Source organism: Salmo trutta, chromosome 38 (genome assembly GCF_901001165.1).
Source record: "Salmo trutta chromosome 38, fSalTru1.1, whole genome shotgun sequence".
Taxonomy (NCBI): Eukaryota; Metazoa; Chordata; class Actinopteri; order Salmoniformes; family Salmonidae; genus Salmo; species Salmo trutta.
Window position 1 is genome coordinate 23,607,746 of NC_042994.1, and position 64,408 is coordinate 23,672,153.

At 41.7% G+C, this 64,408-nt stretch overlaps 3 protein-coding genes across 12 annotated transcripts; 2 read left to right on the top strand and 1 right to left on the bottom strand.

The window, feature by feature from the left end:
* Positions 1-8,122: 8,122 nt before the first annotated feature.
* LOC115178540 (uncharacterized) lies at positions 8,123-19,734 on the top strand. 3 transcript variants are annotated; one of them, XM_029739794.1, is made up of 15 exons: positions 8,123-8,283; positions 8,562-8,841; positions 8,962-9,137; positions 9,783-10,068; positions 10,189-10,364; positions 11,011-11,287; positions 11,375-11,457; positions 13,289-13,347; positions 13,678-13,892; positions 13,985-14,488; positions 14,978-15,158; positions 18,202-18,228; positions 18,392-18,418; positions 18,704-18,730; positions 19,119-19,734. In XM_029739794.1, the coding sequence occupies exons 1-10, from the start codon at positions 8,212-8,214 to the stop codon at positions 14,320-14,322; spliced, it is 1,962 nt and encodes a 653-aa protein (XP_029595654.1). In that variant the 5' UTR covers positions 8,123-8,211; the 3' UTR covers positions 14,323-14,488; positions 14,978-15,158; positions 18,202-18,228; positions 18,392-18,418; positions 18,704-18,730; positions 19,119-19,734. The 3 variants fall into 3 exon arrangements, with proteins under 3 accessions (XP_029595654.1, XP_029595658.1, XP_029595655.1); XM_029739798.1 differs by having other exon boundaries at positions 10,189-10,262; XM_029739795.1 differs by having other exon boundaries at positions 8,962-9,035.
* A 12,741-nt stretch (positions 19,735-32,475) lies between these two features.
* On the top strand, positions 32,476-47,411 carry LOC115178539 (NACHT, LRR and PYD domains-containing protein 1b allele 1-like). Of its 7 annotated transcripts, none has more exons than XM_029739789.1 (15): positions 32,476-32,573; positions 33,124-33,212; positions 39,094-39,172; positions 39,461-39,734; positions 40,147-40,407; positions 40,545-40,658; positions 40,779-40,954; positions 41,655-41,931; positions 42,019-42,107; positions 42,935-42,993; positions 43,326-43,540; positions 43,633-43,892; positions 44,022-44,150; positions 44,670-44,853; positions 45,122-47,411. In XM_029739789.1, exons 1-15 carry the CDS (start codon positions 32,559-32,561, stop codon positions 45,430-45,432), a joined length of 2,532 nt encoding a protein of 843 aa, XP_029595649.1. In that variant the 5' UTR covers positions 32,476-32,558; the 3' UTR covers positions 45,433-47,411. The 7 variants fall into 7 exon arrangements, with proteins under 7 accessions (XP_029595649.1, XP_029595653.1, XP_029595647.1 ...); XM_029739793.1 differs by having other exon boundaries at positions 39,461-39,722; positions 40,390-40,407; positions 40,530-40,658; XM_029739787.1 differs by having other exon boundaries at positions 32,477-32,573; positions 40,530-40,658.
* A 1,709-nt stretch (positions 47,412-49,120) lies between these two features.
* Positions 49,121-51,891, bottom strand: LOC115178877 (uncharacterized). 2 transcript variants are annotated; one of them, XM_029740266.1, is made up of 6 exons: positions 51,629-51,891; positions 51,304-51,512; positions 50,410-50,657; positions 50,046-50,174; positions 49,777-49,924; positions 49,121-49,519 (listed from the first exon to the last, which is right to left on the bottom strand). In XM_029740266.1, exons 2-6 carry the CDS (start codon positions 51,452-51,454, stop codon positions 49,176-49,178), a joined length of 1,020 nt encoding a protein of 339 aa, XP_029596126.1. In that variant the 5' UTR covers positions 51,455-51,512; positions 51,629-51,891; the 3' UTR covers positions 49,121-49,175. The 2 variants fall into 2 exon arrangements, with proteins under 2 accessions (XP_029596126.1, XP_029596125.1); XM_029740265.1 differs by lacking the exon at positions 51,629-51,891 and having other exon boundaries at positions 51,304-51,586.
* Between the last annotated feature and the right edge of the window lie 12,517 nt (positions 51,892-64,408).

The following is a 64,408-nucleotide window of genomic DNA, read 5'->3' on the forward strand; positions in this document are numbered from 1 at the left end:
ATATCAGCTGTTGTAAGAAGGGCTTAAATTTGATTTTATTTTATTTGAATTAACAATGGTGTGTGTAGTCAGTAATCAGTAGTGTAAGTTAGTGGTTGCCTGCATAGATGGTGATAATGAGGGTGTTAGGAAGTGTCAAAACAAATAAGCCAAAACAAATAAGTCACAAAACAAATAAGCCACAACCCAAAATAAGCCACAACCCAAAATAAGCCACAACCCAAAATAAGCCACAACCCAAAATAAGCCACAACCCAAAATAAGCCACAACCCAAAATAAGCCACAACCCAAAACAGTGTGTCTGCGTGGAGAGAGTCTCCTCAATGAATGGGGGGGGGGGGGGGGGAAATGTGTATTTATCCCCAGTACACACCCGAGCACAGGTGTATCCCATTTCGCTGACGACCTTCCCAGCTCCGCCCCCGACATCCTATTAAGGAAGACAAGAGTTTTACAGGACCCAGTTTTGGGACTGTTACAGCAGATAATTCTTCCTGTGCCACAGGATAAATGATGAAACAGGAGAATGTGGCTTTTCTTTCAAAGGTTCTGTCAATTATGAGATAATAGGTGCAGGATCGCATATAGTCCCAGTGTGACGCGAACACGTCTCACTGCCCCCTACTGGCCAACAGTAGTATAAATGCATCGCAATGGCGAGACCTTGGAGGAATGACATTTCAGTAAAAGCATTCTTCCCCAATACAATTAAACAATACATAAACACAAATGTGACCATACATTTGTGTGCGTAACAAGAGCAAAGAGAAGTTATTCGGCAGACAGAGTGGGAGGGTCGTCACAGTGTCATGAGCTGAAATTAATGATCCCAGAAATTTTCCATATGCACAAAAATATTATTGAGCTCAACTTTTGTGCACAAATTTGTTTACATCCCGGTAAGTGAGCATTTCTCCATTGCCAAGATAATCCATCCACCTGACAGGTCGCATATCAAGAAGCTGATTAAACAGTATGATCATTACACAGGTGCACCTTGCGGACAATAAAAGGCCACTCTAAAATGTGCAGTTTTGTCACACAACGCCACAGATTTTTGAAGTCTTGAGGGAGCTTGCAATTGGCAGTATACTCTGTGTGCATGTCTGTCTGTCTGTTACAGTTCCTAATATAAAACTTAATGATGATGAGATATTGAGAGACCAGTAGAAAGATTCTAGTATTTCCTACCAATATGAATATATTCATGTTCTTTTTTTTATATCAGTAGTCCATATTTCTATTGGAAGAGATGTGCATTTTGTGCCAGTGAATCTCATATTTAAAACACATAAAAAATATTGTTTTCCCCCATTTTGTTGAATTTTATTAAAAACCAAGCATAGCCTATCCTCCCCTAAATCCTGGCTGGTTTAGCAGCATCACATAGGTGCTTATTTTTTATCCTGGCCATTAGCCCAGTAGCCTATGAACTGTATAGACGTGTGAATATACTGTATGCGTAAAGACATTTAGGCCTACTGTGTACACACAGTGCCATGGATCGAGAGAAGTGATTTCTGATATCTGGGACAGCAGGCAGGGATTGAGAGATTCTAGGGTTTAGAATGGATAGACAATACGTGGGTGGTAGACAGGTAGAAACAAGTAAAGTTGGGATGGTAAGTAGGGAAGCATATGTATGGAGACAGAAAGAACAGGGCGGCAGGTAGTCTAAAGGTCGCTGGTTCAAATCACAGAGCCAACTAGGTGAAAAATATAATGAATATGAATTCGGAGGTTATTAAGAATGTCTCTCTGTCGTGCATGCGCCCGATTTCCATCTCTGGTGCTCGAGGGCGCCAGACTGCCTTTCATTATGCACACCTGTCACCATCATTACGCGCATCAGCGCTCATTGGACTCACCTGGACTCCTTCACGTTTTGATTGCCTTCCCTATATCTGTCTGTTTCCTCTGTTTCATCTCCGTGTCAGCATTATTGTTGTTTCCGTTTCCCTTGTCCAGACGCTGTCCGTATTGTGTTCCTGTCCGTGGTTATTATTAAATGTTCACTCCCTGTACCTGCTTCTTATCTCCAGCGTCGATCCTTACACTCTCCCTATGTTTAAGAAAGGCCTATTTTCCCTTTATTCAGATTACAACCTCTCACTTTCAATTATTAGAAAAGGAAATCATCTCCCAAATATCACTATTTTTAAAACAAGCCATAGAAAATTGGATGCAATTTCAATTTAATCCTCCAGAAGCGACAGAACCCCATATAGACTGTAAAATATTTGGGAAGATCTTTGACATACTGATTCCATGGCACATGGTTTATGAACTGATATGCAAAATGACGCAGGATTCAACATTTTAATTATTATACACAATTCTTGCAACCAATAGAATGTTATTTATATGGAGGACACAACCTTCCCAGCTCTGCAGATTTTGCTGCGAAGAGACAGAATCATTAGATCATTTGTTTTGGTACTGTCCATATGTAGCTTGTTTTTGGTCACAGGTCCAGGAATGGCTGAAGAATTGCAATGTTTACCTGGAGCAAATCTTGCCGATTTTCCCATCTGTCCTAAATATTTCACTACATTTAAATTTAAAAAAAAATTGTAGTCATTTAGCAGACACTCTTATCCAGAGCAACTTACAGTAGTGAATACATTTAATTTCATCCTTTTTTTTGTACTGGCCCCCCTTGGGAATCAAACCCACAACCCTGGCATTGCACACACCATGCTGGCATTGCAAACACCATGCTCAACCAACTGAGCCACAGCGAAGGTCACTATGCAAATGATCACAAAATAAATGCTCTATAGTCTAATTTTCCAATTCACAAAAGCTACTTTCCTTTTCTACATTAATTACAAATTTTGAAAATATACTTTTGGCCAACTTTTTCTGAAGGAATTTTTTATATACAAATATATGCAAGCTATTGTGAGGAGTTTGTAAAAAATACTTTATAACATCTGAACTCATTCGAGTGGCGCATTGGTGTAAGGCACTGCATTGCAGTGCTATAGGCATCACTAAAGACCCTGGTTCGATCCCGGGCTGTATCACAACCGGCCATGATCGGGAGTAGCATAGGGCGGTGCACAATTGGCCCAGCGTCGTCCAGGTTAAGGGAGGGTTTGGCCATCAATGTATTTAGGAATTTGATCTTAACTGGCTTGTCTCATTAAATAAAATACAGTTTTTTGTGTATATGTTAAATAAAATAAATGTTTTTTTATTTTATTTAACATTTACACAAAAAACTGAACAGCCAGAGGGAAATCAGGAAGATAATTTTTTTTAAATAATAATACAAATCCACATTATATCAAATCAAATACAGAAATGTAGCGAATACATTTTCTAGACATTTTGTTATGTCTATGTTTTAATGATTGTAAATAGTTTTCAAAATCAGATACAAAAAATTAAGAAAAGGAGATTTTTCTTCATAAATGTTTTTTTGTGTATGAACATTTTTCCTAATTCCTAGATTTATGACATAGTGACGAAACACTCGTCATTGTTCTTTGGCTCTTCTCCCCTGCTTGGTCTGATGCGTCCCTCTAGTGGTGACCGTGAACAAAACACTCTGGTCTGATGGGTCCCTCTAGTGGTGACCGTGAACAAAACACTCTGGTCTGATGGGTCCCTCTAGTGGTGACCTTGAACCCAACACTCTCTGGTCTGATGGGTCCCTCTAGTGGTGACCTTGAACACAACACTCTCTGGTCTGATGGGTCCCTCTAGTGGTGACCTTGAACCCAACACTCTCTGGTCTGATGGGTCCCTCTAGTGGTGAATGCAACACTAGATCAGAAAAGTGAGCTCTGTTATGATAAATGCTAAGATAAATCCTTGGGACGTCCAACTCTGACATCACCCCATTGTAGTTGACATTTAAAAAGTTTAAGGTTAGGGTTAGGTAAGGGTTACGGTAAGGGGATATATATGTTTATTTATTTTTCGAAATAAATTGAAATTGAAAAAACTTTTGGTGCACCGGACCAAAAAACAAATAAGTTAAACAAATATTCAGAATTCAAATTTATTTGGTTGGAGTGAAATTACATTTGTTTACTGTGCAATTTATCTCCCCTGTGGTAAATTGCAGGTAGCCTGTCTGACACGAACCACGTGGTATACTGTACAACGAGGAAGAGCTGTAACTCACTGGTCTGGACAAGAAGCTGTTGTAATATTCTCTCTACTGTACAACGAGGAAGAGCTGTAACTCACTGGTCTGGACAAGAAGCTGTTGTAATATTCTCTCTACTGTACAACGAGGAAGAGCTGTAACTCACTGGTCTGGACAAGAAGCCGTTGTAATATTCTCTCTACTGTACAACGAGGAAGAGCTGTAACTCACTGGTCTGGACAAGAAGCCGTTGTAATATTCTCTCTACTGTACAACGAGGAAGAGCTGTAACTCACTGGTCTGGACAAGAAGCCGTTGTAATATTCTCTCTACTGTACAACGAGGAAGAGCTGTAACTCACTGGTCTGGACAAGAAGCCGTTGTAATATTCTCTCTACTGTACAACGAGGAAGAGCTGTAACTCACTGGTCTGGACAAGAAGCCGTTGTAATATTCTCTCTACTGTACAACGAGGAAGAGCTGTAACTCACTGGTCTGGACAAGAAGCCGTTGTAATATTCTCTCTACTGTACAACGAGGAAGAGCTGTAACTCACTGGTCTGGACAAGAAGCCGTTGTAATATTCTCTCTACTGTACAACGAGGAAGAGCTGTAACTCACTGGTCTGGACAAGAAGCCGTTGTAATATTCTCTCTACTGTACAACGAGGAAGAGCTGTAACTCACTGGTCTGGACAAGAAGCCGTTGTAATATTCTCTCTACTGTACAACGAGGAAGAGCTGTAACTCACTGGTCTGGACAAGAAGCCGTTGTAATATTCTCTCTACTGTACAACGAGGAAGAGCTGTAACTCACTGGTCTGGACAAGAAGCCGTTGTAATATTCTCTCTACTGTACAACGAGAAAGAGCAGTAACTCCCTGGTCTGGACAAGAAGCCGTTGTAATATTCTCTCTACTGTACAACGAGGAAGAGCTGTAACTCACTGGTCAGGACAAGAAGCTGTTGTAATATTCTCTCTACTGTACAACGAGGAAGAGCTGTAACTCACTGGTCTGGACAAGAAGCCGTTGTAATATTCTCTCTACTGTACAACGAGGAAGAGCTGTAACTCACTGGTCTGGACAAGAAGCCGTTGTAATATTCTCTCTACTGTACAACGAGGAAGAGCTGTAACTCACTGGTCTGGACAAGAAGCCGTTGTAATATTCTCTCTACTGTACAACGAGGAAGAGCTGTAACTCACTGGTCTGGACAAGAAGCCGTTGTAATATTCTCTCTACTGTACAACGAGGAAGAGCTGTAACTCACTGGTCTGGACAAGAAGCTGTTGTAATATTCTCTCTACTGTACAACGAGAAAGAGCAGTAACTCCCTGGTCTGGACAAGAAGCTGTTGTAATATTCTCTCTACTGTACAAGGAGGAAGAGCTGTAACTCACTGGTCTGGACAAGAAGCTGTTGTAATATTCTCTCTACTGTACAACGAGGAAGAGCAGTAACTCCCTGGTCTGGACAAGAAGCTGTTGTAATATTCTCTCTACTGTACAACGAGGAAGAGCTGTAACTCACTGGTCAGGACAAGAAGCTGTTGTAATATTCTCTCTACTGTACAACGAGGAAGAGCTGTAACTCACTGGTCTGGACAAGAAGCTGTTGTAATATTCTCTCTACTGTACAACGAGGAAGAGCTGTAACTCACTGGTCTGGACAAGAAGGCGTTCTCCCAGAAATTGATCAGACGCATTGATTGGTTCTCTCAATGAGCCCTCTCATTGTTTGGATTGGAAAATCCAACAGTTGAAATGGAATGTGGCGGCGCTCGAGGCTGTGTGTGGCTGTGTGTGTGTGTGTGTGTGTGTGTGTGTGTGTGTGTGTGTGTGTGTGTGTGTGTGTGTGTGTGTGTGTGTGTGTGTGTGTGTGTGTGAGTGATAAAGGGTGTGTTCCACAGCTAAGGCGAGGCAACGCAACAACCAATGCCACGTCATCGACTGTGTCATCGACAGGAATTTTTCTATAACATAATGTGGTTAGCTGATACTTAAAATACCTATCCAGGCGTTGTAAGATCTGTCCGTCGTCAGCAATGTCTAAGCATAGGAATGCAACAAAGAGGAGAGACAACCAGTAAAAGTACAGCCCCCTTCATTATCAATGCATCATGCCAACAACCTCAAAATAGCCTTTCAAGACTGAAGTCAGGAGGACTTGAGTTAGTATCAGCCAAACTTAGTTGCCATGTTGCAGGGTAAAAATAGCCATTCAACCAGTTTTGAAAAGAGAAAGAATGTTCTACTCCATTGTTGCCCTCCCATTGTAAAGTGCAAGGGTGGTAATATATTACTGTACACTGTATCGACACACGCAGGCTGGGATTCAATCCAGCACTGTATCGACACACGCAGGCTGGGATTCAATCCAACACTGTATCAACACACACAGGCTGGGATTCAATCCAACACTGTATCGACACACGCAGGCTGGGATTCAATCCAACACTGTATCGACACACGCAGGCTGGGATTCAATCCAACACTGTATCGACACACACAGGCTGGGATTCAATCCATTGCTATATCGACACACACAGGCTGGGATTCAATCCAATACTCTATAGACACACACACAGGCTGGGATTTAATCCAATACTGTATCGACACACACAGGCTGGGATTCAATCCAATGCTGTATCGAAACAGACAGGCTGGGATTCAATCCAATGCTGTATCGACACACAGGCTGGGATTCAATCCAATACTATATAGACACACACAGGCTGGGATTTAATCCAATACTGTATCGACACACAATGGCTGGGATACAATCCAATACTGTATATTTTATTTATTTAACCTTTATTTATCTAGGCAAGTCAGTAAAGAATACAATCTTGTTTACAATGATGGCCTAGGAAGAGTGGGTTAACTGCCTTGTTCAGAGGCATAACAACTGATTTTTACCTTGTCAGCTCGAGGATTTGATCTAGCAACCTTTCAGTTACTGGCCCAATGCTCTAACCACTAGGCTACCTGCCGCCCATATAGACACACACAGGCTGGGATTCAATCCAATACTGGATCAACACACACAGGCTGAGATTCAATCCAATACTTTATCGACACACATAGGCTGGGATTCAATCCAATACTGTATAGACATACACACTATTGACTATTGTACTATCGTCTTGTGTTAGGGGAAATATATGATCTATTATCTACCTGGTACAGCCAGGGACACCCTTGGGATCCTAGTTCCTTTCTTGGTTTCTTCTTAGGTTCCTGCCTTCTAGAGAGTATTCCCTAGCCACTGTGCTTCTGCCCCTGCATTGCTTGCTCTCTGGGGTTTTAGGCTGGGTATCTGTAAAGCACTTTGTGACAACTGCTGATATAAAAATGTCTTTATAAAATCCATTTGATTGATTTGCTATAGTCCCTGATAACATTGAATATAAGAGTCTACTGGTCTGGTGCTGGAGAGATAATCAACTGTAAAAGTGGTGAATTGACCCTCTGACATCTCTTCTATACCTCTATTACATCATCCTCATTTAACTGAGTGAAATGAATGTAGAACAGTGAAGTGACCACAGCATGTGGTGGTGCTGTAGGGGAACAGAACAGTGTAGTGACCACAGCATGTGGTGGTGGTGTAGGGGAACAGAACAGTGTAGTGACCACAGCATGTGGTGGTGCTGTAGGGGAACAGAACAGTGTAGTGACCACAGCATGTGGTGGTGCTATAGGGGAACAGAACAGTGTAGTGACCACAGCATGTGGTGGTGGTGTAGGGGAACAGAACAGTGTAGTGACCACAGCATGTGGTGGTGGTGTAGGGGAACAGAACAGTGTAGTGACCACAGTATGTGGTGGTGGTGTAGTGGAACAGAACAGTGTAGTGACCACAGCATGTGGTGGTGGTGTAGGGGAACAGAACAGTGTAGTGACCACAGTATGTGGTGGTGGTGTAGGGGAACAGAACAGTGTAGTGACCACAGCATGTGGTGGTGGTGTAGGGGAACAGAACAGTGTAGTGACCACAGCATGTGGTGGTGGTGTAGGGGAACAGAACAGTGTAGGGACCACAGCATGTGGTGGTGCTGTAGGGGAACAGAACAGTGTGTGACTGTTTCCTGTGTCCAGGTTGACCATGTCTGAGAAGCAGTGTGGTGATCTGGAGACTGTGATCTCTAGGCTGGAGGGGAACCTGGAGGTGCTGAAGGTAGGACTAGTGTCTAAAGTCAATGTGAGCAAACCACATACTGTAGATCACAGTATTCTCTGTAAACACTGCAATCTACTGTGTGTGTGTGTGTGTGTGTGTGTGTGTGTGTGTGTTAAAGGTTCTAATGTAATTTATTTCATGATGATGTGATATTGAGAGACCAGTAGAAATATTCTAGTACGTCTTAACAATATTCATATGTTCATGTTCTTTATTTTATATCACTAGTCAGGTTTTATATTCCTTCCTCACTGTTGTTATCTTTGTTGTTTTAGAAAATATTGGACGTTCCAACTCTGCTGCTGACCACTCTGCAGGAGCTCACTGAAGATCAGCTGAAGACATTTCAGTCTAAGCTGAATGGTGGCAGGATGTTAGTCTTTCCTCCCATCCCAAAGAGTCAGCTGAGGAACACTGACATACAGTTCACAGTGGATCAGATGGTGGAGCGATACGGCCCTGAGGGAGCTGTGGAGATCACACTGATGATCCTGAGGTGGATGAACCGACCTGATGTAGCAGAGAAGTTGGAGAGAGATTACAGACACATAATAGGTAACACTATTAAGAAAATGTGTCAAACGTTCCTTCAAACAAAGACAACATGATTTAAATGAATAATTGATAATGTAATACAACAAATATACTGTTATCTCTTCACTTCCTCTTCTATAGCTATATCTACCACAGCAGCAACACGGTGGGGTGACTCACACAGTGATACATGGAGAAGGAGGAAGGAGCATGAGGCAAGACTAGTGGCCATGTCTGAGAGGTCAAATGTCATTGCTGACAAATCACACATAGATCACAGCCACATGCTGTCGGAAGTGTGTATGCTACAGTTAATAGTTAGTTCTACAGTTCTACCCTCATATGTTACATCACCTGTACTCACTGTCATAGTCAGTTCTACAGTTCTACCCTCATATGTTAAACACCTGTACTCACTGTCATAGTCAGTTCTACAGTTCTACCCTCATATGTTACAACACCTGTACTCACTGTCATAGTCAGTTCTACAGTTCTACCCTCATATGTTACTTCACCTGTACTCACTGTCATAGTCAGTTCTACAGTTCTACCCTCATATGTTACATCACCTGTACTCACTGTCATAGTCAGTTCTACAGTTCTACCCTCATATGTTAAACACCTGTACTCACTGTCATAGTCAGTTCTACAGTTCTACCCTCATATGTTAAACACCTGTACTCACTGTCATAGTCAGTTCTACAGTTCTACCCTCATATGTTACATCACCTGTACTCACTGTCATAGTCAGTTCTACAGTATGAAATGATACAGTACAAACATACAGTCTAGATAATTAACTAATCTCTCATGTAAATATGAGTGGTGGGGGTCAGGCTGCAACACAACAAAAAAGCTGTGAATATATTCCTGTACCACGTTGTGTGTGGCGATGTTCATGTTCTTTATATCACTAGTCAGTATTTCTATTCTCTTATATCTTATCATCTTTGTTATTTTAGAGATCCTTCATGTTGGATGTTCCAACTCTGCTGCTGACCAGTCTGGAGGAGCTCACTGAAGATCAGCTGAAGACATTTCAGTCTAAGCTGACTAGTGGCAGGATGTTAGGCTTTCCTCCCATCCCAAAGAGACAGCTGAGGAACACTGACATACAGTTCACAGTGGATCAGATGGTGGAGCGATACGGCCCTGAGGGAGCTGTGGAGATCACACTGATGATCCTGAGAAGGATGAACCGACATGATGTAGCAGAGAAGTTGGAGAGAGATTACAGACACATAATAGGTAACACTATTAAGAAAATGTGTCAAACGTTCCTTCAAACAAAGACAACATGATTTAAATGAATAATTGATAATGTAATACAACAAATATACTGTTATCTCTTCACTTCCTCTTCTATAGCTATATCTACCACAGCAGCAACACGGTGGGGTGACTCACACAGTGATACATGGAGAAGGAGGAAGGAGCATGAGGCAAGACTAGTGGCCATGTCTGAGAGGTCAAATGTCATTGCTGACAAATCACACATAGATCACAGCCACATGCTGTCGGAAGTGTGTATGCTACAGTTAATAGTTAGTTCTACAGTTCTACCCTCATATGTTACATCACCTGTACTCACTGTCATAGTCAGTTCTACAGTTCTACCCTCATATGTTACTTCACCTGTACTCACTGTCATAGTCAGTTCTACAGTTCTACCCTCATATGTTACATCACCTGTACTCACTGTCATAGTCAGTTCTACAGTTCTACCCTCATATGTTAAACACCTGTACTCACTGTCATAGTCAGTTCTACAGTTCTACCCTCATATGTTAAAACACCTGTACTCACTGTCATAGTCAGTTCTACAGTTCTACCCTCATATGTTACATCACCTGTACTCACTGTCATAGTCAGTTCTACAGTTCTACCCTCATATGTTAAACACCTGTACTCACTGTCATAGTCAGTTCTACAGTTCTACCCTCATATGTTACATCACCTGTACTCACTGTCATAGTCAGTTCTACAGTATGAAATGATACAGTACAAACATACAGTCTAGATAATTAACTAATCTCTCATGTAACTATGAGTGGTGGGGGTCAGGCTGCAACACAACAAAAAAGCTGTGAATATATTCCTGTACCACGTTGTGTGTGGCGATGTTCATGTTCTTTATATCACTAGTCAGTATTTCTATTCTCTTATATCTTATCATCTTTGTTATTTTAGAGATCCTTCATGTTGGATGTTCCAACTCTGCTGCTGACCAGTCTGGAGGAGCTCACTGAAGATCAGCTGAAGACATTTCAGTCTAAGCTGACTAGTGGCAGGATGTTAGGCTTTCCTCCCATCCCAAAGAGACAGCTGAGGAACACTGACATACAGATCACAGTGGATCAGATGGTGGAGCGATACGGCCCTGAGAGAGCTGTGGAGATCACACTGATGATCCTGAGGTGGATTAATCAGCATGATCTCCCTAAGAAGTTACAGAGTGATCACACAGGTAAAACAACATGAATCTGTTCTTTAAAAGTTCAATTAGTTGTTTATAGCTACATTGAGTGAGTGCATCTTTCCTTCACACAATGAGAAACCTCCGGCCCTGAGGAAGCTGTGGAGACACCGGAGATTCTGAAGAATATGAACTGGGATGATCTGAAGTTAGAGAGAGAGGTGAGGAGGAGAGTGGGGGTTTGGGTTCACAACAACAATACCTGCTAAAAGGCATGGAGACAGGATGACGAACATTGACCAACAGAAAGAAACTGTCACCAAATAAAATTATCTTCTAGTGAGCTTTCATCTAGCAAGGGTTCAATTGGAGTGAGGAACAATTCAGAGTCATGACTGGCAGCTTACCTAATGTCATGGAGGAGTTAAACATCACAGAGTTTATAAGGTTTACCTAATGTCATGTAGAAGTTAAACATCACAGAGTTTATAAGGTTTACCTAATGTCATGGAGGAGTTAAACATCACAGAGTTTATAAGGTTTACCTAATGTCATGTAGAAGTTAAACATCACAGAGTTTATAAGGTTACCTAATGTCATGGAGGAGTTAAACATCACAGAGTTTATAAGGTTTACCTAATGTCATGGAGGAGTTAAACATCACAGAGTTTATAAGGTTTACCTAATGTCATGTAGAAGTTAAACATCACAGAGTTTATAAGGTTACATAATGTCATGGAGGAGTTAAACATCACAGAGTTTATAAGGTTTACCTAATGTCATGTAGAAGTTAAACATCACAGAGTTTATAAGGTTACCTAATGTCATGGAGGAGTTAAACATCACAGAGTTTATAAGGTTTACCTAATGTCATGTAGAAGTTAAACATCACAGAGTTTATAAGGTTACCTAATGTCATGGAGGAGTTAAACATCACAGAGTTTATAAGGTTTACCTAATGCCATGTAGAAGTTAAACATCACAGAGTTTATAAGGTTACCTAATGTCATGTAGAAGTTAAACATCACAGAGTTTATAAGGTTACCTAATGTCATGGAGGAGTTAAACATCACAGAGTTTATAAGGTTTACCTAATGTCATGTAGAAGTTAAACATCACAGAGTTTATAAGGTTACCTAATGTCATGGAGGAGTTAAACATCACAGAGTTTATAAGGTTTACCTAATGTCATGTAGAAGTTAAACATCACAGAGTTTATAAGGTTACCTAATGTCATGGAGGAGTTAAACATCACAGAGTTTATAAGGTTTACCTAATGCCATGTAGAAGTTAAACATCACAGAGTTTATAAGGCTTACCTAATGTCATGTAGAAGTTAAACATCACAGAGTTTATAAGGTTTACCTAATGCCATGTAGAAGTTAAACATCACAGAGTTTATAAGGCTTACCTAATGCCATGTAGAAGTTAAACATCACAGAGTTTATAAGGCTTACCTAATGCCATGTAGAAGTTAAACATCACAGAGTTTATAAGGTTTACCTAATGTCATGTAGAAGTTAAACATCACAGAGTTTATAAGGCTTACCTAATGTCATGTAGAAGTTAAACATCACAGAATGTAGAATAGTGGACCAGGGCCTGTGTACTACTGACCCTCGTCTGGTAAGACCTTCAATGGAAAGACAGACAGACAGAACGATCAACCGACCAGTTGAATATTTAAGCAATAAGGCACGAGGGGGTGTAGTATATGGCCAATATACCATGGCTAAGGGCTGTTCTTAGACACAATGCAATGCGGAGTAAACAGCCGTTAGCCGTGGTACATTGGCCATATAACACACCCCCTCAGGCCTTATTGCTTAAATATTCAACTGGTCTGCCGGTCGTTCTGTCTGTCTGTCTCCAGTATAGTAATTCATATAATTAATTACAAATATAATTAGAACAGTAAAAATGTGTGTTTTGTCATACCTGTGGTATATCATCTGATATACCAGGGCTGTCAGCCAATCAGCATTCAGGGTTCGAACCACCCAGTTTATAATTCAAAATATTTGTTCAGTATATATCGTTTTTACATTGTAGTGGGTTCCTGTGGACTTTGAACCAGTAATCTATGATCAGGAGGACAATGGAACATACCGGTAACTTGGTCTTCTCTTGTTTTCCATTTATGAAAGGATAATAGATACATGTAAATGTAACTTATTTAACTTGGAGAATTTGAAGTCTTACAGAACAGGTCATGCCATTTGTCATTTTAAAGAAGACCGACACACTGCTCTTGCCAGTATCACTTATTTAAGATCTAATTAAACAACTTCCATAAACAACGTGATACTGGCAGTGTGCGGGTAGTTATTATGCTTTTAAGATATCATTGAATTATTCCCACACACCTACAACAAGCAAATTCAGATGTGCTTTTCCTATTTTAAATGCAATTTATGTCATATATTTGTCATACACTACAGGTTCCAGTGCCCCCGTGCAGGTCTGTTCCGGTGCAGTATAACAGGCCTGGTGTTTAGGATGGAGGGAGAGGGAGAGGTGCTCTATAGGACAGTCCCCTGGGACATGAGGCTTCTAGCCCAGAATGGCAAGAGACCTGCAGGACCCCTGTTTAAGTTTAAATGCCTTAATGGGTCTGTCTGTCAACTACACCTCCCACACTGTGAGATCTGCCCTGGTAACTACACAGTTAATAAGAAAAGTGATTGTAGCGTTATCTGTCTCTTGTTACTTTCTAACCAACAATGCTATTTTATTTTCCTTTCCCAGGTGGTGGATGTGACTTCCTGTCTGTAGGCCATGTGACTAATGATCATCCCATTGAGTTTATCCCTCCCCGTGAGATAACAGAAACACACATCATAATAAACATCAGTGGATTCTGTGCTTATGGCGTCACCAAGGATAAGGATGCTCCCATGTCCCCTATCAATGGACTTGTGTTGTTGTTCTTCAAACCATCATATTACCTATATGTCTTGTTGCTTCCCAAGAACGTTGTGTTGGATGAGGTACACATGCAGATTAGATTATATTTTAATAGTAAACATGGGAACTTAAATATTTATGTTAACCAAATGGTAATTCTGCTTGTCTACTGTGATTGATTCCTATTAAGTCACTCTTTGCCTCTTAATGAAAAATGTACTTTAGGTGGAGAAGGAGTGGAAGAATCGGGGGGCAGTGTTGAATTTAACACCTCCTGGCTGTGAGCTAACCCCAAATCAGATGTACAGCCTCTCTGGACATCCAGTACGCCTAATACAGCCCAAGGTAAAACTCTGTCAGGGAACAGAGACTGTACTTTTATATAGGATGCGGTACTGTTTTGCTTGTAAGGACTGGGGTGATGCTTTAAAGGGGCAATCTGCTACATTTAAATAAATCATACAGTGTTTTGATTCAAGAATACAATATAAATGGTTGATGTTAGTTCAGCTGTCATACCCCATTAGAACCCAAAAAATACACCCTTGTTTTACTCCAATGTTTGTAAACAAGATCAATTGTAAGCAAACATTGTATAGCCACAACTATACTTTTGATATCATGGATGGATGGTCAATCCTTACATCCATAGCTCTGTCTATGAATTGAAGAGTGGTTTGAGTTCTCCAGCCCCATCTCTCAGCTTTTTAACAAAACATTGGCGTGCGGTGACCGCTTTGTTGTTGTTTGAGTTGCAGATTGCCCCTTTAACTTGAATGTATTTAAAGTCAAATGTAATTCCATAACAAACACTATAATCTGTCTTTAACCTAGACAGCAAAGTTTGTTGATTTTAAAGAGTGTGAAAACTACACTGCAACATTCGAGGTGAAACTAGAAGCGGAAAACGTTCACCTGGCTGTGAATAAAAAGAGCAACGCTGGTTCATTGTTCAAACTTCTCAGTCTACTTTGGAATAGTGACTGCGTGTGGAAACGTTCTGTTGCGTTTCAAGGTAAGTTTACACAACTGTAATGCCACAATTCTACAAAGTTTAGTTTACTGAACTGTTGTAGCAGTGTAATGTAATGTTGACACAGCTAATATTAGGCTGTATGAATCTTATACACAAGGTTTTGTTGAACATTTTAACAACAGCAAAACCCATTGGATTTTATATTTGTTGCATCTTTAAGTTATTGAATTGCATGACGTTTTCTCATGAATCCTGTAAACTAATTGTTTTCCCCCCCATTTTGTTTAATTTGATTAGAAACCAAGCACAGTTTGTCCTCCCCTAAGTCATGGTTGGTTTAGCAGAATCACATAGGTGTCTTTTTATCCTGGCCATTAGCCCAGTAGCCTATAAATAAAGAGGTTTTAAATGATCTAGTGAGAGTGCTTTGGCCCCCATGCTTTTTCATTATTTACAATTCACATACCTGCATACTTCATTTCTCTTTTTCATGTAGGCTATCGATCCCCATTTTCAAAGAGCGCCGCTCATCACGTTACCAAACTATTAAATCCTCCAACAATGCAATAATATCAATGGTAGGTTTTGGGGGGGAATCGGCCTCGCACATAGGCAACAATACAATTGACAGGAACCTAGTATTTTGTATAGACGTGCGAATATATGCATAAAGACATTTTGGCCTACTGTGTACATGGATCGAGAGAAGTGATTTATGATATCATGCTTCTGACCCGATCCTGTTTAGAAATATTGTTGTTCGTTTTAAAAGGAGATCGTTTTTCGCTTAATTTGAATAAAACCCAAACTTATTAGAAAGATTCACAGTCCATGGGTTTATTGTGAGAATGTGTACGGCTCGATTGCAGTGCAAATAGGATCTGTAAGGTGGTTCCTTTATATAACGGTGAGTGGACATTCCCCCTGTCTCTTTATATTGGATCTTTATCCAGCTCCTGTGAAAAGTTTCTATGTAAAACCCTCCATAGTCTAAGTTGTCTGTATTATACAGCCATGGGGAGCTATTATGGTGCCTGTAACTGTATTTAGACAGCCTATTAAAACAAGCTGTTTTGTTTAGAATTTGCTTAGAATTATACCCTGTCTTCTCATGCCTTATATTTTATTTATATTTGAGTCATTTAGCAGATGCTCTTATCCAGGGTGACTTACAGGAGCAATTACGGTTAAGTGACTTGCTCAAGGGCACATCAACATATTTTTCACCTAGTTGGCTCGGGGATTCGAACCAGCGACCTTTAGACTACCTGCCGCCCTGTTCTTTCTGTCTCCATACATATGCTTCCCTACGTACCATTCCAACTTTACTTGTTTCTACCTGTCTACCACCCACACATTGTCTATCCTTTCTAAACCCTCTTCTCCTGTATCCCTCAATCCCTGCCTGCTGGCCCTGCTACGGTTTTCACCCTTAGACACACGACCCCAAAGTCCCCACGTGGCCTCGCTGGTCACGTGACCGCTACTCCGGCAGCGGCTCACCCTCCATCTGCCAGCGTGGAGCTCTCTCTTTTCCTCAGGTCTCGCTGTCTTCACAACCTCCGGCTCATCCCACAACAGGTCCCACTGGCCCTGTGACTGCTGCTGCAGCAGAGGCTCACCCCCTCTCTCTGCCAGTGAGGACCTCTCCCCACCTTAGGTCTGTCTAGCCCTGAGTCCACTGCTCTGGCAATGGCTCGCCCTCTCACTGCCGACCTCTCCCCACCTCAGGTGGCCTTCTCGTACACCAGAGACGTCATCTGCTCGGCTCACCCTTCTCATCGTTAGGAGTTGGATGGGTACCACTCTATTGTTATGGATCTAGACGTTTGTTTTGGTGGCACAATAATCTACGACTTCCATTTGCTGTTTTGGGTTGTCACTGCCTCCAGGCTCCTGCAGTGAAATGTCATCACATACTGGGGCTCTCAACAGCTCTACGGATGGAAGGATATTTAGTTGAATGGTCTTTTTTAATGGTGAGAGATTCAGGAGGTTCACCATCATGGGCTGTACAATGTGCATTATTAATACATTATTAATATACAGTATGTGATACTAGGTATTAACATAAAAATGTTCTGTAGATATTATATTTAATTTTTTCCATTCCCTTCTGAAACAAATACTTTCACTATATGGCTATCCTGATGATCAATTCTCCAGACACTCTTTCCACATCGAAGCTGCATCCATGGCATCTCGACACGACATCCCAGACCATACTACAACTCCTCGGCCGCTGGTCCTCTCAAGCCTATCATTCATAAATCCATTCTGACGTCAACAACATCAGGACAGCCCACAACATGCTCATCTCTCAGAACCTGCATTAACTCAGGCTCAGTCCTCCAGTCGCTGCCTCATTTCACGGACAACATCTCCCTCACACACCGTATCCTACCCAACAGGCCAAAGACGATTGGCTTCTTGGTTCCTCTTAAAGTTTCTCTTCAAGGGAGTTTTTTTTCCTTTATTTTTTTTGTTTTGTTGCCACCATCACTTCTGCTTGCTCTCCTGGGGTCAAAGGTTGACTCACTCTGTGGGCATTTCGTCCAGACACCTTTACTACCTCAAGTGATACCGCCAAACATTCAGTACTTGCAGTCCAAAACGGCTCACTTCCTTTCCAGGGTTTGACTGACTTGGAGTTCTCTTTTTGGGGATGGCCTTCACCACAGCAGCCTAACTACCACTGCCTGACGGTGAAGTCTACCTGAGGCTCTAAGTCAAACCCTACAGAGTCAACCCCTCCTGAATCCCTACTCTGCAGCCTTCTGCTTCATCTGGTCCATTCTCATTCCCCTCCTCAATCCCTCCTCTGCAGCCTTCTGCTTCATCTGGTCCATTCTCATTCTTCTCCTGAATCCCTCCTCTGATTCATATGATCCATGTCATTTCCCGACTGACTCCACGTTCACATTCCATTTCCTCAATAAATATTCTAAACCCATTTCCTGTCTGGTCCTTAAACTGGTGAATACTGCAGCCTTATGTAGAGCCTCAATACAAGACCCTGATATGACCTATTTACCATAAACAATGTCTGGTTAAAGGTAAATGTATTCTCTTTTATCCATAGCCACGCCCCCAAGCGATGACTCAGCAGGTAAATGGTTTACAATAAGGTTTTCACATAGTAGATGGCTGAATGTTATTGAATCAAAACCCTTACTAATCCAGTATGCCGGTATATGGATATTCAATTAGATTAATTATGATACATCATTATTGTACTATATAGGACAACACCTTCTCTTTCTCATCCACAGTCTCCCCAACAGAAGTTCCCTCTTCAGGTAACGGTTCTCATCAAACCTTCTACCTGTCTTAGTCTCATCACCGATGGTTTCCTTATCATAAACAATGATACTATGAGGAAATCAAATGTGAAGAACTCAAATGATCCTAATGGTTTTGTGTTGTTAAATGAATGATGGTGTACAGTGCCTTTCATTGGGTCTTGCCTGCAGTGTAGCCTAGCTCACTTTAAATACTATATACCCACTATTTAATGATATGGATGGTCTGTCAAATGACAATTTCTTGAGGATCATGTGTAATCAAGGTCTCTTTTTATCCAGTTAAACCACCAGGTGGCGCTACAGCAGGTAAATATAAGTTCCGGTCTTCCCCCAAGATATTTAATTGTGGTGGAGGAGAGAGTTCCCCAATATCAGATTTTTTCAGTAAACACAATAATGTAGCTTTTTAGACTCCTAAAGATACGAGAAAGAAAACAGTTACTTAATGGTGAGCAAGTGTTTCACCTTTTTCTTTTCAATCATGAGTTAATTGTTTGACTACTGTGGTTGAGCGTCTTCCACTTCTTTCCTAATTCAATTACAATTATTAAAGGTAGACTCAGCAAGATGGAATCATCACACAACAGGGAACTTATTGTTTACATACAAGGAGAATATGATCCTTCAGGACTGTTTATTTTAGTTATTACTATGTCACGTTATATTTCTGATTGTTTTATTTTTCTGTATCCAGGGACAACAAATGTTTCTTATCTGCTGCTGAACACTCTGGCAGAGCTGGTTTCAAAAGATCTGGAGTTATTTCAGTGGCACCTGATTCAGGACTTTACTTCAATCCCAAGGGGCCAGCTGGAGAACGCTAACAAACAGGTCACAGTGGATAGGATGGTGCAGCAATACCTTGACGACGGCGCTGTGAAGATCACACTGGAGATCCTGAGGAAGATGGACCGGAACAAACTGGCTGATGACTTAGAGAAGAAGTTCACAAACAATGTCTGAATTGTATACAGTATGTCTACAACTGTATATGCGTTCACACGTCAAGTCTTCTCGAGTTGGGCTCGGTGATGGAACAACTGCTGAACATCTGAGTATGTGGTTGTTTGTGTGGGAAGGGTGGATTGTGTGTGTGTGTGTATCCCACATCTGTTGCTATGGGGTAATGGTGTTAGGGACAATATACTGTAGGATGAATCACAATAATGATTTGCCAAAATAATAATTCCTTGCCAAAAATGTGATTTTTGTAATGTCAGTCCTGGTTATAGGTAACAATCCTTTGTATAAACTGCCTACATTATTACACATGTTATTATTTAATTGTGGAAATAAATTAAGATATGCAAGATTTTTATATATATATATACAGTTGAAGTCGGAAGTTTACATACACCTTAGCCAAATACATTTCAACTCAGTTTTTCACAATTCCTGACATTTAATCCTAGTAAAAATTCCCCTGTCTTAGGTCAGTTAGGATCACCACTTTATTTTAATAAGAATGTGAAATGACATAATAGTAGAGAGTGATTTATTTCAGCTTTTATTTATTTCATCACATTCCCAGTGGGTCAGAAGTTGACATACACACAATTAGTATTTGGTAGCATTGCCTTTAAATTGTTTAACTTGGGTTAAACGTTTCGGGTAGCCTTCCACAAGCTTCCCACAATAAGTTGGGTGAATTTTGGCCCATTCCTCCTAACAGAGCTGGTGTAACTGAGTCAGGTTTGTAGGCCTCCTTGCTCACACATGCTTTTTCAGTTCTACCCACAAATGTTCTATAGGATTGAGGTAAGGGCTTTGTGATGGCCACTCCAATACCTTGACTTTGTTGTCCATTTTGCCACAGCTGTGGAAGTATGCTTGGGGTCATTGTCCATTTGGAAAACCCATTTGCGACCAAACTTTAACTTCCTGACTGATGTCTTGAGATGTTACTTCAATATATCCACATAATTTCCATCCTCATGATGCCATCTATTTTGTGAAGTGCACCAGTCCCTCCTGCAGCAAAGCACCTCCACAACATGATGCTGCCATCCCCGTGCTTCACGGTTGGGATGGTGTTCTTCGGCTTGCAAGCATCCCCCTTTTTCCTCCAAACATAACAATGGTCATTATGCCCAAACAGTTCTATTTTTGTTTAATCAGACCAGAGGACATTTCTCCAAAAAGTATGATCTTTGTCCCCATGTGCAGTTGCAAACCATAGTCGATATAGGACTCGTTTTACTGTGGATATAGATACTTTTGTACCCGTTTCATACAGCATCTTTACATGGTCCTTTACTGTTGTTCTGGGATTGATTTGCACTTTTTGCACCAAAGTATGTTCATCTCTAGGAGACAGAACGCGTCTCCTTCCTGAGCGGAATGACGGCTGCGTGGTCCCATGGTGTTTATACTTGTGTACTATTGTTTGTACAGATGAACGTGGTACCTTCAGGCGTTTGGAAATTGCTCCCAAGGATGAACCAGATTTGTGGAAGTCTACAATTTTTTTCTGAGGTCTTGGCTGATTTCTTTTGATTTTCCCATGATGTCAAGCAAAGAGGCACTGAGTTTGAAGGTATGCCTTGAAATACATCCACAGGTACACCTCCAATTGACTCAAATTATGTTAATTAGCCTATCAGAAGCTTCTAAAGCCATGACATAATTTTCTGGAATTTTCCAAGCTGTTTAAAGGCACAGTCAACTTAGTGTATGTAAACTTCTGACCCACTGGAATTGTGATACAGTGAATTATAAGTTAAATATTCTGTCTGTAAATAATTGTTGGAAAAATGACTTGTCATGCACAAAGTAGATGTCCTAACCGACTTGCCATAACTATAGTTTGTTAAAACCTCTCTGGGCTACGTGGGACGCTACCGTCCCACCCACGGTTCACACTATTCAACAGCCAGTGAAATAGCAGGGCGGCAAATTCAAAACAACAAAACCTCATAATTCAAATTTCTCAAACACACAACTATTTTACACCATTTTAAAGATACACTTCTCCTTAATGCAACCACATTGTCCAATTTCAAAAAGGCTTTACGGCGAAAGCATAAAGTTAGATTATGTTAGGACAGAGCCTAAACAAGAAAAACCACACAGCCATTTTCCAAGCAGGAGAGGCGTCACAAAAACCAGAAATACAGCTAAAATTAAGCACTAACCTTTGACGATCTTCATCAGATGACACTCCTAGGAGTCAATGTTACACAATACATGTATGTTTTGTTCGATAAAGTTCATATTTATATCCAAAAACCCCATTTTACATTGGCACGTGATGTTCAGAAAATATTTTGCCTCCAAAACCACCGGTGAATGAGCACAACAATTTACAAAATACTCATCATAAACGTTGATAAAATATTAAACTGTTATTCAAAGAATTATAGATAAACATCTCCTTAATGCAACCGCTGTGACAGATTTAAAAAAAGCTTCACGGGGAAAGCACACTTTGCAATAATCTGAGTACGGCGCTCAGAAAACAACATCAGGCAATACAGATACCCGCCATTTTGGAGTCATCTAAAATCATAAATAGCATTATAAATATTCACTTACCTTTGATGATCTTCATCAGAATGCACTCTCAGAAATCCCAGGTCCACAATAAATGTTGTTTTGTTCCATAAAGTCCATCATTTATGTCCAAATACCTCCTTGTTGTTAGCGCATTCAGTAAGCTACTCCAAATGTAGGAAGCGCGCCGAAAATTTCATGACGAAGAGTTAAAAAAAGTTATATTTATGTTCGTAGAAACATGTCAAACGATGTATAGCATCAATCTTTAGGGCCTTTTTAACATAACTCTTCCATAATATTCCAACCGGACAATTCCAATGTCTTCAAAAACGTTATGAACACAGCTACCTCTCACGTGAACGCGCGCCACTGAACTCATATCCTTTTCTGACTCACCAACTTCCAGGTCCTCTTGTTCGCTCTCTGTTCACTGCAAAAGCCTGAAACAAGGTTCTAAAGACTGTTGACATCTAGTGGAAGCCTTTGGAAGTGCAAAATGAACCCTAAGTCACTGTGTGTTAGATAGGCTGTAGTTTTTTTCAAGTCATTGCCTCAGATTTCCCACTTCCTGGGTGGATTTTTCTCAGGCTTTTGCCTGCCATATGAGTTCTGTTATACTCACAGACATCCTTCAAACAGTTTTAGAAACTTCAGAGTGTTTTCTATCCAAATCTACTAATAATATGCATATCCTACCTTCTGGGCCCGAGTAGCAGGCAGTTTAATTTGGGCACGTCATTCATCCCGAATTACCGAATACTGCCCCCTATCACTAAAAAGTTAACAAGAAATGTGTGGTGGTTGTAAAACGAGATTTAATGACTCCAACCTAAGTGTATGTAAACTTCCGACTTCAACTGTATATATTTTTAAATAACTGTATACAATACAATAGAGAGGGTGTTGGACATGCTTTTGTCAGTTAATCTGTTTCTGTTCTGTGGTAGGCACTGTGTGCTCTTTATAAAGGATGGGTCGCAATCTCTCCAAGGCCTTAAGATCCAGGGGAACAAGGGTGGTCTGTCACTCACTGGGACCACAATCCAACTTGGGATGGGGGTAGATTTTAGCTGGTGGATGAGTGGAGAACAATTGTAGGTTTACTCAGTAGCAGTGCAAATACCATGGTACAGCTATATACTTCTCCCATTGGCAAAGAAACTCAAAAAGGGTGATATTAATTAACAATTTTGATCCGAATGTGCAAATTGTTCAAACAGATCCACAAGGTAGATGGACCATAAACAGATTTGGTTCATTAATAATCTATATGGTCAAAATAATGATGATCCACACTTCTTTGAAAATACATTACCGTTCAAAAGTTTGGGGTCACTTAGAAATGTCCTTGTTTTGGAAAGAAAAACAATTTTTTTAGCCATCTAGGCAGAGTTCCTCTGTCCACTGTCTGTGTTCTTTTGTCCATCTTAAGCTTTTCTTTTTATTTGCCAGTCTGAGATATGGCTTTTTCTTTGCAACTCTGCCAAGAAGGCCACTATCCCGGAGTCGCCTCTTCACTGTTGACGTTGAGACTGGTGTTTTGCGGGTACTATTTAATGAGGCTGCCAGTTGAGGACTTGTGAGGCGTCTGTTTCTCAAACTTTTAAAGGTCAAATAAGGGACATATTTTTTATAGCTTTGTGTATAGAAGCTTGCAAGTAAGCATTTCACTGTGCCATTTACACCCGCTGTATCCTGTGCACATGATGAATAAACATTTGATTTGATTTATAGTAGACTACACTGCATAAGTATATAAAGGTTAGGATTTGAACCTTTTCACCTATTCCTACATAAACACATTTATCTGATCCATTCATTCATGAAATCCTTCATTTAATTGAATAAAAAAAACTATTATGAGATTATTGTGATCACAGGTCCCAAAGTGCAGTCATCATCATCATCATCACCATCATTGGACTGACTTATTTTAGTCTAACCCTGACTTATGCATTGAGAACAAACATTTACAACAGTAATTATTTCTCTAGAAATTATATTCAGTCTTTGGAGAAGACTGTTTAAACCTTAGCTAGTGTTTTCTCTTGTCCTACACCCTCCATCTTCCTGGGAGCACCGTAGCAGAGAGGTCACCAGATCGAGTTCTCTCATCCCACCTGTGATGCAACATTTATTAGATGCCAATCAAGGTTAAACCTCATTGAAGAAGGATAGGCTGGGCGGTTGGAAACGAAAGTAAACTGTAGCGCTCTACTTCGGCTGGCACTCTCTTCTGGAGTGTCTGAAAACAGACCCGTGCATGGTATGAAATATAGTTGAAGGAAAACTGAGTATAATGTTATTTCATGGTTAAGTATATTTTATCTGTACAGTACAGTAGTAGTATCCGTTTCATGTACAGAAACACATCATTATAAACATCACTGGATTCTCTGCTTATGGCAACGTCCATGAAGAAGATGCTCCCATCTCCCCTATCCAGGGGCTTGTCTTGTTTTTCTACCAACCGTTTGTCCCTGAACAGAGGTCCATCCTGAATGTGTTGTTGCTTCCCAGTAATGTTGTGAGAAAAGAGGTGAGCTGGAACCCTACAACCCTAGAAACCCACTTCTATCTGTCTGGAATTCAATCAAACACACAATGGGAAATGTAATACTAGCATAACGGCTAAACATGTAATCAAACCATTATGGAGAGTAGCAAGGAACAAGTAGCAAGTTTCACTGAATTCCATCTGTTGACCTTTTTCATCTTATTGCATTATTGTCAAGCTTTACGTATTTTTTTGACTCACATTCTCTGCAATTTATTTTATTTTTAAGTCATTTTGAAACACAATTAACCTGTCTATTGTTGGTCGTTTTAAGGTGCGGGAGTTGATTGAAAGAGATGAAATAAGAGAAATCCTAACAACTTCTCAGTGTAAACTTACCCCAAAGCAAGAATACACCCTCTCCACTAACCCTGCAGATGGACATCCAATACAACCAAACATAAATGTGGGCTATATTTGAATAATACATTTTGTATTACTATGTCAATTCTCATTTCATTCTCACTTATCTATTCACTGACTAGCAATGTCTCTTTATTTCAGAAAGCAGAGTTTGTGAATTTTGATTCCTCTCACTAACACACTAGATATTCACCACCATTATAAACCTCTCACTAACACACTAGATATTCACCACCATTATAAACCTCTCACTAACACACTAGATATTCACCACCATTATAAACCTCTCAATAACAAACTAGAGATTCATCACCATTATAAACCTCTCAATAACAAACTAGATATTCATTACCATTATAAACCTCTCAATAACAAACTAGAGATCATCCCCATTATAAACCTCTCAATAACAAACTAGATATTCACCACCATTATAAACCTCTATTACAAACTAGATATTCACCACCATTATAAACCTCTATAACAAACTAGATATTCACCACCATTATAAACCTCTATAACAAACTAGATATTCACCACCATTATAAACCTCTATAACAAACTAGAGATTCACCACCATTATAAACCTCTCACTAACACACTAGATATTCACCACCATTATAAACCTCTCAATAACAAACTAGAGATTCACCACCATTATAAACCTCTCACTAACACACTAGATATTCACCACCATTATAAACCTCTATAACAAACTAGATATTCACCACCATTATAAACCTCTATAACAAACTAGATATTCACCACCATTATAAACCTCTATAACAAACTAGAGATTCACCACCATTATAAACCTCTCAATAACAAACTAGAGATTCACCACCATTATAAACCTCTCACTAACACACTAGATATTCACCACCATTATAAACCTCTATAACAAACTAGAGATTCACCACCATTATAAACCTCTCAATAACACACTAGATATTCACCACCATTATAAACCTCTCAATAACAAACTACAGATTCACCACCATTATAAACCTCTCAATAACAAACTAGAGATTCACCACCATTATAAACCTCTCAATAACAAACTAGAGATTCACCACCATTATAAACCTCTCAATAACAAACTAGAGATTCATCACCATTATAAACCTCTATAACAAACTAGAGATTCACCACCATTATAAACCTCTCAATAACACACTAGAGATTCACCACCATTATAAACCTCTCAATAACAAACTAGAGATTCATCACCATTATAAACCTCTATAACAAACTAGAGATTCACCACCATTATAAACCTCTCAATAACAAACTAGAGATTCACCACCATTATAAACCTCTCAATAACAAACTAGAGATTCACCACCATTATAAACCTCTCAATAACAAACTAGAGATCATCACCATTATAAACTTCTCAATAACAAACTAGAGATCATCACCATTATAAACCTCTATAACTGCAGTTATAACTGCAGTTAACTTAATACATCATTTCCCCCTCCCAGTTTCAGCTGTTTCCCCTGCAGCCCCTCCTGCCAACCCCTCTACCCCCCCTGGTAGAGACTTCATCAGAAGACACAGGATGGCTCTAGAGACTCGCCTGGACTCTTGCATCCCATATTGATGCGTCTCCAGCATCATGGAGTTCTGATTGACGAGGAGAAGGAGGGGATGTCCAGCGAATCCACCAAGACCCTACAGAACCAAGCCCTGCTGGACATGGTGGTAAGGAAAGGGGATGAAGCCCAGGAGGAGTTCTACCAGGTCCTGAGAGAAGCAGACCACTTCCTGGTCAGAGACCTTGAGAAGAAGAAAGCCTGAGGGGTTACCATGGATACAACAACAAGAGATATCATATCACTATACTACTAATAAATGACCTGAGAGAGACAGACAGCCTGAGCGGTAGCCATGGATACAACAACATCAGGAGATATCATATCACTATACTACTAATAAATGACCTGAGAGAGACAGACAGCCTGAGAGGTAGCCATGGATACAACATCAGGATATATTATATCACTATACTACTACATGATCTGAGAGAGACAGACAGACAGACAGACAGACAGACAGACAGACAGACAGACAGACAGACAGACAGACAGACAGACAGACAGACAGACAGACAGACAGACAGACGTAGCAACGGATACCACCTCACAACCTGAGAAGATATCAAAACATTTATGAGAGACAGAGAGCAGTACTTTGAGGAGGAGCCATCCTGACCAGAGGTGGTTGGTGTGTAATGGGATTGGACACCATTCTCACCAGCACTCCCATCAGTCTGTAGTTTACTATAGAAGCCCCAGGTCTCAGGCAAGGTGACATCACTGAGGCTACTGTCTACCAGACATCCTACCTGTGTTACTCTGGTACACTGGCTACAGACTACAAGATCAGGTCTACTGTCTACCAGACATCCTACCTGTGTTACTCTGGTACCCTGGTTACAGACTACAAGATCAGGTCTACTGTCTACCAGACATCCTACCTGTGTTACTCTGGTACACTGGCTACAGACTACAAGATCAGGTCTACTGTCTACCAGACATCCTACCTGTGTTACTCTGGTACACTGGTTACAGACTACAAGATCAGGTCTACTGTCTACCAGACATCCTACCTGTGTTACTCTGGTACACTGGTTACAGACTACAAGATCAGGTCTACTGTCTACCAGACATCCTACCTGTGTTACTCTGGTACACTGGCTACAGACTACAAGATCAGGTCTACTGTCTACCAGACAACCTACCTGTGTTACTCTGGTACACTGGCTACAGACTACAAGATCAGGTCTACTGTCTACCAGACATCCTACCTGTGTTACTCTGGTACACTGGCTACAGACTACAAGATCAGGTCTACTGTCTACCAGACATCCTACCTGTGTTACTCTGGTACACTGGTTACAGACTACAAGATCAGGTCTACTGTCTACCAGACATCCTACCTGTGTTAATCTGGTACACTGGCTACAGACTACAAGATCAGGTCTACTGTCTACCAGACATCCTACCTGTGGTACACTGGCTGCAGACTACAAGATGATTGAATTTCCATCTGGAATATGGTGAATGTTGAATCATCTTGGACAGGTCTCAGTCAACAACATGTGAGACTTAACGTCCACCCGACAACTGACTTGTACTGGACAGCTGTACTGTCTGAACACCAGATATATCTCTGTTTACATATAGTGTATATGGACAGCTGTACTGGCTGAAAACCAGATATATCTCTGTTTAGATATAGTGTATATGGACAGCTGTACTGGCTGAACACCAGATATATCTCTGTTTAGATATAGTGTATATGGACAGCTGTACTGTCTGAACACCAGATATATCTCTGTTTAGATATAGTGTATATGGACAGCTGTACTGGCTGAACACCAGATATATCTCTGTTTAGATATAGTGTATATGGACAGCTGTACTGTCTGAACACCAGATATATCTCTGTTTAGATATAGTGTATATGGACAGCTGTACTGTCTGAACACAAGATATATCTCTGTTTAGATATAGTGTATATGGACAGCTGTACTGTCTGAACACCAGATATATCTCTGTTTAGATATAGTGTATATGGACAGCTGTACTGGCTGAACACCAGATATATCTCTGTTTAGTTATAGTGTATATGGACAGCTGTACTGTCTGAACACCAGATATATCTCTGTTTAGATATAGTGTATATGGACAGCTGTACTGTCTGAACACCAGATATATCTCTGTTTAGATATAGTGTATATGGACAGCTGTACTGTCTGAACACAAGATATATCTCTGTTTAGATATAGTGTATATGGACAGCTGTACTGTCTGAACACCAGATATATCTCTGTTCAGATATAGTGTATATGGACAGCTGTACTGGCTGAACACCAGATATATCTCTGTTTAGTTATAGTGTATATGGACAGCTGTACTGTCTGAACACCAGATATATCTCTGTTTAGATATAGTGTATATGGACAGCTGTACTGGCTGAACACCAGATATATCTCTGTTTAGATATAGTGTATATGGACAGCTGTACTGGCTGAACACCAGATATATCTCTGTTTAGATATAGTGTATATGGACAGCTGTACTGGCTGAACACCAGATATATCTCTGTTTAGATATAGTGTATATGGACAGCTGTACTGTCTGAAAACCAGATATATCTCTGTTTAGATATAGTGTATATGAACAGCTGTACTGTCTGAACACCAGATATATCTCTCTTTAGATATAGTGTATATATTTATATAATGGTATTTTTAAGAGCATATTTTAAAATCTATTTTATATATTTTGAAATGGTCTCCTTTTGTGATTGATCAGGTGAAATAGGCACGACTCTCGCTCTTGAGATTAGAAATATATCCATTATCCTAAAATACATTTTAATGTATGACGTTTCTTCCATAAAGGCCTTAATCAGGCTGAATCTCAGGGACTTATTTCCCTCTCACGGAATTATGTCATATTTTGTAGTGTATAAATATCTGGGATGTGCATTAATGTATTTTATCTCTCAGTTCAATTGAGATTACAAATACTGTTTTAATGTAACTATGATGTTTCGGCCGTATTGGAATCAGCAGTAGGGGGATACAGCACCACTGGCCGCCCCACCACCTTTGTTATTGTTTTTGTTGCCTAGCTACGGAGTGTCCTGCAGCATGGTAAAAATAATTGCAGTTTATAATGTGCTCTTCTATCTGCTTAAAATGATGTTCAAGGGGAAAACAGTGTAATTGTTTACAGTACCTTCTTTGTAATATTGCAAACAAACGTGTCACGTCCTGACCAGTAATAGGGGTTATTTGTTATTGTAGTTTGGTCAGGACGTGGCAGGGGGTGTTTGTTTTATGTGGTATGGGGTGGTTGTGTGTTTAGTGGGGCTTTTGATTTATTATTCCGGGTTTTGGGCAATGTTCTATGTTTATGTTTTCTATGTTTAGTCTAGTAATTTGTATTTCTATGTTTAGGTAATTGGGGGTTGGACTCTGAATTGGAGGCAGGTGTTTTCTTGTTGCCTCTGATTGCGGGTCCTATAAATAGGTATGTGTTTGTTTTGGTATTTTGTGGGAGATTATGTGCTGGGTATTGCTTTGTTGCCTTTCCGGCCTGTTATTAGTTGTTGTGTTTTTGTTGTGTTTGTTTCCCTTTTTTGTCCATTCAATAAAAGAAGATGAGTGCACATTTCCCCGCTGCGTCTTGGTCCACTTTACCCTACGACAACCGTGACAGAATGTGACTGATTCACCATTAAGGATTCCAGCTTCAATCAGACTGAATGTCAGGGACTCATTTCACTCTCAGGGAAATATGTTGTATTTTGTAGTGTATAACAGGGTTGTGGTCAATTCAGAATTGAATTGAGAATGGCTCATAAATATGATACAATTATTGAATTTGAATTGAAGTAATAAGTAGGATACCGAATTGCAATTTTAATGAAAGGAAATAGAGTTGAATTCAGTGAAAATCAATGAAATTAAAATACCTATTATATTCTATAGGTGTAGTGTATACAAATATACATCTTGTAAATTAAATACCAAACATGTTGTAATTAACATGCATATAAAATATTGATTAAACAAGGAAAACAAAACCTGTAGTTATTATAATTCATAAAGAGGTTAATCAGTTAAATGTTTATGTTATTTACCCTGTAACCCTTACCGTTACATCCTAGTCGTGTCCAGGGGGAGGGGCTAGCTAAGGAGGGCGGGGACAGCAAAGATGTGGGTGGTATGTAGTGATTACAGGGAGAGGCTGTGGCAGCAGTATTGTGAGGTGATTAAATATGGGGGGGAAATACTACATTTCCCACAATGCATTAGTTTAACCCTCAAATTTACCCTAAAGCCTTCAAGACAAAGCCAAACAAATGAAATGGTTGGTGGAAATATAATGGTCTATTCTAAGCACTAAGGTTTCCAGAGAAAAGTGATATATTCTTTGGTTTCTGGAAGTGTGACCTGTCAGATTCAATGAAACTCTCATGTTCTTTGACTGAGTGAAATTTCTTTAAATTGCACTGAATTAAATTATACTTCCTGACACGCAAATTCTACATCCTGTGGGTTGTGGCCAATTGAATTTGAATTTCAACTCATGAGTTGAATGGGAGTTGATTCCAACATTCTGAATTGAGCCCAACCCTAGTGTATAAAATATCTGATAGTGTTTTTCAATTGTATTATTCTATACTGAACAAAAATATAAACGCAACCTGCAACAATTTCAACAAATGACTGAGTTACAGTTCATATTAGGGATTTGGTCAATTTAAATAAATGCATTAGACCCTAATCTATGGATTTCACAATTGGGCAGGGGCACAGCCATGGGTGGGCTTGGGAGGGTACAGTCCCACCCACTGGGGAGCCAGGCCCAGCCAATCAGAATGAGTGTTTCCCCACAAAAGGGCTTTATTACAGACAGAAGTACTCCTCAATTTCGGTCAGCTGGTCTCAGACGACCCCGCAGGTGAAGAAGCCGGATGTGGAGGTCCTGGGCTGGCGTGGTTGTGAGTCCGGTTGGACGTACTGCCAAATTCTTTAAAATGTCGTTGGAGGTGGCTTATGGTAGAGAAATGAAGATTCAATTATCTGGCAACCGCTCTGGTGGACATACCTGCAGTCATGAATTGTATTAATTAACCTGTCTGATGATAATATGACAACAAGTATGAATTGACCTGTCTGATGATAACATGACAACAGGTATGAATTGACCTGTCTGATGATAACATGACAACAGGTATGAATTGACCTGTCTGATGATAACATGACAACATGCATTAATGACTCTACTGTATTCATTTCCATCTAACATATATTACATATTTTAGGCTGTCTCTCTCTCTCTCTCTCCAATTCAAGGGCTTTATTGGCATGGGAAACATATGTTAAGTAGATAATAAACAAAAGTGAAATAAACAATAATAATTAACAGTAAACATTACAATCACAAAAGTTACAAAATAATAAAGACATTTCAAATGTCATATTATGTCTGTATCTCTCTCTCGCATTCCTCCCTCACTGCATCACATGCCCATGCCTCCTCCTCTTCCTCCTCCTCCACCTCTTCCCCATCGTCACACATTACAGTGTAATGTCCTGCTGAACCAGCAGGGAGCCCTAGAGACAAGGATCAGAGTCCTACATAGGGTTCCTGGACATTTTAATAAAATCCCTTGTTTTCCCAAAATCCCTGTTGGAGGATTCCCGGAATCAGGAGGGTATACGCAGGCAATCCGTATTCCTCTTGAAAACCAGGGAATTTATTGAATGATCCCGGAATTTTGCAACCCTACTCCTAGATCCCATACCAAACAGACAGGCAGGCAAGCAGAGAATGAATAACATGTATTTTTTTATGTATTCTTCATATCCTACAAAGCCATGAGTCAGAATATTATTTTATTACAAATACAACCTGTGATCCAACTGGAAACAAAGAACAAGATCATATCAGAGATGTTATATCGACTTCACAGCTAGATTAGAATGGTTTAACCATGGTCTCTTGAGTGACTCTCACACCTATTTTGGTTTGGTATCAGTTTGTCCACAAGAGGGCGACGCACTACTAGAGACCTATAGGTAGGATGTGTCATGGGATGGTCTGGGCTGCTCAAAACGAAATGAAACTGTAGCGCTCTGCCACCAGGCTTCATTATTTTCCAGTCGGCTGGCTGCGCCTGGAGTGTCTGAAAATGGACTCATCAAAAGTAAGACAATATAGTTTGAAGGACAACTTAGTATGTTGCTATTTTATCTGTAAACGTCTCTGAAAAAGTTTGTTGATACAGTAAAGTAGGCTACATTGTATCTGTTTCATATTTGATTTACAGCAACACGGAAGTGCGAGATTGACTCGATCAAATTAACGGGGAAAAGTAATTTACACGATAAAATGCGAGAACATGTGATGTAATAGACATGTTAATGTAGGCCTATGAACTATATATTCTAGTCTTGCTATGAATTCATAACGCAGTAATATCATATTAATTCATAGCTAGCACTTGGCACGTCATTCGAAGGAGTGAAGGAGGCGGGAATCGTTTATAATTTACTTTGCGACGTTAATTAACTAGTAAACTGTTGCGATTTCAATCAAGTGATGTTGTCAAGAGACACAGTGTTCTCAACAATGACTATCTCATCCATGAAGTTTTATTACACGCATAGACCCTAACCTGGTGTGGTCCTCAATAGAAAAGACTGCAGACAAGACAGACTGTGTGTGTGTGTGTGTGTGTGTGTGTGTGTGTGTAGGAGGTAGCTGCCTCTGAGAAGGAAAAGAAGCCAGCAGGGGAGGAGAGTGAGGAGCCGTCCAGCGAACTCCCCAGCACCTCTTCTGGAATGTGAGTGAACATAGAGGATATTAGTCCAGGGTGCGAATTATGGGGTAGCAAGGGGGGGCTCAAATAAACCGTCAGGGTTGGGTAGGTTACTTTCTAAGTGTAATTCGTTACAAGTTACCTGTCAGTAACCTAACTTTGGGATTACCCAAACTCAGTAATGTTATCTGATTACATTCCCTTACTTTTAGATTACTTTCTCCTTAAAAGGCATTAGAAGAAGACAAAAATGCATGTTACCAATTGAACGACATCTATTGCAGGATAAATCAATGTTAGTGTTTACATAGCTGGCCATATATGGATGTTCAATTTAATTTGTGGTGGTTATGTAGGCTTCTTCTAACCCATCGCTTTCCCCTACATATAATAATACGATTAAATTATATCTTTACATTAAAAACCAAAGCATATCAGAATTCCAGTCATTCCAATAAATGTTATACCCCTTGATCTTCAAGAATAGGACTTGGATATATGGAAGTATAGATTAGCCAAAGTGTTTTACCTGAGCTTGACCCCAAAGCTAAGGACTTATTAGCCAGCCTACTCTGTTTATGATTTTGTTGTCATGGAGGACTGATTCGGGTCATTGATTCGAGTTGAAAAATAAATGCTGCGCTTATGGAATGGCATGTTTGCCAAGAGTGTGCAAAGCTGTCATCAAGGCAAAGGGTGGCTACTTAGGAAAAAAACAGCCATCCACAACAACCACAATCCGTAAGCTAAATGAGAGAGCAGCAGTGTGATCAATGCGCTATGTAGATCAATAATAAGTGATATCCGTATCGCCATCATCCTTACCTCGAAGCTTTTATTCAAATTTGATACCGACAGCAGTCGCACCATTGGAAGACATAACTTAGACTGTAGCCTACAAAAGCCTTTTCCTGCTCTTTTCCCGCGATCCATCCAACACATTTGGTGTGTCATCATAGTGGTCTCTGACTTATGGTCAGACTCACTCAGGTGGGACAAACTTAAATGTGCGCCTTTTTTCAATACTGATTTTAAATGTCATTGAGATAACAGAGAAGTGTCATATGTTTTTCAAATGGTAACTGTAATCCTCAAAGTAATCATATCGTTTTTCAAAAGTACCTATAATCTAATTACAATGTGTCTGCTGGTAACATAACGGATTACAGTTACCATTTTTTGTAGTACTTTACATGTAATCCGTTACTACCCAACCCTGTAAACCGTCTCCCTGTCCACGAATGGTATACTGTAGAATTCCATAGCTGGCTAGACAGAGGTGCTGTCCACTCAGTAGTGCTGAATTTCAGCCTCAGCTGAGCTCCTTCAGACACATAGACACAATGGGCATCCAATCCATCCAACAAGTATACGTTAATGACAGGAGGCCTATAATTGATTATTTCTGTGAAAAGTATTCGATTTTACAATTTCATGTGACTCACCACCTGGATTTGGTCTTGTGTAGCAAAATTTGAAATGCTGTTTTTTTACGTTGGATAAAAGTAGAGACACAAAGCTACAAAATGGTATATCATACACTGCATTTTTGTGCAACAATGGGAAAGTAATTCTGCTTTAAAGGTTGATAAACTTGTAAACTCACTTTTGAGTAGTCTTACCTTCAGCACTCTGATTGCCGGTTTGGAGTCTTCACAGATCATGTGACATAAAACACTACCTTTCTTTCCTTACATTAATTACATTTATGAAAGTTATATTTGTCATTATTAAGCATTAAACAATTGAATTAGAATATTGAATTTAAACCCTGGAATAATCCTGTATCTTGATCTCTGAAAATACACTGTAAGTGTAACTATGCCTACCTAATATTGAATTATGTTTCACTGTGAAAACAGTTGTCATGGCCACACAAATCCAAAATAATGTAGGCATAATATGTCTTAAAAATGACAAATAAAACTGTCATAAATGTAATTAATGTAAGGAAAGAAAGGTAGTGTTTTATGTCACATGATCTGTAAAGACTCCAAACATTCATGAATTCTGGACAACTCATGAACTAGGGTGTAAACATGTTTTGATTCAAGTCATATATTATATTGAACATAGACTACCTGTTCTGTGTGTGTTCATGTGTGTAAAATTACCTTGTCTGAGAGTGTAGGCCACCAGCAGTGGTGTAGGTCTACTGGAGGGTAAACGCAATTTATCCACTTTTTCAGAAAAATGCATTGAAAGTTTAGGGAGTGTTACTTTTTACACTGCGACCGGCAATCAGAATTTACCCACCAATATTTTGACCACTACATCACTGGCTACTGGAAGGCCTATTAGAAGTTCATGGTAATACACATTGTAGCCTAGTCTAGTACGTGTGTGTTAGGGTGACCATCCAGTTGTTCCTGGGACAGTTTCATTTCCCCAAAAAGGTACATTTGTCATCAAGAAGCATCAATTAATGTAGGTCTAATCAATGTCAACCACTGAATGTCATTATTCACTCTTTATGGTGTTTTATAAACAGATGTCTGTTTCTATTCATCACATGGTGTCAGTATACATGCAGTCCACTGTTTAGAAGCTGGAATTATTTAGGAGTGGATCAACATGTACAGGTAGCCTACTTTTAGAAGTGATTTGTTTGACAATCAGATGAAAGCATCATGACTGGTTGTGTTCATGCCACGTTAAAAGGTCATGTTTACGTTAAATTACATATATTTATAATAATAGATACCCCCCCAGGTGTAACTCACATTCTGTATTAGTCTGTTCTCTAACAGTAAAGAAGAGGACTGGACACCTCTCAGAGCCTGGTTCCTCTCTAGGTTTCTTCCTAGGTTCCTACCTTTCTAGAGAGTTTATTCCTAGTCACTGTGCTTCTACATCTGCGTTGCTCTCTAGGGTTTTAGGCTGGGTTTCTGTGTAAGCATCTGCAGATTATAAAAAGGGATTTATAAAATCCATTTGATTGATTTGCTATAGATAACATTGAATATATGAGTCTTCTGGTGCTGGAGAGATAATCAACTTTAAAAGTGGTGAATTGACCCTTTGACATCTCTTCTATACCTCTATTACATCATCCTCACGAACTGAGTGAAATGAATGTAGAACAGTGAAGTGACCACAGCATGTGGTGGTGGTGTAGAACAGAACAGTGTAGTGACCACAGCATGTGGTGGTGGTGTAGGGGAACAGAACAGTGTAGTGACCACAGCATGTGGTGGTGGTGTAGGGGAACAGAACAGTGTAGTGACCACAGCATGTGGTGGTGGTGTAGGAGAACAGAACAGTGTAGTGACCACAGCATGTGGTGGTGGTGTAGGAGAACAGAACAGTGTAGTGACCACAGCATGTGGTGGTGGTGTAGGGGAACAGAACAGTGTAGTGATCACAGCATGTGGTGGTGGTGTAGGGAACAGAACAGTGTAGTGACCACAGCATGTGGTGGTGGTGTAGGGGAACAGAACAGTGTAGTGACCACAGCATGTGGTGGTGGTGTAGGGGAACAGAACAGTGTAGTGACCACAGCATGTGGTGGTGGTGTAGGGGAACAGAACAGTGTAGTGACCACAGCATGTGGTGGTGCTGTATGGGAACAGAACAGTGTAGTGACCACAGCATGTGGTGGTGGTGGTGTAGGGGAACAGAACAGTGTAGTGACCACAGCATGTGGTGGTGGTGTAGGGGAACAGAACAGTGTAGTGACCACAGCATGTGGTGGTGGTGTAGGGGAACAGAACAGTGTAGTGACCACAGCATGTGGTGGTGCTGTAGGGGAACAGAACAGTGTAGTGACCACAGCATGTGGTGGTGCTGTAGGGGAACAGAACAGTGTAGTGACCACAGCATGTGGTGGTGGTGTAGGGGAACAGTGTAGTGACCACAGCATGTGGTGGTGCTGTAGGGGAACAGAACAGTGTAGTGACCACAGCATGTGGTGGTGGTGTAGGGGAACAGAACAGTGTAGTGACCACAGCATGTGGTGGTGGTGTAGAACAGAACAGTGTAGTGACCACAGCATGTGGTGGTGGTGTAGGGGAACAGAACAGTGTAGTGACCACAGCATGTGGTGGTGGTGTAGGGGAACAGAACAGTGTAGTGACCACAGCATGTGGTGGTGGTGTAGGGGAACAGAACAGTGTAGTGACCACAGCATGTGGTGGTGCTGTAGGGGAACAGAACAGTGTAGTGACCACAGCATGTGGTGGTGCTGTAGGGGAACAGAACAGTGTAGTGACCACAGCATGTGGTGGTGCTGTAGGGGAACAGTGTAGTGACCACAGCATGTGGTGGTGGTGTAGGGGAACAGAACAGTGTAGTGACCACAGCATGTGGTGGTGGTGTAGGGGAACAGAACAGTGTAGTGACCACAGCATGTGGTGGTGCTGTAGGGGAACAGAACAGTGTAGTGACCACAGCATGTGGTGGTGTAGGGGAACAGAACAGTGTAGTGACCACAGCATGTGGTGGTGGTGTTGGGGAACAGAACAGTGTAGTGACCACAGCATGTGGTGGTGGTGTAGGGGAACAGAACAGTGTAGTGACCACAGCATGTGGTGGTGGTGTAGGGGAACAGAACAGTGTAGTGACCACAGCATGTGGTGGTGCTGTATGGGAACAGAACAGTGTAGTGACCACAGCATGTGGTGGTGGTGTAGGGGAACAGAACAGTGTAGTGACCACAGCATGTGGTGGTGGTGTAGGGGAACAGAACAGTGTAGTGACCACAGCATGTGGTGGTGGTGTAGGGGAACAGTGTAGTGACCACAGCATGTCGTGGTGGTGTAGGGGAACAGTGTAGTGACCACAGCATGTGGTGGTGCTGTAGGGGAACAGAACAGTGTAGTGACCACAGCATGTGGTGGTGCTGTAGGGGAACAGAACAGTGTAGTAACCACAGCATGTGGTGGTGCTGTAGGGGAACAGAACAGTGTAGTGACCACAGCATGTGGTGGTGCTGTAGGGGAACAGAACAGTGTAGTGACCACAGCATGTGGTGGTGGTGTAGGGGAACAGAACAGTGTAGTGACCACAGCATGTGGTGGTGCTGTAGGGGAACAGAACAGTGTAGTGACCACAGCATGTGGTGGTGGTGTAGGGGAACAGAACAGTGTAGTGACCACAGCATGTGGTGGTGGTGTAGAACAGAACAGTGTAGTGACCACAGCATGTGGTGGTGGTGTAGGGGAACAGAACAGTGTAGTGACCACAGCATGTGGTGGTGCTGTAGGGGAACAGAACAGTGTAGTGACCACAGCATGTGGTGGTGGTGTAGGGGAACAGAACAGTGTAGTGACCACAGCATGTGGTGGTGCTGTAGGGGAACAGAACAGTGTAGTGACCACAGCATGTGGTGGTGGTGTAGGGGAACAGTGTAGTGACCACAGCATGTGGTGGTGGTGTAGGGGAACAGAACAGTGTAGTGACCACAGCATGTGGTGGTGCTGTAGGGGAACAGAACAGTGTAGTGACCACAGCATGTGGTGGTGGTGTAGGGGAACAGAACAGTGTAGTGACCACAGCATGTGGTGGTGGTGTAGGGGAACAGAACAGTGTAGTGACCACAGCATGTGGTGGTGGTGTAGGGGAACAGAACAGTGTAGTGACCACAGCATGTGGTGGTGCTGTAGGGGAACAGAACAGTGTAGTGACCACAGCATGTGGTGGTGCTGTAGGGGAACAGAACAGTGTAGTGACCACAGCATGTGGTGGTGCTGTAGGGGAACAGTGTAGTGACCACAGCATGTGGTGGTGGTGTAGGGGAACAGAACAGTGTAGTGACCATAGCATGTGGTTGTGCTGTTGGGGAACAGAACAGTGTAGTGACCACAGCATGTGGTGGTGGTGTAGGGGAACAGAACAGTGTAGTGACCATAGCATGTGGTTGTGCTGTTGGGGAACAGAACAGTGTGTGACTGTTTTCTGTGTCCAGGTTGACCATGTCTGAGAAGCAGTGTGGTGATCTGGAGACTGTGATCTCTAGGCTGGAGGGGATCCTGAAGGTGCTGAAGGTAGGACTAGTGTCTAAAGTCAATGTGAGCAAACCATATACTGTAGATCACAGTATTCTCTGTAAACACTGCAATCTACTGTGTGTGTGTGTGTGTGTGTATGTGTGTGTGTGTGTCTGTGTGTGTTAAAGTTTCTAATGTAATTTATTTCATGATGATGTGATATTGAGAGACCAGTAGAAATATTCTAGTACGTCTTAACAATATTCATATGTTCATGTTCTTTATTTTATATCACTAGTCAGGTTTTATATTCCTTCCTCACTGTTGTTATCTTTGTTGTTTTAGAAAATATTGGACGTTCCAACTCTGCTGCTGACCAGTCTGGAGGAGCTCACTGAAGATCAGCTGAAGACATTTCAGTCTAATCTGACTAGTGGCTGGATGTTAGGCTTTCCTCCCATCCCAAAGAGTCAGCTGAGGAACACTGACATACAGGTCACAGTGGATCAGATGGTGGAGCGATACGGCCCTGAGGGAGCTGTGGGGATCACACTGATGATCCTGAGGTGGATGAACCGACATGATGTAGCAGAGAAGTTAGAGAGAGATCACACTAGAGGTAATATAACAATAATATACATCAATCTATTCATCACCACCACAGTTCAGTGTAGGTCTAACCAGAAACAACATTCAACTGACTTCATAATAACATTCAGCAGACCCCTCTTTTATCATTTTTATTCATGATGTATCCAGGTGACCCCATTATGATTAAACAACAATCCAACATTCATTCCATTCCATACATACATTCACCAATACAGTAGGGAAGATTTCACAAACAGATGAGACTTTCTAATCATGACTGTATATCTCTTCCTGAGCTTCCTAATCTGGAAGATGAACCAGAATGATCTGGCAGAGAAGTTAGAGAGATCAGAGAAGTAGGATTGTAGACAAGAACCCTAACTGACTCTCTATCCCCCCTCCTGTCTTCCCCTCTATTTCCCATGTTTCTCTCTTTCCAGTTCTACTGATGACCAGTCTGCAGGAGCTCACTGAAGATCAGCTGAAGACATTTTTGTTTAACCTGACTAGTGGCAGGATGTTAGTCTTTCCTCCCATCCCAAAGAGACAGCTGAGGAACACTGACATACAGGTCACAGTGGATCAGATGGTGGAGCGATACGGCCCTGAGGGAGCTGTGGAGATCACACTGATGATCCTGAGGTGGATGAACCGACATGATGTAGCAGAGAAGTTAGAGAGAGATAACAGACACAGAAGAGGTAACACTGTTAAGAAAATGTGTCAAACGTTCCTTCAAACAAAGACAACATGATTTAAATGAATAATTGATAATGTAATACAACAAATATACTGTTATCTCTCTTCACTTCCTCTTCTATAGCTATATCTACCACAGCAGCAACACGGTGGGGTGACTCACACAGTGATACATGGAGAAGGAGGAAGGAGCATGAGGCAAGACTAGTGGCCATGTCTGAGAAGTTAAAGAGAGATTACAGACACAGAAGAGGTAACACTGTTAAGAAAATGTGTCAAACGTTCCTTCAAACAAAGACAACATGATTTAAATGAATAATTGATAATGTAATACAACAAATATACTGTTATCTCTTCACTTCCTCTTCTATAGCTATATCTACCACAGCAGCAACACGGTGGGGTGACTCACACAGTGATACAGGGAGAAGGAGGAAGGAGCATGAGGCAAGACTAGTGGCCATGTCTGAGAGGTCAAATGTCATTGCGGACAAATCACACATAGATCACAGCCACATGCTGTCGGAAGTGTGTATGCTACAGTTAATAGTTAGTTCTACAGTTCTACCCTCATATGTTAAAACACCTGTACTCACTGTCATAGTCAGTTCTCCAGTTCTACCCTCATATGTTACTTCACCTGTACTCACTGTCATAGTCAGTTCTACAGTTCTACCCTCATATGTTACATCACCTGTACTCACTGTCATAGTCAGTTCTACAGTTCTACCCTCATATGTTACATCACCTGTACTCACTGTCATAGTCAGTTCTACAGTTCTACCCTCATATGTTAAACACCTGTACTCACTGTCATAGTCAGTTCTACAGTTCTACCCTCATATGTTAAAACACCTGTACTCACTGTCATAGTCAGTTCTACAGTTCTACCCTCATATGTTACATCACCTGTACTCACTGTCATAGTCAGTTCTACAGTTCTACCCTCATATGTTAAACACCTGTACTCACTGTCATAGTCAGTTCTACAGTTCTACCCTCATATGTTACATCACCTGTACTCACTGTCATAGTCAGTTCTACAGTATGAAATGATACAGTACAAACATACAGTCTAGATAATTAACTAATCTCTCATGTAACTATGAGTGGTGGGGGTCAGGCTGCAACACAACAAAAAAGCTGTGAATATATTCCTGTACCACGTTGTGTGTGGCGATGTTCATGTTCTTTATATCACTAGTCAGTATTTCTATTCTCTTATATCTTATCATCTTTGTTATTTTAGAGATCCTTCATGTTGGATGTTCCAACTCTGCTGCTGACCAGTCTGGAGGAGCTCACTGAAGATCAGCTGAAGACATTTCAGTCTAAGCTGACTAGTGGCAGGATGTTAGGCTTTCCTCCCATCCCAAAGAGACAGCTGAGGAACACTGACATACAGATCACAGTGGATCAGATGGTGGAGCGATACGGCCCTGAGGGAGCTGTGGAGATCACACTGATGATCCTGAGGTGGATTAATCAGCATGATCTCCCTAAGAAGTTACAGAGTGATCACACAGGTAAAACAACATGAATCTGTTCTTTAAAAGTTCAATTAGTTGTTTATAGCTACATTGAGTGAGTGCATCTTTCCTTCACACAATGAGAAACCTCCGGCCCTGAGGAAGCTGTGGAGACACCGGAGATTCTGAAGAAGATGAACTGGGATGATCTGTCGGAGAACTTAGAGAGAGAGGTGAGGAGGAGAGTGGGGGTTTGGGTTCACAACAACAATACCTGGTAAAAGGCATGGAGACAGGATGACGAACATTGACCAACAGAAAGAAACTGTCACCAAATAAAATTATCTTCTAGTGAGCTTTCATCTAGCAAGGGTTCAATTGGAGTGAGGAACAATTCAGAGTCATGACTGGCAGCTTACCTAATGTCATGGAGGAGTTAAACATCACAGAGTTTATAAGGTTTACCTAATGTCATGGAGGAGTTAAACATCACAGAGTTTATAAGGTTTACCTAATGTCATGTAGAAGTTAAACATCACAGAGTTTATAAGGCTTACCTAATGTCATGTAGAAGTTAAACATCACAGAATGTAGAATAGTGGACCAGGGCCTGTGTACTACTGACCCTCGTCTGGTAAGACCTTCAATGGAAAGACAGACAGACAGAACGATCAACCGACCAGTTGAATATTTAAGCAATAAGGCACGAGGGGGTGTAGTATATGGCCAATATACCATGGCTAAGGGCTGTTCTTAGACACAATGCAATGCGGAGTAAACAGCCGTTAGCCGTGGTACATTGGCCATATAACACACCCCCTCAGGCCTTATTGCTTAAATATTCAACTGGTCTGCCGGTCGTTCTGTCTGTCTGTCTCCAGTATAGTAATTCATATAATTAATTACAAATATAATTAGAACAGTAAAAATGTGTGTTTTGTCATACCTGTGGTATATCATCTGATATACCAGGGCTGTCAGCCAATCAGCATTCAGGGTTCGAACCACCCAGTTTATAATTCAAAATATTTGTTCAGTATATATTGTTTTTACATTGTAGTTGGTTCCTGTGGACTTTGAACCAGTAATCTATGATCAGGAGGACAATGGAACATACCGGTAACTTGGTCTTCTCTTGTTTTCCATTTATGAAAGGATAATAGATACATGTAAATGTAACTTATTTAACTTGAAGAATTTGAAGTCTTACAGAACAGGTCATGCCATTTGTCATTTTAAAAGAAAGACCAACACACTGCTCTTGCCAGTATCACTTATTTAAGATCTAATTAAACAACTTCCATAAACAACGTGATACTGGCAGCGTGCGGGTAGTTATTATGCTTTTAAGATATCATTGAATTATTCCCACACACCTACAACAAGCAAATTCAGATGTGCTTTTCCTATTTTAAATGCAATTTATGTCATATATTTGTCATACACTACAGGTTCCAGTGCCCCCGTGCAGGTCTGTTCCGGTGCAGTATAACAGGCCTGGTGTTTAGGATGGAGGGAGAGGGAAAGGTTTTCTATTGGACAGTCCCCTGGGACATGAGGCTTCTAGCCCAGAATGGCAAGAGACCTGCAGGACCCCTGTTTAAGTTTTCATGCCTTAATGGGTCTGTCTGTCAACTACACCTCCCACACTGTGAGATCTGCCCTGGTAACTACACAGTTAATAAGAAAAGTGATTGTAGCGTTATCTATCTCTTGTTACTTTCTAACCAACAATGCTATTTTATTTTCCTTTCCCAGGTGGTGGATGTGACTTCCTGTCTGTAGGCCATGTGACTAATGATCATCCCATTGAGTTTATCCCTCCCCGTGAGATAACAGAAACACACATCATAATAAACATCAGTGGATTCTGTGCTTATGGCGTCACCAAGGATAAGGATGCTCCTGTCTTCCCTATCAAAGCACTTGTGTTGTTGTTCTACCAACCATCAGATTACCCTGAACTGGAGTCTGTACTGCATGTGTTGTTGCTGCCTCGGAATGCTGTCCTAATGAAGGTGACTACTGTAATGCCATAACTGACATTTTACTTATTGTCCTATCGGTCATTTGAAATGACCATTCTGAATCCGAGTTATTGTGAAGATATTTTTCTCTCAACAAGATAATCTACTACTCTACTCTAGGTGCAAGAGGAGAGGGCGAGGAGGAATGGCGCGAGAGAAACCTTCATTGAAACAACCTCTGACTGTGAACTGACCCCTGATCAGACTTACAGCCTCTCCACTGATGGTTATCATCAGGTGATACCTAAGGTAGTGATGGTTAATAGTTCAACATCCACTGAATAACAGGAAAAACAGCTTGACTTAATCAGATCCACCTTAACACCTGATAACCGACAACTGCATAGCAGCTTCATAGTTTTTATTTAGGTGATGTCAGAGGTGGAAATGCGTTAGAGCTGGCAAATCAGCAAACGGCTCCCATCGTTAGAACTTTCGTGGATATTCCCATTGGAAGCACTGAGTGGCATTAGTAACAATCCCATGCAGCCTTGTTACAAGTTGGAACAGTGGAATGTTGATTAGGCCGATACAGGTGTGGTTTTGTGACAATGACAAGAGCAGCCGCTCAGTGATTTGACAACTCCAACACAGTTCCACGTCTGACATATCACCTAAATAAAACCAATGATCTGCTATGCAGGTGTCGGTTAGCCTGGGTTAGTGCTGGAACTGATTGAATCCAGGACAAAGACTTCAAGAGGAAGCTAAATGTTGTTTTATTCCATAAATTGACGCTGTCTTATGTTTGTCCTTTTTTTGATCCAGACCAAAAAGTTTGATAATGATAAAGACTACGAAAACTACACCACAACGTTTGCGGTATTCTTACCTGCCAAAGTTAAAACCGCTGAACTGACATTGAAGAAGAAGAATATAGCCTGGTCCATATTAGGGTCCAGTCTATTTGGGAATCATGAACATCCGTGGAAGGGTTTCTACAGATATCAAGGTAACAGTTCAGATAAAACAGTCCACGTTTTGTAAAGCACTAATCAGTGTAATGGAAACTCCTAACTCCCAAGGAAAGATGGGCCTACCGCTGGGAAGAGTAGCATATTTAATGACTGAGATCATTAACCATGTGTATATTGTAAGAGCAATACAACTGAATGATACTATTTTTCTGATATATATTTTTCTGATATAAGTTGATCATACTTTTAACGTTCGTAATATATACACTCGAGTTTATAGACCCTTTTTCTCCTCTGTCCCAGCCCCTCTCCCTGCAGCCACTCCTGCCAAACCCCCTACTTTCCCAGGACGAGACTTCATTACAAAACACAGGATGGCTCTAGAAACTCGCCTGGGACTCTTGCAGCCCATTCTCTTGCATCTGGAGGATCACAAGGTTCTGAATGCTGAGGAGAGGGAGGAGGTGGTCAGTAAATCCACCAAGACCCTACAGAAGCAAGCCCTGCTGGACATGGTTGTGAGGAAAGGGGATGAAGCCCAGGAGAAGTTCTACCAGGTCCTGAGAGAAGCAGACCCCTTCCTGGTCAGAGACCTGGAGAAGAAGAAAGCCTGAGGGGTTACCATGGATACAACAACATCAGGAGATATATCACTATACTACTAATACATGACCTGAGAGACAGACAGACGTAGCAACGGATACCACCTCACAACCTCAGAAGATATCAAAACATTTATGAGAGACAGAGAGCAGTACTTTGAGGAGGAGCCATCCTGACCAGAGGTGGTTGGTGTGTAATGTGATTGGACACCATTCTCACCAGCACTCCCATCAGTCTGTAGTTTACTATAGAAGCCCCAGGTCTCAGGCAAGGTGACATCACTGAGGCTACTGTCTACCAGACATCCTACCTGTGTTACTCTGGTACACTGGTTACAGACTACAAGATCAGGGCTACTGTCTACCAGACATCCTACCTGTGTTACTCTGGTACACTGGCTACAGACTACAAGATCAGGGTTACTGTCTACCAGACAACCTACCTGTGTTACTCTGGTACACTGGTTACAGACTACAAGATCAGGGCTACTGTCTACCAGACATCCTACCTGTGTTACTCTGGTACACTGGCTACAGACTACAAGATCAGGGCTACTGTCTACCAGACATCCTACCTGTGTTACTCTGGTACACTGGTTACAGACTACAAGATCAGGTCTACTGTCTACCAGACAGCCTACCTGTGTTACTCTGGTACCCTGGTTACAGACTACAAGATCAGGGCTACTGTCTACCAGACATCCTACCTGTGTTACTCTGGTACACTGGCTACAGACTACAAGATCAGGGCTACTGTCTACCAGACAACCTACCTGTGTTACTCTGGTACACTGGCTACAGACTACAAGATCAGGTCTACTGTCTACCAGACATCCTACCTGTGTTACTCTGGTACCCTGGCTGCAGACTACAAGATCAGGGCTACTGTCTACCAGACAACCTACCTGTGTTACTCTGGTACACTGGCTACAGACTACAAGATCAGGTCTACTGTCTACCAGACATCCTACCTGTGTTACTCTGGTACCCTGGTTACAGACTACAAGATCAGGGACTCTGTGTTTAATAGTCTCCAAATATGATGGAGGAATATTTTATTAATTTTATATTTGTATATATTTTCATTTGTCTAATGTTTTATATTTTTATATATCTGTTCATTGAATTTCTATCTGGAACATGGTGAATGTTGAATCATCTTGGACAGGTCTCAGGAAACAACATGTGAGACTTAACATCTACCAGACAACTGACTTGTACTGGACAGCTGTACTGTCTGAACACAAGATATATCTCTGTTTAGATATAGTGTATATGGACAGCTGTACTGGCTGAACACCAGATATATCTCTGTTTAGATATAGTGTATATGGACAGCTGTACTGGCTGAACACAAGATATATCTCTGTTTAGATATAGTGTATATGGACAGCTGTACTGTCTGAACACCAGATATATCTCTGTTTACATATAGTGTATATGGACAGCTGTACTGGCTGAACACCAGATATATCTCTGTTTAGATATAGTGTATATGGACAGCTGTACTGTCTGAACACCAGATATATCTCTGTTTAGATATAGTGTATATGGAGAGCTGTACTGTCTGAACACCAGATATATCTCTGTTTAGATATAGTGTATATGGACAGCTGTGCTGTCTGAACACCAGATATATCTCTGTTTAGATATAGTGTATATGGACAGCTGTACTGGCTGAACACCAGATATATCTCTGTTTAGATATAGTGTATATATTTATATAATGTTATTTTTAAGAGTCTTTTAAAATGTAATGACATTTTCCAACAATAGGGACTAGTCTCCTTTTGTGATTGATCTGGAGAAATAGGAGCAACTCTTGAGAAAAGGAATATGTCCTTTATGTGTGACTTCTCTGCCATTATGGGATTAATCAGGCTGAATCTCAGGGACTCATTTCACTCTCAGGGAAATATGTCGTATTTTGAGGTGTATAAATATCTGGGATAGTGTTTTGTAATTGCATTAAACTATTCAATCTCCCTCAATTCAATCGAGATTACAAATAGTGTATATCAGCAGTAGGGGAAGCAGCACCACTGTCCGCCCCACCACCGTGGTGTTTTTGTTGCCTAGCGACAGAGCGTCGCATACCATGGTAAAAAATTATAAAGTGAATATTGTTCTCTTCTATTGTCATAAAATGACGTTCAAAGGGAAAACAGTGTGGTTGTTTACAGTAGCTTCTTTGTATTATTGCAAATGGACTTGGCTGTTTAACCATTAAGGATTCCAGCTTTAATCAGACAATGTCAGGGACTCATTTCACTCAGGGAAATATGTTATGTAGTCTATAACAGAGTTGTGGTCAATTCAGAATTGAATTAAGAATGGCTCATAAATCCAACTAATGAATTTGAATTAATAAGCAGGATACCGAATTGCAAATCAAGGAAATAGAGTTGAATGCAGTAATATTCAAATGTCTCTTCTATTCTATAGTTGTAGTCCATACAAATATACATCTTGTAAATAAAATACCAAATATGTTATATACATGCATATAAAATATTGATGAAACAATTGATTTTCAGGACAAACTCTTAAAATGAATGAAAACAAGGAAAACAAAACCTGTAGTTATATTACATTAATCACTTAAATGTTCAATATGGGGAAAATACAACATTTCCCACAATGCCTTAGTTTAATGCACAAATTTACCATAAAGCCTTCAAGACAAAGCCAAACAAATGAAATGGTTGGTGGAAATATAATGGTATATTCTAAGGTTAGAGTATATGAACATTGTTTCCAGAGAAAAGTGATATATTCTTTGGTATCTGGAAGTGTGACCTGTCAGATTCAATGAAACTCATGTTCTATGACTGAGTGAAATTTCTTTGAATTACACTGAATTAAATTATACTTCCTGTCACTCAAATTCATAATCTACATCCTGTGGTGTGGGCAATTGCAATTTAATTTCAACTCATGAGTTGAATGGGAGTCAAATCCCAAATTCTGAATTGAGCACAAACAATGAATTATTTAGGCTCTAATCTATGGATTTCACTATTGGGCACCCACTTGGGAGCCATGCCCAGCCAATCAAAATGAGTTTTCCTCCACAAAAAAAAAATACTCATCGGTTTCCTCAGCTGTCCGGGAGGCTGGTCTCAGACAATGAAACCGGATGTGGAGGCCCTGGGCTGGCGTGGTTACACTTTGTCAGAGGTTGTGAGGCCGGTTGGACATACTGCCAAATTCTCTAAAACGACGTTGAAGTTAATTTTATGATTGTTTCTCAGCCATAAGCTATCTGGCAGCAGCTCTGGTGGACATTCCTGCAGTCAGCATGCCAATTGCACGCACCCACAAAACTTGAGACATCTGTAGTGTTGTGTGTCAAAACTGCACATTTCAGAGTGGCCTTTTGCCCCCAGCACATGGTGCACCTGTGTAATGATCATGCTGTTTAATCAGCTTCTTGATAAGCCACACGTGGATGGATCATCTTGTCAATAAAAGAAATACTCACTAACAGGGAAGTAAACAAATTTGAAAGAAATAAGCTTTTTGTGCCTATGACATTTTTGGGGGTTCTTGTTTCAGCTCATGAAACATGTTACCTACACTTTCCATGTTGCGTTTATATTTTTGTTCAGTATAGAATCGCAATACGTATCGGCACCTAAGTATTGTAAGGTCCCTGGAAATTCTCAGCTCTACTAAATCACACATTGCTCTTTTAAGATACTTTTCATTAAATGTTTATTTGGAAGCCACTGATTTGATCATCTCAAGTCTAGTTAATCTTCACGGACAGATGGACGGACAACAGCAGTAGGAGCTGCAGGCTCATGAGGCTGGACCTGGGCAGGGCCTGCAGGCTGTTGCGGAGCTGGAACTGCCTGAAGCTGGATAGGAACTGCAGGGCCATGGGGTTGGACCTGGGCAGAAGCTGCTGGTACTGGTGCCACAGGCCCGTGGGGTTGGACCTGGGCAGAAGCTGCTGGTACTGGTGCCACAGGCCCGTGGGGTTGGACCTGGGCAGAAGCTGCTGGTACTGGTGCCACAGGCCCATGGGGTTGGACCTGGGAAGAAGCTGCTGGTACTGGTGCCACAGGCCCATGGGGTTGGACCTGGACAGGAGCTGCAGGTGTAATACATTTAACAACACAGAACCATTAGAAGAACTTGTTTTTTTTCAAATGGGATTTCCTCATATTATCATTGTTTGTGATGAGGTGGCCATCAGGGATGAGACTAATAGAACTAGAAGACCTGATGAGGACATTTCATAACTCAATAACAGCAACACCTGTAATTGTACTTCTATTCCTAATGCTACTACTTCCACCTACACCACATGTCAGAGTTCATTTGAGTTTAGCTCAACATTTCTGTTACCTGGAAGCCAGACAAGTCCGTTCCATTCATTTTCAGTGCTGCCATTTGTTTTCAGAAAAAGATCAAACTCTTTAACAACAGTTAGCAAGAACAACTGAAATTTGGGGAAGTAGTTTTCATAGGACTGGAAATCCATATATTCTGCTGTCTGGAACACAAAAAGCAAGAGTCAGTATCTACGATCTTACATGAAGTGTGAATATACTGAGGTCACAGCTAAAGAAATATCTAAAGTTGTAATCTCTTTATGGCTTAGAGATATTAATTACTGTTGGGTTGATCATATATCCATCTGTAATATCTGTGGAGAGGATGTATGCTTTCTTCGGGGTTAGATTGCAGTGAGGATTTGTTTCAATGAAGGTTTCTTTGTCTCCATTCCTTCTCTCCTCCTGCACCTTGAGAATCAACAATGGACAGAAATGTTGCTTCAATCAAATACACGTGTTGTGCAAACTCAAGCCCTTTGACAGAATTATTATTATTTGATTCTGGTTTGGTGTCAACAAGTATAAGAACATGCATTCTTGTGGCACAGAGAGAATGTTATTTTTCTATGTTGTGTTTGACACTCCTAGCCTGATGGAATTCCAGACAGATAGAAGTGGGATTTTAAATCTAAGTTATCCTTACCTCCCTGATCACAACATTTCTGGGAAGTAACAACACATTCAGGATGGACCTCTCTTCAGAGAGAAACAGTTGGTAGAACAACAGAATCCCGTGGATAGGGGAGATGGGAGCATCATCATCCGTGACATCACCATAAGCAGAGGATCCAGTGATGTTTATTATGACATGTGTGTCTGTCTCATGGGGAGGGAGAAACTCCACTTTGTCATCAGTCACATGGGCTACAGACAGGAAGTCACATCCATAATCTAGGAAAGAAACAAATTCAATTAGATTTCCTCAATTCCTCTTATACTCTGCTCACCTCCTTTTGAAAAAGGTCAAAGGTAATTGAAGAAGGAATGTGGAAACAAATGCACTTGTATGAAATGAGACTCCTTCTCCACTAGCGAGTCATCAGGCAAATTACATTTACAGGGGTGGAATCCCAAATTATATGTAGTTAGTTGTGCTGGATGTTTCATAGATAAAAACAATGTTACTTCTCCATTTAAAGGTATACATTTTTTTCTCTTCTGACTAAACAGCTGTTTCAAAGGGCTGATTTAGTAACTCCGCTGCAGGAGGATAGACCTGAGCATCCTCCGCTGCAGGAGGATAGACCTGAGCATCCTCCGCTGCAGGAGGATAGACCTGAGCATCCTCCGCTGCAGGAGGATAGACCTGAGCATCCTCTGCTGCAGGAGGCAATCTCTGTTCTATTATCATTATTAGTAATTACTATTATTACCATTATTTTTCAGCAGACTTTTGTCCAATTTGAGAATCTCCCAAAAGAGAACATTGAGCTTTCTCTGATATACTACAATAGCAATGACAAATGAGGCAATGAACAAATTAATTTGCAATCTTGTTCAGGGCAGTTGAACATCTTTCATTCATGAAAATACTTACCAGAGTAAATCTGACAGTGTGGGAGGTGTAGTTGACAGACAGACTTCTGAGAGTAGTCGATGTTGAACAGGGGTCCTGCAGGTCTCTTGCCACTCTTGGATAGAAGCCTCCTGTCCCAGTGGACTGTCCTATAGAGCACCTCTCCCTCCATCCTGAACACCAGGCCTGTTATACTGCACTGGAACAGACCTGCACTGGGGCACTGGAACCTAGAGGAAACAGTGGTGAATAATGACATTTTAATTACATTCCCTGAATACGATTTGAAAAATGAGGCATTGTCCTTACAAACTATTTATGAGAAAACAAGTAAAATAATACTGACCTGTAAGCTCCCTTGCCCTCATGATCGTAGATTTCTGGTTCAAAGTTTTCAAGAGACCTCTAAAATTGAAAAACAATCGATTTTAAAGATTATGAAGAGAAATTTCATAGAAACATATTTAACTCGTCTTTCTTTCCAGTGAGGGCCTTACCATGAGAGGGTCAGTAGTGTTAAGTTCATGTTTTAAGTATCCCTATATTTCTGTTATTACGGGGCTATCATTCAGTCAAGAGTGCGCCTGCGCAGGACGTCTGTTCGTTGATGGACCTAGCCGTGAGTGGAATGGCTACCTTGTAGTGTGTTCATACAGTATAGTAAACTTTGTTAAACTGGAACCTTGTCATTGTGTCATTTCGAGTTAACATTGGTAGCAGAGGATGGCTAATAACTACAATGTGCCACCTCGCTTCGACGAGAAGAGGTCGTACGAAAGTTGGAAAAATGAACTTGGAATCTGGACACGGGTTACTAATCTGGACGGGAAAAAGCAAGCACTTGCGGTGGTATTATCGCTCGAGGGAAGAGCGAGAGATACAGCACTGGAAATATCCGTTGAGGATTTGAACAATGATGATGGTATGGGAACTTTGATCAGAGCACTGGATTCTGTATTTCTTAAAGAAGAGAGACCGTGCCTACGAGGCATATTCAAACTTTGACAGTGTTTCGAGAGATATTTCGGTTGCAATGACGGACTACATCATTGATTTCGAAAAAAGGTACAATAGGATGCACAAGTACGACATGGTTCTCCCGGATGCAGTGTTAGCTTTCACGTTGCTAGATACTGCCTGTCTAGATGGTAGGGAGAAACAGTTGGCTTTGACTGCTTGTACTGTACTGACTTTTGCATCAATGAAGTCGGCACTAAAAATAATTTTTGGTGAAAAGACGTCTGTCGCGCCGTTAACAGATGGAATGCAAGCGAGTGACGGAGCATATTACACTGAGCAGCAGAGAAAAGGCGCCAAAAATTCACGTTCTCAAGACAACCTGAAGAGGGCGCCATTTCCCGTAACAAATCCACTGGACAAATATGGAAGGAGATCAAAATGTGCTGTTTGTCATAGCACTTACCATTGGGTTAAAGACTGTCCTCATAAAAATGAACAAGTTAATCTAACAGAGGAAAATGTAAACACAGATATAGAGCAGTGTAACATTACACTGTTTTCAAATGAATCTGCTTCTGATACTGAGATTTTTATAGTTGAATCCTTAGGATCTGCTGTGATTGATACTGCATGTACACGCACAGTGTGTGGTGCAAAATGGCTTGATAGCTATGTTAGTGAACTAAATATGAAAGAAGTACAAAATATGATTGACACACCAAGCAACAGAGCTTTCAAATTTGGAGATGGGAGAATTGTCCATTCTACCAAGAGAGTTAAGATACCAGCAAAAATTGGTCAGACTAAGTGTCACATTGAAACAGAGGTGGTCCCTACAGATATCCCCTTACTATTAAGCAAAGCTTCCCTCAAGAAGGCAGGGGCTGTACTAGACATAAAAAATGACAAGGCAGTGATGTTTAAACAACCAGTGACTCTTGAACTTACTACCTCAGGCCACTATTGTGTAAACATTTTAGACAAAGACATCACACAGAGTCCATGCAAAAATGAGATTTGGACGGACACAGAGCACATGGAGATTCTGACAGTCACAGAGAACATGAACACAAAAGAAAAACACAAAGTATTGTTAAAGCTTCACAAACAGTTTGGACATGCTACAGTTGACAGACTTCAGAAGTTACTCAGCAGTTCAGGGAATAATGATGATGAGTATTTCCATTCTACAGCAGATAGTTAACAATTGTGAGACATGTCAAAAATACAGTAAACCTAAGCCCAAACCAGCTGTTGGTTTGCCACTGGCTTCCAAGTACAATGAAACAGTGGCTGTAGATCTACATGAGTTAGCACCAAGTGTGTGGTACCTTCACATAATCGACCACTTCACACGCTTCAGCGCTGGAAGCATTGTGAATACAAAGAAACCCAGTGACATCGTCAGGCACTTCATGCATTCCTGGGTAAGTGTGCATGGCCCTCCCCAGAAATTGTACAGTGACAATGGAGGAGAATTCAATAATAATGAAATAAGAAATGGCAGAGAAATTCAACATGGAAGTAAAGACAACTGCTGCATACAGTCCATGGAGCAATGGACTTCTGGAGAGACACAATCAAACACTCACAGAGATCATGCTGAAAGTGAAGCAAGACAATGGGTGTGACTGGAACACAGCCCTAGATTGGGCTTTGATGGCAAAAAACTCAATGCACAATGTTCATGGTTACAGTCCATACCAACTAGTGTTCGGGCAGAACCCTAATCTTCCCTCTGTACTGGTTGACAAGCCACCAGCACTAGAAGGGGCCAGTGTGAGTGCAGGGGTGGGACAGCACCTGTCAGCACTACATGCAGCGAGAAAAGCGTTCACTGAAGCAGAGTGCTCAGAAAGAATTCGCAGGGCTCTGCGTAAACAGCTACGACCCACCGATGAGAAGTACGAAACTGGAAACAAAGTGTACTACAAACGAGTTGACTGTCAAGAGTGGAAGGGACCGGGAGTAGTCATTGGCCAAGATGGTGTGGTGATATTTGTGAGGCAGGGAGGCATCATTGTCAGGGTGCATCACTCAAGATTGCGGAAAGTAAATGATCAACAAGATAGAGGGGCTGTTGCTGAGAATCATCCTAATGAAAAGGAGACAGTAACAGACACAAACCTACCAGATGTCATATCCAATGATATGGACACTGAAACTGACACAGGAAATGGAGCAGAGACCTTCAAACATGCCACAGATAATACTGTTGAGCGTTCAAATGAGGAAAACATTCAACAACAGCCACATGTGTTAAGACAACATGGATGTTCCAATCTGAAAACTGGACAAACTGTTAAATACATGGACAGAGAAAGTGGTATTCCACATACAGCAACCGTCATTGGACGAGCAGGAAAAGCCAAAGGAAAACACCAGAACTGGTACAACTTGCAGTACTCTGAACCAGTTACACTTTCTGGTACAACAGGGTCAGCTGACCTGTCACTTGTAGATAATCTCAGAATTGAACCAATGGAAAATCGAGAAAAACAGAATGACATTCAAAATGATGATGTACTTGAAACAAAGGACGTGTCATTTGACTCAGCTAAGCTAGATGAGCTCAGTAATTGGAGGAAAAATGGAGTGTTTGAGGAAGTTACAGACATTGGCCAAAAATGTGTCTCAACAAGGTGGGTGTGTACCCTTAAAGAGTCCTTATCTGGTATAGTGCCTAAAGCACTTCGAGTGGCTAGAGGTTTTGAGGAGCTGGCTGCTAAACAACTCCCAAAAGACTCACCGACATGCGGCTCAGAGTCACTCAGATTGCTGATGTCCGTGATCTGCCAGAAAAAATGGAAACTTAATTCCATAGACATCAAATCTGCATTTTTGCAGGGAACAGAGCTGTCAAGGGACATTCACATCCGACCTCCGCCTGAAGCTAAATGCGAAGGAACACTGTGGAAACTAAAGAAGTGTGTGTATGGACTGGCAGATGCATCACTCTACTGGTACAACAAAGTCAAGGCAACAATGTTGAATACAGTTGGAAAACTGTCACAAGTGGATCCTGCAGTCTTCTATTGGCTTGATCAAGACTGCAGTGTGACTGGAGTACTTGCCTGTCATGTTGATGACTTCATCTGGGGTGGCTCACAGACCTTTGCTACAACTGTGATTCCACACCTCAAATCTGTTTTCCAGGTCGGCCGTGAGGAGCATGATAGTTTTTGTTATGTTGGCATAGAGTTTATTACAGTTGATGGGACAATACTGATGCAACAGGAGAGCTATATCAAGAATCTTCAACCCATTCACATGGATTCTTCAAGAGTCGTACAAAGGAATTCCCCTCTATGTGGAATTGAAGCTGATCAATTGAGGTCAAAGATAGGACAAATTTTATGGGTTGCTAGACAGAGTAGACCTGATGTAATGTTTGATGGTTGCAACTTGGCATCTAACACAAAACACGCCACTGTACAAACCATTCATGAGGCAAACAAAGTTGTTCGTAAACTGAAATCACAACAAGTGACTTTAAAGTTTCAGCATGTTGGAAAAGATGACTCTTTGAAACTAGTTGTCTTCAGTGATGCTTCGCTAGGGAACCTTACAGATGGAGGCACACAAGGTGGACATCTAATCGTGTTAATGGGTGAAGGAGGAAGATTCTCACCTATCTGTTGGCAGTCAAAAAGGATCAGAAGGGTTGTCCGAAGCACACTTGCTGGAGAAACACTTGCTCTTGCGGATGGAATTGACAATGCGATCTTTCTTGCAACTCTGTTCTCAGAGCTTACCACTGGTGAGACAAAACGGCACGTTCTACCTGTAGTTTGTGTCACTGACAACTACTCATTAGTTGATGCTTTGAAGTCAACCAAGTCTGTCACAGAGAAAAGACTTCGTCTTGAGATCAGCAGCATCAAGGAACTTATTCAAGCACAGAGAATCCAGCGGATTCTGTGGTCGACCACAAAGGAACAGCTTGCTGACTGTCTGACTAAAAAGGGAGCATCCGGTCTTGTGCTCCTACAGGCTCTCAGTAATGGAAAGTGGCAGCTTGAGTAATACAAATAAAAACTGTCACACAACCCATTTGTAATGGGGAACTTGAATAATACTTGGACATTTAATTATGTTGTTGATGTTTAATTTGTCTTTAAAGAAAAGGGGGAGATTGTTAAGTTCATGTTTTAAGTATCCTTATATTTCTGTTATTACGGGGCTATCATTCAGTCAAGAGTGTGTAGTAGAGTGATGTTGTTCCCCTAGATTATGCACCAAGTTGCACGCAAGGACAGTTCAAGTAGGCCAGGGCAAGAGGGGATGTTAATAAGTTAATAACAATAATAATAATTCAATGTGTTTTCTTTATTTAATTACAGCAGCATAGTTAATGTTATTTTTCAGTGTACAAAATTTTTTTGATATCTATATTGTAAATACACCTAATTGTAAAAGTTTGTATATTTTGGTTTGGTCCATCGCGGGTTATCCGTACTTGCGGACCCTGTTATCGTTCTCTTTTGACGGACCTTCAGCTAGCAAGGTATGTTGTCCTTGGCGCCGTAATTTGGCAATATAAAACTGTGGTAAAGTTACATAAAGTGCTGTTACGCAATTATAGGGTTTGTTACAATGTGAACAATTATAAAGATTTATGTTAACTTTCACCAGCTCGCTAATTAGGGTACCTATTGTAACTCGGGAGTATTTGGGACCGTGTTTGAGTGAGTTGCTATGTGGTCACTCAGGTGCCCGAGAGCTGTGACTGCACCGAGGGCTAACCTATTGTGTGTTGTCTCTTCGTGTGCAGGTATGTCTTTTATTTTGTTCCGAATATGTTGTATATAATTTTAACTGTATTGTATAGTGTGCTGATGGGCACTGAATGTATGTATGCAGTTCCCGCTCTTTTGCCGGACCTTCAGCTAGCAAGGTGCCCGAGAGCTGTGACTGCACCGAGGGCTAACCTATTGTGTGTTGTCTCTTCGTGTGCAGGACCAATAAACATGATTCAACCATCATAATTCCAGTTGTGGCAGTGTCCTGATTAAAAGTACACAACGCAGAACGAACCACGCTACAAACTGGTGCCGTGACCTGCCGACTGGTCAGCTCGAGCCGACCCCCGGGAGCTGTGCATGTGGCTGAGGCGCACGACCTGCGCATGCGCATTTGTTGATGGTTTGCTGTAAGCTAAGATATACTGTAAACAGTGAATGTGAGTGTAGCATATTCATTAGATACAGGTATTCGTGCTTATTTGTATGTTTTTGATGAATTTGTATATTGCATTTTTTTTGTGTATTTGATTGCAGTAAATTACCTGGTATTTTAGTGCCCTGTTGAGCCATGGTAGATTCTCAAGTCCATAGATTGAGTTATGCTGGGGATTTTAGTGTGGGTAGAGGGAGGGGTGTCCTTGCATTTACACCAAGTGTACAGTCAGCTCCTGGGAGTAGTGCGTTTGCTAGTCCTGAGTTTGCAAGCGCTGGGAGGGGTAGGCTGTTTGTTCCACCTGACCAGGGTATCCCACCTCTGTCTTTTGATGTACCATCATCCACAGTCCTCAGTGATAATGGGACGCCTCCGAGTCAGCTTAGTGACATTATTAAGCAGATTGGTTCAGAGATAGGTGAATCCATCAGAGCGAGTTTACTGCAGTCTGGGGTTTCAAGTCTTTCTCCTGCCTGTCCCCCTCACCAACCCCAGCAGGTTCCCCTGCCTGAGCAGTGTGGGTCAACCTTTATTGATGCGTCCAAGCTGAATCTGGTTGTGAAGTCCGATGTTAGTCCTCCACCTTTCTTTAGGGGTGATGGCTCAGATAAGTACTCTGTCCTGGAGTGGGAGGAGTTAATGGGAGTCTACTTAGAGAAGAGGGGTTACACTGGGTCTGAGAATGTTGGGGAGGTGATGTCTAGGCTCATGGGGAGGGCACGGGATGTGACCAAAGTCTGGATGCGTAACAACCCTGTTGTCACAGATGTTAAGGCGTTGTTCAGTGTTCTCAAGCAACACTTTGGGGATACTGTCTGCTCAGGTATGCCATTAGCTGATTTCTATTCAATCAAACCATATGCTAATGAGGGTCCAATAGATTTCTGGATTAGGCTTAACAAAGCTGCAGAGGCAGCCAAACAGTACCTTGTGAGTGAGGGCAGGACCCTACCCAATGAGTGCTCAGAGTTGGCAGTCATGTTTGTACGCAACTGTCCTGATAGAGAGTTGGCCCAAGTGTTCAAGAGCAAACCCATTCGTGACTGGACAGCCAGTGAGGTACAGGATCAGTTGGATGAACTGTTAAGGGAACGTAAAGCATGTAGAACACAACTTTCACAGCAGGTGGCTGCCGTCTTTGACTCCCCACAGGAGGGAGTGGGTCCTGTGAACAGACCTAAGGTGTCATCCTTTTCTCAAGGTGGCCGTGAACCAGACCAGGCACCATCTATATCTGAGGGTGAGACATTAGAGAAGGTTTTGACTTTGTTAGAGAAGGCTCTGGTCAGCAATACTCAGTCTGTGAACAGAGGGCCCCGTAAACAGTTCCACAAACGTCAGCGTGAGTGCGCCGTCTGTGGAAGCACTAATCACTGGACCAAAGCTCACTGTCAGATGCACCAGCTGTGCTTCAAGTGCTTCTCTCCGGGCCACATGAGCTTTGACTGTAGTGAGGCTGGGCAGCGACAGAGCCCTGGATGTGGACAGACTGGCAGATCTCAGGAAAACTAGAATGCCTCCATTCTGAGGAGGGCAATGTGGGGCAGTCTTATTTTTCCTCCACTGATGATGATATCCAATCTGTTTATTCTTACTTTTGTGAGTCAGTACCCAAGAACAACACAGTCATTTTTCAGAACACAATGAGAATTACTCAGAATGACAGTTTGTTTTACACCTCCGTGCTAGTACAGGATAAAGTTGAGCTGAAGGGGATGTTAGATAGTGGGTCCATGGCTACTACTCTGACCGCAGATATTGTACCTCGGTTGAGTGAGGCAGGAGTGGTAGAGGGGAACTTTCTAGCTCCTTCAGATATTATCCTGGTGGGTTGTGGTGGGAAGCAAACTAGCCCAGTGGGCATGTGTGATTTAAAAATTCAGCTTTATGGTTTCAGCTATGTAGTCCCAGTGCTTATTGTAGATGGGCAGGTTGATGACCTCATTGTGGGCACTAATGTGTTGAAGTCTTTGATTAGACAGTTCAAATCAAATGACAGCTACTGGCGGGTGGTGGGTACACCAGGTTCCTCTAGCCAGTGCGATGACAGCCACTTCCTGCGTCTCCTGTCAAATCTGGAGAGATGGAGAGGAGACTCTATCCCAGATAAAGTAGGCACCATTAAGTTGAAGAGAGCAGTAACACTCCAACCCATGAGTGAGCATCTAGTGTGGGGCCGCCTACCCCCAAAGACAAAACTCTCTGTGGGCAGTACTGTTGTTGTCGAGCCCAGCACGTCTCGTTGTGTGAATCGACACATACTAGTGGGGAGAGTAGTTACACCTCTATGGGGGGATGGATGGCTACCTGTGAAGATAGTGAATCCAACAACATCACCAGTTACCCTGAGACGAAATGCTAAAGTGGCGGATGTGTATCCTTGCATTGCATTAGAGGATTTTGATGATGTCAAGCAGCAAGCAGCTTACCAGAACGTGGCTAAAGTTCAATGTGACAGCTCGCACGGCAGTCTGACAGCTAAGAGTTCAGTTGGTGGCAGTGTAGTTCATGGCAACAGTACACTGAGCAATCTTGGACTTCAAGGCCTGTCTGTTGAGGAGTGTCCAGTTTCACAGTTCTGGAAGGATAAACTTGTCAATTTAATTGGGAAGTATGACACAGTGTTCTCTAGACATAGCCTAGATTGTGGTGAGGCAAAGGGGTTCTGCCATCGCATACGGCTGACTGATGACCGCCCATTTCGATTACCTTATCGTAGGCTTTCTCCAGCTCATTACCAAAAACTCAGGGAAACACTGGATGATATGGAGGAAAAGGAAATTGTCAGAAAATCAAGCAGTGAGTATGCCTCACCATTGGTGCTGGTATGGAAAAAGAATGGGGACTTGCGCCTAGGTACTGACTTTAGGTGGTTAAATGCCCGCACTGTAAAGGACGCTCATCCCCTGCCTCATCAGGCTGATGTACTGGCCGCGCTGGGAGGTAATGCCTTCTTCAGCACAATGGACTTGACGTCAGGGTATTATAACGTGCCACTGCATGAAGAGGACAGGAAATACACGGCCTTTTCCTCTCCTTTAGGCCTGCACGAGTACAATCGGTTGCCTCAGGGCCTCTGCAACAGCCCGGCTACATTTATGAGAATGATGCTGACCATTTTTGGTGACCAAAACTTTCTAAGTCTCCTTTGTTATTTGGATGATCTGATGGTTTTTGCTAAGACTGAGGAAGAGAGTCTGCAGAGACTTGAGATGGTTTTTCAGCGGTTGCAGGAGCACAATCTTAAACTGTCTCCGTCTAAGTGCAAGTTTTTGAGGAGGTCTGTTAAGTTTTTGGGTCACATCATTTCTCAGGAGGGTGTAGCCACTGACCCTGCTAAAGTTCAAACTATTTTGAACGTGACTGAGAGCGAGATGATGGAAGCTGATGGTGTCACTCCGTCTCCTAGCAAAATCCGTTATTTTCTTGGTATGGTAGTATACTATCAGCACTACATTGAGAATTGTTCCATGGTTGCTAGGCCATTGTTTCAGCTAACTACAGGTCAGAAGAAGCCTAGGAGAGGCAAGGGTGGGAGGAGGCCTGGTCCCTCTCGCAGGCTCACTGCTGCAGACTGGACTGCCGAATGTCAACTCGCTTTTGAAGCTTTGAAATCAGCACTAGTTGACCAGGCACTGCTGGCTCATCCAGATTTTTCTCAGCCATTTTTACTTTCTGTGGATGCATCTACTAGTGGTTTGGGAGCTGTACTATCCCAAGTGCAAGATGGAACGGCAATAGCCAGGCCAATAGCTTTTGCTAGTAAATCTCTTAATCATGCACAATCCAAGTATCCTGCTCACCGGCTGGAATTTCTAGCCATGAAATGGGCCATTCATGATAAATTCAGCCATTGGCTGCGAGGGCATAAGTTTACTGTGTGGACCGACAACAATCCACTCAAATATATTCTTACAAAGCCGAGACTTGATGCATGCGAGCAGAGATGGGTTGCAAAGCTGGCACCCTTTGACTTTGATATCCAGTACATACCAGGTCCCAAGAATGTCGTTGCTGATGCTTTGAGCAGAGAGCCATTTGTCCGCTCCACAGTTCTGCACCGACTGACAAGAATTCCATATGATGTCCTCCTGGAGGAAGCCAGAGGTCTTCGAGTGGATGATGTTCAAGACATGTTCCGCCTCTCCTGTGAACAGCCCGAGGCTGGCTGTGGAACGTCTATGGCTCCTGGGAGTGAGTTAAGTAGAGCTGGAGACGATGTCAGTGGGTTGGTTTCCTGTGAAGAGGTGTCTGCTGTCCTCCATGCTCACCGCCGATGGGATGATGGTGCCACGGTGAGGGCCATTTCACATGCGCAGCACCTTGAGAAGTTGATGTCCATGGGTCAGAGCCCTTTACCTGTCTTTACACACAAGGAGCTGTATGATAACCAGTCACTGGATCCTGTCATCAGCAGAGTCATGTTCTTTGTAGATAGAGGCCGGCGCCCATCTAGGAGAGAGCGAGTCCTTGAAGCTAATGAAACAGTTTATACTCTAAGACAGTGGGGAAAACTCACCACGCGGTTAGGGATTCTGTATCGTGTCTCGAAACACCCAGTGAGTAAGAAGAAAATATTCCAGTATGTTGTACCTGTGTCTTTGAGGGGCCTTGTGTTGAAGGGAGTTCATGATGATGCTGGTCATCAGGGTCAGCAGCGCACATTGTGGCTTACGAGACAGCGGTTTTACTGGAACTCTATGGAAAAGGATGTCAAGGAATACGTGGCCCACTGTAAGAGATGCGTGTTGAGTAAAGCACCTGAGCCTGAAGCAAGAACTCCACTTGTCTCCATTGTGACAACGGCACCTTTGGAACTTGTGTGCATTGATTTCTGGACTGCAGAAGATTCAAACAACAAGTCTATTGATGTGTTAGTAGTTACTGATCACTTTACTAAGCTGGCATGTGCGTATCCGTGTCCAAACCAGTCTGCTAAGACTGTGGCTCGTGTTCTCTGGAATAATTTCTTCTGCGTTTATGGGTTCGCTGATTGTATCCATTCTGACAGGGGTGCTAACTTTGAAAGTTCACTTATTGCAGAATTACTTCAGTTATCTGGTGTTGGAAAGTCCCACACCACACCTTATCATCCCATGGGGAACGGTCAAGCAGAACGTCTAAATCGCACGCTGGGTGGGATGATTAGAGCTCTGCCAGCTAGGTCCAAGGCTAAATGGCCTCAGATGTTGAACACATTGACATTCTCCTATAACTGCACTGTTCACGAGACTACTGGGTTTCCGCCCTTCTTCTTGATGTTTGGACGCACCCCTAGGTTGCCAGTAGATGTTATGTTTGAAAGTGTGCTGTTGGATGGGGACACGGTCGATGTGGATAAGTATGTCCAGTCTTTGGGTGAGGATCTGAGAGAAGCCATGACATTGGCTCAGCAGCATGCAAGTAAGCAACAAAAGAGACAAGCCGAGGTCTACAACAGACGGTCGAAGGGTCATTCGGTAGAGAAGGGAGACAGAGTTCTACTTGCTAACAAGGGAGAGAGGGGCAAGAAGAAACTGGCTGATCGCTGGGACAGTGCGGTGTACATAGTTGTTGCGAAGAACAGCTCACTGAACACATATCGTATACAGCACCCTACCACTGGGCGCATCAAGACGGTGCATAGGAACCTGATTATGCCAGTCAACTTTCTGCCTTTGCCTTCATGGGAGGAACTTGAGAGTCACGGATATCTATCGAGTGGTGACGTGTTCTCTGAGATGTCTGCAGCGTCCAGCAAAATGGATGGGAGTGACGCAAGGACTGTCCACTGGGTAGCAAGCCTTCCTGAGTCTTCTGGGAGGATATTCCAAGAAGATGGTGTAGTCCCAGTTGATGGAAGTGAAGTGGAACGGCCATATGACGTCCCCTTGAGTGAGGTGTGCTCAGTAGAAGTGGACCAGAGAGAGATTCCCAAAGCCTACAAGAGTTCTGATGGCGAAACTCCATTCAGTGGGGATGGTGCTGTGACAGATGTTAACTTGGTTGAAGATGCTTTGTCAGTGTGGTCTGTGGCAATCTACCAGGATTCTGATCAGTCGTCTGACGCTACTAGTGTTGAGTCTGTAACTGAAAGTGTGCTGGCTCCGGATAGGCCGAGTTGTAGTATTCCCCAACCTGAGGTTAGACCTCTGAGCACGGTTAGTGCTGTCCGTGACATTCCTGCTAGGTTTTTGGGTGAGGGTGTTCGGACTAGACTAGGTAGATTTATTAAGCCAGTGAATAGGTTAATCCAAACTATGTTTACACAGGAAATGAAACCGTTCTTGGTTTCTCAGTGACGGTAGGATATTGTCTACCTTTTCATTTGTGTGTATATGGTAACCTAACTGGGTCTTAGAGTGATTGGTGGGTTGGTCTAATATTTTTGACAATTCATGTAACTTTGTGTGTAGTTCATCAGCATAAAATGTATTTGGCATTTTTTTGTATACGGTTGAATAAGGGATTAGCTACCTCTTATTTTTCCTAATCCTTCGCAGGATAGCTTTCCAGCTGATCGACCATTTGTGGGTCTAGACTTAAGGGACTACACTGGGTTACTCCGTCGCTCTGTGGGTGTGAATTTTTTTTTTTTCTTTCTTTGCTTTGTTACCTTCGAGGTAATGTGTTTTGTGCCGATAATCTAGTGTAAAACAGTGGGGGTGAATGTAGTAGAGTGATGTTGTTCCCCTAGATTATGCACCAAGTTTCACGCAAGGACAGTTCAAGTAGGCCAGGGCAAGAGGGGATGTTAATAAGTTAATAACAATAATAATAATTCAATGTGTTTTCTTTATTTAATTACAGCAGCATAGTTAATGTTATTTTTCAGTGTACAAACATTTTTTGATATCTATATTGTAAATACACCTAATTGTAAAAGTTTGTATATTTTGGTTTGGTCCATCGCGGGTTATCCGTACTTGCGGACCCTGTTATCGTTCTCTTTTGCCGGACCTTCAGCTAGCAAGGTATGTTGTCCTTGGCGCCGTAATTTGGCAATATA

Bases quoted from the DNA above. Each gene is read 5' to 3' on its own strand.
- LOC115178539 (XM_029739787.1), top strand. The intron at 40,659-40,778 runs GTAACACTGTTA...CCTCTTCTATAG, and splicing joins AGATTACAGACACAGAAGAG to CTATATCTACCACAGCAGCA. The intron at 40,955-41,654 runs GTTAGTTCTACA...TTGTTATTTTAG, and splicing joins TGTGTATGCTACAGTTAATA to AGATCCTTCATGTTGGATGT.
- LOC115178540 (XM_029739794.1), top strand. From the start codon at position 8,212: ATGTCTGAGAAGCAGTGTGGTGATCTGGAGACTGTGATCTCTAGGCTG. The intron at 8,842-8,961 runs GTAACACTATTA...CCTCTTCTATAG, and splicing joins AGATTACAGACACATAATAG to CTATATCTACCACAGCAGCA. The intron at 10,365-11,010 runs GTTAGTTCTACA...TTGTTATTTTAG, and splicing joins TGTGTATGCTACAGTTAATA to AGATCCTTCATGTTGGATGT.
- LOC115178877 (XM_029740265.1), bottom strand. From the start codon at position 51,541: ATGTCATTATTCACCACTGTTTCCTCTAGGTTCCAGTGCCCCAGTGCA. The intron at 50,658-51,303 runs GTAAGTATTTTC...TTTCTTTCCTAG, and splicing joins ACACTGTCAGATTTACTCTG to ATTATGGATGTGACTTCCTG. The intron at 49,925-50,045 runs GTAATTAATATC...TTTGTGTTCCAG, and splicing joins GATATATGATCAACCCAACA to ACAGCAGAATATATGGATTT.